This window comes from Oryctolagus cuniculus, chromosome 15 (genome assembly GCF_051225735.1).
Source record: "Oryctolagus cuniculus isolate XC-2025 breed Fujian yellow rabbit chromosome 15, ASM5122573v1, whole genome shotgun sequence".
Classification (NCBI taxonomy): domain Eukaryota; kingdom Metazoa; phylum Chordata; class Mammalia; order Lagomorpha; family Leporidae; genus Oryctolagus; species Oryctolagus cuniculus.
Window position 1 is genome coordinate 90,962,172 of NC_142881.1, and position 60,948 is coordinate 91,023,119.

The following is a 60,948-nucleotide window of genomic DNA, read 5'->3' on the forward strand; positions in this document are numbered from 1 at the left end:
TGGGTTAAGCCGCCATCTGCAGTGCCAGCATCCTATATGGGCACTGGTTCAAGACCTGGCTGCTCAACTTCCTATCCAGCTCTCTGCTATGGCCTGAGAAAGCAGTAGAAGATGGCCCGAGTCCTTAAGCCCCTGCACCCACATGGGAAACCTGGAAGAAACTCCTGATTCCTGGCTTCAGATCAGTGCAGCTCCAGCAATTGTGGCAAATTGGGGAGTGAACCAGCAGGTGGAATCTCTCTCTCTCTCTCTCTCTCTCTCTCTCTCTCTCTCTCTGCCTCTCCTTCTCTCTGTGTATAACTTTGACTTTCAAATAAAATAAATAAATTTTAAAAAAATCATGAGAAAGTCAGATAAGGTAAATACAATTACAAAGCAGAGGTCTCTTGTTGAGTTTTACCAGTGCCTTGCAGCTGGTTGTTAGTTGCATGTCAGATTTTTTTTCTCCCAAAATTGAGCTTAAAAACTCCACTTCCACCAGCCCCTTTGGGTTTTGCCTGCCTTGGAGTCCCCTTCCTGGCCACTCTGCAACAAGGTCTCTCACTTAGATGAATCTTGCTTTTCTCTCTGCTTTGTCCATACAGAAATTCTTCCATCTGAGACAAAGAACTGAGGCAATCTTTTCTCTACCACCTTTTCACCTGTAACAATATCATTTTCTCCATAATTGCCTTTCACTCCATCACCTATCAGATTTTCCTCCTTAAAAAAAGGCAAGGGGTCTAATTCCTGAGCCAACTGAAGTCTTCAATGGACTTTGGTCCTATCAACCTGATACAAGCAGGCAGGTATTTAAATAGATTAGATTTCTGAACTGGACACTATACCTTCACCCTGCCAGCTTTCATGATCTCATGCCCCTACCTGACCTCACCTGAATGCCCACCTGCCAGTCAGACTATGTAACCACTCCTCTTTGGAAGTAAATAAAAGGCCTGGAGCAGCTGGGCTCCCTGCCTTGTTGTCCTGTGCTTTTGGGTGTGCAGCCTTTTGGCTGCCACTTTGCCTCTGCTTTCTTGCCCACACACTTTGCACCACAAGGCTCCCAACCTGCTCTCTGCCTGGTATGGGCCCAGCTTATGCCTCCAGACTTCTTTCTCCCCTAAATAAAGCCCTCACTTTCTTGTGCATTTCTTTCATTGAATAAATGCTAAAACCTTACCATGTTGTCTGGTTTATTCAAACTGATATCTAGAATTCTTATCTGAATAAACAGCAAGGACCCTCAAAATATTAATCTTAGATTTATTAATAAAGCTAGTCAATTTCAAACCATTCACTTCCACCTTCTACTCCTTTTGCCAACTGAGTCTCTGCTGCCATGTTCTCTCTGTGCCATAAATCTGTGCCAAAATCTATGTCATGATCATGTATGAGGTGAGTTAGACCAACTTTTTCTTAATCACTAGGCGAGACGTAGGCCACCTTTCTCATAATCACTCTACTTAGGCCCTCTGACCTTGAATTGCCTGCTCTTCCCAGAATCTGTTCAATACTCCTATCCATAACTCAATAGTTGGGAATAGTGGTGGTGGGCGGGGGAGAAGTTGCATCTGTTTAGCAGCCAAGATCCAGCACTTGGTCTTAGCTGGCCTTCACTACTAAGAGATCCCATGTGTATCATTTTCCTTACCACTTTTGTCACCATTTTGAAAGAGACCCTGACAAGAACTGATCATATCAGGGTTCATTTTAAACCTCTGTTCTTTTCCACCAACCAGACTCTCTACAGGGCCATATTTTCCAATGTATGGCCCCAAAAGTTCACATTTTCTCACCTACTAAACTAAGGAAGTTTCACCATTTGTCAGTGTTTGTGTTGCTACACTATAGTGCTCTCTCCAATCAACATTACTTAAAAATTATAAAGATCTGTGAAACTCTTCTATATTTCCCAAGATGTTATGAACTATTGAATTGTTGCTATAGTCATGGCTAGTTTAAATTTTTGTTATCCACAAAGTGATTCTCAAAAATATCTATGTCTTTTAACAAAGTATTGTTGGTACTGTTTAAATGTCTTGTTTTCTAGGCTAAATATTTTCCTGAGTCTCCTAGCATTCATGACACCTTGGTAAAGCAATATAATTTCTTCAATGTTAAAAACAACTGCTTAACTGTTTTCAAAATTCAAAAACTGCTTTAAAGTAACTATGGGTTAAAACTTTTTTAAAATATGCTTTTCTCTTAATTTGGAGGCACTGAGGATTTTTGGGATCTGAATTGAAGGAACCAGTAGGTAGAGAAGAAAGCTGTGGAGGAAGCTATAAGCATGAGAATATATTTCTGGTGATGGAAGGTTAAAAGAATGTTTTGATAGAAGAGAATTGAAGGAATTTACATGTTGCAGTTGCATAATGTTTCTGCAATTTGAGTGTTATGTGAGATTAGTTTGGATGAGATTAGAAATAAAATATTTTAAAGTTAGTCCTTCTATCTGAAAAGACAGGAGGATTACTTGTTTCTCTACCTCTTAGTATCATGATATATTTAAATTTAACCGTCCTAAGTGATGGGCTTATATGCTGATATCACTTGCTAACCCTTTTCAATCAAGGTGTTTCTGTATTTTTGTAACTGACCCAGGTAACAAAATTTTAAGCATCACAGTGAAGTTTCATGTGTTTTCTGTTGCCTTTATTAAGTTTAATTGCTTTAAAATTGGAGTCTTAAGATGTATAATTTGGGACATGCTCAAGCTGACTTGCCCCAAATGGTAGAGTTAGAAACATACCAGGGGATTCCAATTCAATCCCATCAAGGTGGCATGTACCAATGCCATCTCACTATTCCAAGAGATCAATTTCAGTTCACAATTGATCATAATGAAAGGACTAAGAGTCAAAGGGAGCACATAAACAAGTCTAGTACCTGCTAACACTAACCGATAGAATAAATAAAGGGGAGAGTGATCCAACATGGGAAGTGAGATACTCAGCAGACTCATAGAATGGCAGATGTCCTAAATAGCACTCTGGCCTCAGAATCAGCCCTAAAGGCATTCGGATCTGGCTGAAAAGCCCATGAGAGTATTTCAGGCATGGAAAGCCAAGACACTCTGGCAAAAGATCTCTGTGAGTGAGATCCCAGTGGAAAGAACAGGTCTTCAAAGAAGGAGGTACCTTTCTCTGAAGGGAGGAGAGAACCTCCACTTTGACTATGACCTTGTCTAAACAAGATAAGAGTCGGAGAACTCAAGGGGCTTCCATAGCCTTGGAAACTCATGACTGGAGCATAGGGAGATTACTGATGCCATAGACAGGAGTGTCAATTGGTAAAGTCAACAACAGGAGTCACTGTGCACTTACTCCTCATGTGGGATCTCTGTCCTTAATGTGCTGTGCATTGAGATTTAATGCTATAAACAATATATTTCAAACAATATATTTCACTTTGTGTTTCTATGGGGGTGCAAACTGTTGAAATCTTTACTTAATGTATGCTAAACTGATCCTCTGTAAAAAAAAAAAAAAAAAAAAAAAAGAAATTATCAACTCCCAACTTGACTCTTGTGGGGAGCAACCCGGACTAGACTAAGTTGCTGGAATTAAGACTTATTCTATGCATCTGCTCTCCCACAATATGGCGCTGAGAAGGGAGAAACAGCTTCTACACAGCTGCCTCCAGTTCCACCAATAAACTGTAGGACCTGCTCCTGATTGGAGGAGAGCAGCATACTTGGTGTGTGGGTAGCAGAGTTGGGATTGGCGGAAGAGGACTATGAAGGAGGAGAGAGACAACATGCACCAGGAACATCTAAGGGGAACATCTAAGAGGAACACCTGTGCAGCCCCCAAGAGAGCCGGCCGGCGGTGTGCCGCTCCCCCGCGGAAGTGGGGAATGTGGCAGGGGGAGCCGCCCTTCCACGGAGGTGGAGGGGACGGTGGCCAACCCGGGAGGGGCCAGCGGCGAGCCCGGGGAGGGCCGAGCAGACGAGGGAATGGCGCGGGGTCCTGTGTCGTTCCTCCATGAAGACGGGGAGCGACAGACTCTCACTGGAATTAAACATGACAATAGGTCTGATCTGATTTCATCATCATTTAAAAAAAATCATCTATTATTTTTCACTTTATGTTTCTGTGTGGGAGCAAACTGTTGAAATCCTTACTTAATGTATACTAAGCTGATCTTCTGTATATTAAGATAATCGGAGCCGGCACCGTGGCTCAATAGGCTAATCCTCCACCTTGTGGCGCCGGCACACCGGGTTCTAGTCCCGGTCGGGGCGCCGGATTCTGTCCCGGTTGCCCCTCTTCCAGGCCAGCTCTCTGCTGTGGCCAGGGAGTGCAGTGGAGGATGGCCCAGGTGCTTGGGCCCTGCACCCCACAGGAGACCAGGAAAAGCACCTGGCTCCTGGCTCCTGCCATCGGATCAGCGCGGTGCGCCGGCTGCAGCGGCGGCCATTGGAGGGTGAACCAACGGCAAAGGAAGACCTTTCTCTCTCTGTCTCTCTCTCTCACTGTCCACTCTGCCTGTCAAAAAAAAAAGATAATCGAAAATGAATCTTGATGTGAATGGAAGGGGAGAGGGAGTGGGAAAGGGGAGGGTTGTGGGGGGGAGGGACGGTATGGGGGGAAGCCATTGTAATCCATAAATCGTACTTTGGAAATTTATATTCATTAAATAAAAGTTAAAAAAAATTGGAGTCTTAAAAGATTTAACTTTATCTGATTAGTTCTGGTCCACAGCTTTGGTTAAAAAGCTCAGATCCGGTCGGCGCCGTGGCTCAATAGGCTAATCCTCCGCCTGCAGCACTGGCACACCGAGTTCTAGTCCCAGTTGGGATGCCAGATTCTTTCCCAGTTGCCCCTCTTCCAGGCCAGCTCTCTGCTCTGGCCCGGGAGTGCAGTGGAGGATGGCCCAAATGCTTGGGCCCTGCACCCGCATGGGAGACCAGGAGAAGCACCTGGCTCCTGCCATCGGATCAGCATGGTGCACTGTCCGCAGTGGCCATTGGAGGGTGAACCAATGGCAAAGGAAGACCTTTATCTCTCTTTCTCTCTCACTATCCACTCTGCTTGTCAAAAAAAAAAAAAAAAGCTTAGATCTAACTTTTTAAAAAAAAAAAAGATTTATTTTATTTATTTGAAAGACAGAGTTCAGAGAGAGGTAGAGACAGAGAGAGAGTGCTGGTTCACTCCCCAGATGGCTGCAAATGGCTGGAGCTGCACCAATCCAAAGCCAGGACCCAGGAGCTTCTTCCAGGTCTCCCACATGGTTGCAGGGGCCCAAAGGCTTGGGCCATCTTCTACTGCCATCCCAGGCCATCCAGAGAGCTGGATCAGAAGCGGAGCGGCTGGGTCACGAACCGGTGCCCATATGGGTTGCCGGCACTTCAGGCCAGGGTGTTAATCCGCTGCGCCACAGTGCTGGCCCCGATTCCTTGACTTTTAAACGCTCCAAAACTGTGTCTTTGATCTTGAGGCTTCTGGCTGGATTCCTGGAACTCTCAAAAGATGAGGCTCTCAATTGGGAGAGATAACTGTGTAAGTTAATTTAAATTGTGATGCCAAACTTATGCTATGCTTATATAAAGCCCTGAAGAGGTGATTACAAACCTAGATACCATGTCTCTTTGCTTCACTCCTATTTCAGAAGATTCTAAAGTGATAACTGCTCACAAAACCAAGAGACACACCCTGCATCGTCTTGTTCTGATGAGCTTGTCCAGATCTCTTTTAAGGCTGCCACTCCATATCCAATCCAAACAAAACTTTTCACTTTCCTGTGGGAATTATCCTCCAGGATAATTTTATCAAATGCATTCCTGACTGCCTTTTTCCTTGATTAAGTTGTTCTACTTTTTCTCAGCCCTAACACACACAGATTGGTTCAGAACTTAGGAACAAGGTTTTTAAAAAATGTATATTGGGACTGGCACCGTGGTGTGGTGAGAGAAGCTACTGCCTGCAATGCTGACATTCCATATAGGCCCCGATTCATGTCCCAGCTGCCATTCTTCTGATCCAGCTCTCTGCTATGGCCTGGGAAAGCAGTAGAAGATGTCCCAAGTCCTTGGGTCCCTGCACCCATTAGGAGACTCAGAAGATCCTAGCTCCTGAGTTCAGATCTGCCCACCTCTGGCCATTAATGGCCATTTGAGGGTGAACCAGCAGATAGAAGACCTTTCTCTCTCTCTGTCTCTGCCTCTCTGTTACTCTGCCTTTCAAATCAATCAATAAATCTTTTAAAATATATATTAATATGTTAGTAAATATCTGGAACTCAAAGTTTATTACCTCTCATCTTGTAGAGATAATAACTAATTAGTTTATTTGGATTGTATTAAAAGTGTTGACAAGATGTGAAATGATGCCAGCCTCCAGTTATGAGCATGTATTTCTTTTCTCAGCTAGAGCAGTCTCAGGCTTGCAGGTCATACTCTCTAAAGGGGGACTGACAAAACCTCAGTTCAGATAACGATAATCAGGTATGGCCATTTCAAAACGTGGATCAAAGGGAGGTCCAGCCAAAAGGGAGGAAAGGTTCCAAAAGAGACTTAGAGGTGATTGGAAATAGTTATCTGGCAGTTACTACATAACTGGGTTCCAGTAGCCCAAGAAAGCTCTAGCCTTCACAGGCTACACGGTGAAAATCTGGATGCCCAGGAAACTTACTGGATGAATCCAAAAACTCAATTTTTTAGTTATAAAATAAGCTTTGCTATAAATTTACAGGTAACATGGTAACACAAGTTAAACCTGGTAACCCGGGCCCGTAACCCGCTGGCTACATGGTGAAAATCCAGAATCCTAAAGATGGCAGAGATGTCTGCCACAACTTTTATAAGTCAGACGATGTAGTAAGCACTGGTTAAGTCTGAAAACTCAGAAAGTCAGGCTAAGCAATCAGGGGGGCCCAAATTGTTGCTTCATTTTTTTTCAAAGATTTATTTATTTATTTGAAAGAGTTACACAGAGAGAGGAGAAGCAGAGAGAGAGAGAGAGAGAGAGAGAGAGAGAGGTCTTCCATCTGATGGTTCACTCCCCAGATGGCTGCAACGGCCGGAGCTGTGCCAATCCGAAGCCAGGAGCCAGGAGCTTCTTCCGGGTCTCCCACATGGGTGAAGGGCCCAAGGACTTGGGCCATCTTCTACTGTTTTCCCGGGCCATAGCAGAGAGCTGGACAGGAAGTGGAGCAGCTGGGTCTTGAACCAGCGCCCATATGGGATGCCGGCGCTTCAGGCCAGGGCATTAACCACTGCGCCACAGCACCGGCCCATCCCGCTTCATTTCTTTTCTAGATGCGAAGTTGACTCTATTCCACAAGACTCTCCACTGTGGTGTATGATTTGATCCCCTGACTTTATAAAAGGGATGACTGACATTTTTCTATAATAATGTCTAGCCACAATATAGATGACCAAATAGCATAGCCAAATAATGAGGAATTAAATTATGAAGTGATTTTATGACTAGGCTTATTTTGCTGGGTCCACAGTAAATGGACAGAATTCCCCTTTTAAACCTAACTAAGGAGGAGATAATAAGTTTTACTGATGACCTCAAAATATATAGACAGGTCACCACATTTGAACTTACCTGAAAGGGCATAGATCTCCTCATGGGCACTGCCTTAACTCAGGGGGAAATACATATCAGAATTTGCCCATGACCATAGCTTTCTAGGTCACCCTGATGCTAAAAGAAATCTTCAAAAATTAGGGATTGGATTGAGCATCCACTTGGCTGACATCCCCATGGCCTACTTTAATAGAGACCAAGAGGAAGAGGAGTGAGCTAGGCAAGTGAGGAATGTAGAGATAGGTGGCAGGCCAATTAATAGTTGCCTTATGCAGTTCTCTGGCATCAAGGAGGCCCAACAAGGCCAATCCATTCCCAAATGTTGTCTGTTTTTCATATGGATAGCCAGGGTTTGGGGCAAGCAGCTGTTGTGACAGAAACTGGCTTTGAAGAGCCCTGTCAACTCTGCCAAGAGCCAGACCACTGGAAGTGGAATTGCCCTGGGGTGGAAGGACTCCTGGCTCAGAACCACATACCCTGTTGTCCCCAAACTAAAAAGCCCTTCACTCTGCCCAGCTTTCAAAGTAACCATCGCTATTGAAGGGATGGTGTAGGGTCAATGACATTGCAGGTAAACCCATAAATTTCCTCTTAGAGATACTGCCTATTCTATACTAGCCTCCTATTCAGATCAGCCAGGTAATGGGAGCCAACAGACTGCTTTCCTTAAGGAGGTTCACACCTCCCTTGTAGTGTCTCTTGTGTTCCATAGACAGGTCTGGGCCTCACACATACCTAGTGAGGCCTTGATGCCTACCAGATTATTATTAAGTCTAAAACTCACCTCCTATAATTTTCTATTTTTCTTTATATGGATTAAAGATAATGGGGCTTAGAGTAGCAGCACCTATTTAAACAGGCCCTCACAGAGGACTTAAAGGACCTATCTCTTAAGAGGGCTACAAAATAACCCAATATATAGATGATTTCTTAGTCTGTTCCCCAACCTGAGACTCTGGTTTCACATATTAACACCCTTAACTTTTAGTAGAATATAGCTACAAGGCATCCATGGAAAAAGAACTGATAATCCACCAAACATTAATTATTTAGCACTTGTCCTCAGTGCTGGGGAGAAAAGACTAGCCCCAGGGAGGGCAAGCCATGCAGCAACTTCTGCAACCTTAAAACAGCTTCAGCATTTCCTAACAGGTTACAAATTCCTAAGTACAGGGAAATGGGCTCTCAAGAGTGAGCCAAAATAGAGCTCTCTCTTTTTGGAAAACAAACAAACAAACAAACAAACAAACAGAACACAGCCTTCATCCAGTGAAAAGCTGCCACGACTAGTGTCTCCATCTGTTAGCTACTGCCTAAGGGTGCATCTGCTCCAAAAATGCTTCGGGGTCAGAATAGATCTGGACAAAATCATGTTCATACTTTCTTGAACAATGCCGGACAACTCTAGACGACTCCAAGATCATGATGAACAAGGCTAGAAAATCTGGCCTAGCATCTGCTCATGAAAATCCTGGTCATTGCCCTCCTTGGTGACATTGCTTCCATACTCTTTCACTTCCCTTTAAACATGTGTTTTAATGCGCTTGTTCATTTTGTCACTAACAGAACACACGTCACCCATCTCCACATGGTTGTGAGACAGGGCTTCCAGCCTTCTGCATCAGATGAGATGACCAGTACTCTAGACCAAGCAGGACAGTCTTTTCCAAGGTCTTCCTCAAATACCATGGGACAGATCTCAGGAGAAGAATACCCATAAGCAGCTCTACGCCCAGTTGTCAGCTGGAAGAGGATATGGAAATTGAGACATTCATCCATTCTATCCCCATAAGTTCATGGGTAATTTCTCTTGGGGGTGGAGATGTTAGGTAGGAAGTTAGAAATTAGCCTATGTGTGTGCTGGGGGCGGGGTGGGGAAAACCAAATAGGAGTGTAACAGCCTCAGAATCACACCTTGAAATCATCCCTGCCTATACCCCAATAACTTTACAGGTGGTCTCAGCCTTCCTCACAAGGAAAGTGCCCCAGGAGAATGTCTCCCCTCAGCACCTAACTGGTTCCTAGCCTGATAACATTGGGCAATAAAATCTTCACAGCCATCACCCAAAGGAAAGCACCCCAGGGGAAGCTCCTCTGCCCAGCTGCCATGTGGGCTCCCCAGTATGATGGCACTGAGTAGTGAAGCCTCGGGTGAGGAATTTTCATCTAATTCACACTCAGCAAACTCTTTGTCCTAGAGAATAGGGAGGTGGGGAGGAGAAACAAGGGAAGAACTGGACCTCATTTCCTTAAAGGCCACGGTTTGAATACAGACAGTAATTTTAGCTCTCAGCTCTTTCCTGAGCCACCTGCCTGGTCTGTCAGGTGATTTTCTCCTTTAAACCATGTAATCTTGCTTTCCCTAATCTGAATGACTGGGTTCTCTCTCTCAAAATCTGTCTTCAGATGTGCTCATCCATTAAACCTTGCAACTTTGCTTACTACTCCTCTGTCTCATATCTGAATTCTTTCTTGCACAAAGACTCTACCCCACCCATCTTCATTAGCAAAGGCACAATCTGATACGTAAGCATCTTAAGTCATAGAGGTGTAATTGCTAAGGATAAATTGAGTAAAGGTAAATGAAATAAATGTAACATAGATATTCAACGCATCTTAAGTTCTATGAAGAAACTGTTTGAGTTTCTTAACAAATATGTTTTCATAAATTGTCCAAATATGAAAAATAATTCAAGGAGCTGGTGCTGTGGCACAGCAGGTTAAAGCTCTGGCTTGAAGCGCCAGCATCCCATATGGGCGCTGTTTCTAGTCCCAGCTGCTCCTCTTCCGATCCAGCTCTCTGGATGGCCTGGGATGGCAGTAGAGGATGGCCCAAGTCCTTGGGCCCCTGCACCCAGATGGGAGACCTGGAGGAAGCTCCTGGCTCCTGGCTTCGGATCAGCGCAGCTCCAGCTGTTGCATCCAATTGGTGAGTGAACCATCAGATGGAAGACCTCTCTGCCTATCTTCTCCCTGTGTGTAATTCTGATTTTCAAATAAATAAATAAATATTTTTTTAAAAAAAGAAAAAGAATTCAAGCCTGCTTGGAAAGTAATTAAGGTTGAAATTTGATATGCTCTTGTTTAAGATTTATTCATTTATCTGAAAGGCATAGTTACAGAGAGGAAAGAGAGAGAGAGAGAGAGGTACAGAGAGAGAGAGAGGGAGGGAGGGAGAGAGAGAGATTCCATCTGCTAGCTCACTTTCCAAATAGGCATAATGGTCAGAATTGAACTGATAAGAAGATAAGATCCAGGAGCTTCTTCTGGGTCTCCCATCTGGGTGCAGGGGCCTAAGCATCTAGGCCATCTTTCACCACTTTCCCAGGTGCACCAGTAAGGAGCTAGATTGGAAGTGGAGCATCAGGTCTTGAACCAGAACCCATATGGGATGCCAGCACAGCAGGCTGTGGCTTAACCCAATGCACTACAGTGCTAACTCTTGATAGGTTGAAGAAAATGTGGCATATATATATATATATATATACACACATATGATACATATATAAATATGAATAGTTTTAGCAATAAAGAAAGAAATTCTATCGTTTGCAGAAAGCTGATTGGAACTGGATGGAATATTTTTGAGTGAAATAAGCAGCGACATAATGACAAATACTAAATATTCTCCCTTTTATTTGGAAGCTGAAATTAAAAATACTGCAATTTGAACACAGAATGTTGACTACTAGAGGCTGGAAGGTGTGGGAGGGATAAAAGTAGTTTGGAATTTAAAAAGGGGGAAGCTGGGTGCAGTTCATAAATTGTGACAAATATACTAATATGAGATGTTAGTAGTGGAAACAGGATGAAAACTCTATTGGAGCTCATTGCTTTGTTAATGATCAAAAGGTATACTATGGAGCTGGCATTGTGGGGTAGTGGGTAAAGCTGCCTGCTGTGCCAGCATCCCATATGGGTGCCAGTTTGAATCCTGGCTGCTCCACTTCCAATCCAATTCAATTCTCTGCTGTGGTCTGGGAAAGCAGTGGAAGATGGCCCAAGTTCTTGGGCCCCTTCATCCATGTGGGAGACCCAGAAGAAGCTCCTGGCTCCTGGCTTTGGATCAGCATAGTTCCAGCCATTGCAGCCATCTAGGGAGTGAACCAGCAGATGGAAGACCTCTCCATCTCTCTCTGCCTCGGCCTCTCTGTCTTTCAAATAAATAAATAAATCTTTAAAAAAAGGTATATTAGTATTAAAATGTCAGTTGGACTGGTATTATACCATAGTGGGTTAGGTTGCTGCCTGGGATGCTGCCATCCAATGTATGTGCCAGTTTGAGTCCCAGCTGCCCCATTTCTAAACAAGCTTCCTACTAATGTGCTTGGGAAAGCATTGAAAGTACTTGGGCCCTTGAACCCATCTAGGAGACTCAGAAAAAGCTCCTGGCTCCTGGCTTTGTCTTGGCCTAGCCTTGGCTATTGTGGCCATGTGGAGAGAGAACCAATGGATGGAAGATTTGTTGCTCGGTGTCCCTTTATCTCTTTAATACAGCCTTTCCAATAAATAAATATTTTTTAAAATGTCCATTTTTCCAAGTTTCATCAATAAATTTAATAAAATTCCAGATAAAATTCAACAAACTTTTCTGCAGACAATGGCAAAGACATTTTCAATCTTGAGAAGTACAAACAATACTGAACACTGGCACCCCATGTGAGAACTGGTTCATGACCTGGCTGATATGCTTCTGATTCAGATACATGCTAATGGCCTGAGAAAGGCACCAGAAGATGGCCTCAGTGTTGGGTACCTACCACCCCCATAGGATACCCCAATGAGGTTCCTGGTTTCTACCTGGCCCAGCCCTGTCTTTTGTGGCCAGTTGAGTCAATCAGTCGATGGAAGATCTCTCTTTCCCTTTGCCTCTCTAACTCTGGCTTTCAAAATGAATAAATAATATTAAAGGAAAAAAGCCAGAAATGTGGAATGGCATAGACTCCATCAAATACTTATATTCAACTGTTCTTTGTCAAAGGGGCAAAGGTAGACCAGCACAGATATTTAGCCCTTATAACAAATTTTGAATGCGCAAACGGATGATGATATAGAAGAAAAACAAAGACACATGCTGTGAATCTCACACATGAAATCACTCAAAATAGTTAATATACATCTATGTAAAATGAAAAGTAACTCATAGAAAATACAGGATAAAATTATAGGATTTTATTTTACTGATAATTTTTTCAACACAATCCCGAAGGCCTCAGCTGTTAAAAATAATGTGAGGCTGGCGCCGTGGCTCACTAGGCTAATCCTCCACCTTGTGGCGCCAGCACACCGGGTTCTAGTCCCGGTCGGGGCGCTGGATTCTGTCCCGGTTGCCCCTCTTCCAGGCCAGCTCTCTGCTGTGGCCAGGGAGTACAGTGGAGGATGGCCCAGGTGCTTGGGCTCTGCACCCCATGGGAGACCAGGAGAAGCACCTGGCTCCTGCCATCGGATCAGCGCAGTGCGCTGGCCGCAGCGCACTGGCCACGTGGCCATTGGAGGGTGAACCAACGGCAAAGGAAGACATTTCTCTCCGTCTCTCTCTCTCACTGTCCACTCTGCATGTCAAAAAATCAAAAAAAAAAAAAGCCATGACAAAGGGGGAAAAGGGCACAGAGCTCATTAAATATTTGGTAAATTGCTGCTCATGGGTCGCAGGTTATTGTGAACATAAAGTCAGAGGATCCCCGCAGGATCCTGGACGCATAGGGTGACACTGTCAGAGGGTGGACAGCGCCCCCTGCTGTCAGAGCAGCTGTACTGTGAAGGAGAAGGCAGCTTCAGTCCTGAGCCCAAGCCTCTCCTCTCTTCACGAAAAGAGGTACCACCTCCCTGCTACGGGGCTCCTGATTGGCTGCCGTTCTCTGACGGTCTGCGTGCTCCTTGGCTGAGCGAACTGTCCCTGCTACGGGGCTCCTGATTGGCTGCCGGTCTCCGGCGGTCTGCGTGCTGCGCGGCTGAGCGAACTGTCCCTGCTACGGGGTTCCTGATTGGCTGCCGGTCTCTGGCGGTCTGCGTGCTCCGCGGCGGAGCGAACTGTCCCTGCTACGGGGCTCCTGATTGGCTGCCGGTCTCTGGCGGTCTGCGTGCTCCGCGGCTGAGCGAACTGTCCCTGCTACGGGGCTCCTGATTGGCTGCCGGTCTCTGATGGTCTGCGTGCTGCGCGGCTGAGCGAACTGTCCCTGCTACGGGGCTCCTGATTGGCTGCCGGTCTCTGGCGGTCTGCGTGCTCCGCGGCGGAGCGAACTGTCCCTGCTACGGGGCTCCTGATTGGCTGCCGGTCTCTGGCGGTCTGCGTGCTCCGCGGCTGAGCGAACTGTCCCTGCTACGGGGCTCGTGATTGGCTGCCGGTCTCTGACGGTCTGCGTGCTCCGCGGCGGAGCGAACTGTCCCTGCTACGGGGTTCCTGATTGGCTGCCGGTCCCTCCGCGGCGGAGCGAACTGTCCCTGCTACGGGGCTCCTGATTGGCTGCCGGTCTCTGGCGGTCTGCGTGCTGCGCGGCGGAGCGAACTGTCCCGTGCGGTGTGTCGCGGCAGCACTGCAGGACTAGGCGGGAACTTCCTCCCTGGCGTCCCCGTACTGGCTGCCCGGTCTGCTGCCGGGACAGGCGGAGGAGCCCCAGCGTCGGCTGCTGCGTGACCGCTTCTCCACGGCGTTCCTCACAGGGACCTCCCGGAACAGCGACTGCCGGGAAACTGTGAGTGTGCGGGACTAACTCCGTTTACCCGCAGGGTGGGAACTGGGGGGACACGAGCCTCAGGCCGTTTTAGTTCCCTGCCTGGACACAGCCTTGGGACCTTTTGGGTTCCTTGTTTACGTGGCTGAGAGCCGAGTCCCGCCTCGCGGGACTTCCAGCCTCGTACGTTGTTTCTGAACCAGCTCAGCCATCGCCCGCCAAGTTCGAAAAGCCCCCGCCCGCAAAGGCCTGCGCAACCCCGCTCAGCCGGCCGAACCCCCGTGACCCTCGCGGCCCTGACCGTGCGGGTCCCGCCCGCGAGAGAACTCGCTCTCTGCCGCCTGCTCGCCCTGCGCGCACGCAGGAGTGAGCTCCTCTCGGCTTGCTTTCCTAAACCTGTCCTCGCTGTGAGTTTGTGCTCCGTCTCCCCTTTGTCCTGCATTTGTGCACGTCGTACATCCCAGGCTTCCAGCGTGTGCCTGCACGCAGTGACTTCAGCGCAGCCAGGGGACACTGTCTGGGAAGCCCCGCACCTGCAGCCCCGGGCCTCGCCCGTTTGTGTGGTGAGGGGAATCCGGACTGCGTGTCTGCCATTCATGTGGGGAGGAGCTGTGGCCTGCAGGGTCCTGTCTCTTTTTTCTCCCTGGGGGTAACCAGATTCTTTTGAGTTTTCTAAATATATGAGAAGTGGAGTCTCAAGTGCACTGCCTGGTTCTCTCAGGTTCTGAGTGCTTTTTCTGTCACTAACAGCAGAATATTAGACACTAGGTATGTTAGGAAAAGAATTGCAAATTGGTGCCTTCTCACACCGGGCACCATAAATGTTAGGAAAAGAGGTGCAGAATAGAGAGGAGGCAGTGTACAAATTTACAGCCAGGCTGAATTTATTCAGGGAACATAAATTTGTAGAGGTGGGTGACCATCTGCAGGCATACACATGTTGGAACACATGGCAGAAGGCCCTGACCCTCAGGGGCTGGGCCTTTTTATATTTTAGGAGGGCTAAGAATGGGGTGGGGGTAGGGGACAGCAGGCTGACGTGGAGGGGGAGGGGAATTCCTGGGACTGGTCTTTCAAGTGTTGGTCTTTCAGGTGGCCATGGGGATGGGGTATGAAGGCAATAGGATGTGAGACCCAACTGAGATTCAAGGGCAAGGAATAAATTCCACTGTTTATCTATCTTTTGGGCAATGAGCAAGAATGGCTTAGGTTTATGTCTTTGTTCCATCAAGATAGGCCATAAAAATGATCTTTTGATGCAAGGCTTTGGTCCAAGGTTGAGGAACAGTGGCTAATGATGTCCTGTTGACAGAGTCTTGAGGTGACACAGGAACCATATGGGCAAATAAAGGGAGTGTAGGAGAGCCCAGTCCAAAGTGGCTTTCATAGCAGACTCCCTGGAGATAATCCATTACTATATTAATCACATGAGCTCATTTATCTAACTCATCTCATTTAAGGTCCCCCCATATAAATCTTTTTTTTAAAGATTTATTTATTTATTTGAAAGAATTACAGAGACAGGAGAGACGGAGATCTTCCATCTATTGATTCACTCTCCAAATGGCCATAATAACCTGGGCTAGGCCAGGCCAAAGCTAGGAGCCAGGAGCTTCATCTGGGTTTCCCAAAGGGTGCAGAGGCCCCAGGACTTGGGCCATCTTCCACTGCTTTCCCAGGCACAGAGAAAGTTGGATCAGAAGAGGCAGGGAGTTGGATCAGAAGAGGTATAGCCAGGACTCATCCAGCATGCTGGCTGAAGAGTTAGAGATCTTATATTTGTTCACTCCCCAGATGGCTGCAAGGGCCAGGACTGAGACAGACTGAAGCCAGTAGCAAAATGCTTCATCTGGGTCTCCCATATTGGTGGCAGGGTCCCAAACACTTGGGCCATTGGTGGGGAGCTGGATTTGAAGTAGATCAGCCAGAACAGAAAGCAGCACCCATGTGGGATGTCAGCGTTGCAGATGGTGGTTTTACTTGCTGTGCCACAACACTGGCCATCTCATCCCACCTCTAAATATCTCACAGTTGGAATTAACTTTCCCCCATGAATTTCAGAGGGAAGAAATAATTTCCAATCCATAGCACTAAGCCTGGCAATAGATCTGTAAATGTCCAGAGATCTCCCCACATCATCAAATGCCACAACAAATGCTTACAACATCATCTATTTTCTCTAGTGATAAATTTCATTTAGCTTCTGTGTTTTAATTGTCATTTTCCATGGAATAATCAAAATTTTAATGTTAGTTTTATCTTTGTAAATATTTTCCATGGGAGGAAAGCAGAGAATATCTACCTGACATTCCACTATGAAAATTTTTATGCTGGGGTGGTTGTTTGGTGCAGCAGTTGAAATGTTTGAGCTGCTTATATCCCATATCACAGAGTACCGGAGTCTGAACCCAGCTCTGTTTCTCATTCCAGCTTCCTGCCAGTACACACCCTGGAGGCAGTCCCTGCAACCTTCATGGAAAGCCAGAATGAGTTGCAAGTTTCTGGCTTCAGCCTTGCCCAGCCCTGAGGGTTGCAGAATTTGGGGAGTGAACGGTGGAAGGTCTTTGAAGTTCTCTCATGCTCTCAGTGTGATTCTTTCAAATAAATTAATTTTAAGATAATTTTTTAAAAAACTGAAAGCTGGAAACTCAATCCAGATTTCCAAATGGCTCAAGGGTCCCTCCTGCATGTGTGTTCCCAGAGTGTGCACCAGCAGGAAGCTAGAAATAAATCAGGAGTAGAACTGGCACTCAAACCTGCGCACTCTGAGATATGAGTGTCCTAAGCAACATCTTAACCACTAGGCCAAATGCCCCACCACCTGCTTTATTTTAGAAGAGCTAAAATGTGAGAAATTGGCAGTGGAGATAGTTACCCTTAACTGAAAAACAGTGAATTGCGTGGTGAATTAAAAACTCACTCATGGTGTTATATTCGTAACTCCGTTATTTAAGAATGTTATATGATTTCTGACAAATTTTTAAAGCATGTATTAGATTACTTCAGATTCTTATGTAATTTTTTTAAAGATTTATTTATTTATTTAAAAATCAGGGTTGCAGAGAGGAGAGGCAGAGAGAGAGAGAGAGAGAGAGGTCTTCCATCCAATGGTTCACTCCCCAATTGGCCACAACGACTGGAGCTGCATCGATCCGAAGCCAGGAGCCTGGAGCTTCTTCCTTGTCTCCCACGCAGGTGCAGGGGCCCAAGGACTTGGGCCATCTTCTACTGCTTTCTCAGGCCACAGCAGAGAGCTGGATCGGAAATGGAGCAGCCGGGTCTCTAACCAGCACCCATATGGGATGCCAACACTGCAGGCCAGGGTGTTAACCTGCTGTGACACAGCACCGGCCCCTTATGTAATATTTTATATTGTAATATTGCATACTCATAAATGCTTATGAAATGGATCTTCTCTTCTGTTGACTCTTGCATAGTTATACAGAGATATAGATATAAGTGATAGAGAAAGTGATAGGAGCATAGAAATTATACATCAGAATGATTCAGGACAAGGTTTTGAGGTAAGGTGATATTAATTTTATCTATATATCTTTTTAACAATATGTTTAGGAAATAATACCAAGACAGATATACCCAGACATCATATAGGTACGTAACTAATAATAAATATTTTTAGAATGATGATTGACCTCAGCTCTTTTTGTCAAGATTTATTTATTTCTTTAAAGGTAGAGTTACAGAGAGGGAGATACAGATTTTCTGTCCACTGGTTCACTCCCCAAATATGTCCTATGGCTAGGCCTAGAACAGTCCTATGCCAGGAGCCAGGAGCTTCTAGAGCTCCCACTTCAGTGGCACAGACCCATACATATGGGCCATCTTCCACTGCTTTCTAAGGTGCATCTGCAGTGAGCCAGATCCAAAGAGGAGTAGCTGGGACATGAACTGGTACCCACATTGATACCAGTATCACAGGCAGTGGCTTAACTGCCTTCATCACAATGCTAGCCCTATGACCTCACTTCTTAATCTTTGTCTGATTCTGAATTAGTCAATCCCACTTTCAGATTATCAACTCCCTTTAGTTTCACAACAGGAGCTATTCATTCTTTTGCATTCAGTAAAAGGTAAATATCTGAACACCTGTGACTGAAGCTGCTCCAAATTGTGATGTCCAATCAACACATGAAGGGTATAGCTGAGACAGAGAAAGTGAGTGAATAAGGAGTGAATAAAGAATATCAAGGAGTATGATCTTTCATCTTTTCCTCTTCTCAGGACTCCCCATGGAATCCATAATTCCAATCTTAGTACGAGCGGCTTCTGCTGGTAGAGGTGTTGACCACAAGTATGGGAAAAACCATTCCAGGGAAAAGACATAAGGACAAACTATTCCATGGTATATGCTAGCTTATGGATCCCTGCAAGATGATTTTTTATTTCAAGGAGTATGAAAATGCAAGTGACATTCAGGGTACAGTTGCTTTTTGGGGCTGAGATGGTGGTATTTAAGCTTAGAAGTTTGAGAATAAATTTCTTTAATTTGCAAAATAAAGTCAGTGCAGGGTAATTGGCAGGATCAGAGAAGACAGGAATTTGAAATAGAGGTATAGAGGAAACCAGGTATAGGTTGTTAGCCAAGAGTTAACACATCACACTCCCATTCAAGTTCATATCAATCTTGTCCACAAGTCATGCCCATTGCCCTTTGGAGAGGAGCAACAACAATAGTAGGAGCTCCATGAAATCCTTGTGTTTGCCTCCTTGCCTAAGTGGTGGTAGCAACCTGCTAGTGTGGGGAAAAGTTGAAGTCCAGTTCTCAGACCCATAAGGGGGGATTTGCTACATAGATGAACACATGGATTTCAAGAGTTCCTATGCAAGTAGCTACGAGACATTGGAACTGTTGTATTTGTACAGTGAATTTGTGACTCATTCAGCAAAGGACCACTATTTTATTCTAATATATGCAGTAGAACAGTTTCCCAACTGTGGAATATGATCCATGGAAGGATGACAAGTTGTTTTAGTATATGAAAGCAAGCATCTTATTAAATGAGTTGCCATAGGAATATCAGTTTCTTGTTTAAACATCTTTAAGTAAAATAGTTATTATAATTTTCTCCATGCTATAAAGAAGCATCAGTCATAAATAGATGTCTGTTCAATAAATACAATAGAATTATCAAAACTGAAAATGAAATAATGAGTTATCATACACTCTGCTAATATTGGATTTTCTCTATTCCCCACACATTCTTTTAAATGTTTGTTTGTCAAGCCAGGGATTAGTCATCAGAATTCCATGTGGTGGTCATTTAGAGTACAATTCTGAAGTATCGAATCTGGTTCCCAGGAGGAAGTGCTGATTAGTGGAGTGATACAGAGACACAGGAGAAATGTAGTCTCTTCCTTCCATGACATCACCAGCTCAGAACCATTGGAAGGGCTTTTTCAGGTTCCTTTTCAGCATGAGTTATTTTGCCCATTCCTATTCTCCACTTCCCAGAAATTGCAGGTCCTGCAACTCTCCTGGTTCTGATTCCCAGACTCTGAATGGATTCTGCATTCCTGAAGGTTGGTGCCTGAGGGAACAATGGGGCCTGTAAATCACAAGATGCTTGGGGCAGTGGGACATAGATTAAAAAAAAAAAAAAGATTTTTTTGTCCAAAAGCCTGAGTACAGAGACAGGGAGATATCTTCCATCCACTGATCACTCCCCAGATGGTCACAACTGGAGCAATGCTAAACCAAAGTCATGAGCCAGGAACCAGGAGCTTTGTCTAGATCTCCCGCATGAGTACACAAGCCCAAGCACTTGGGCCATTGTCTACTGCTTTCCCAGGCACATTAGGAAGGGGCTGGATTAGAAATGGAGCAGCCAGGACTTGAGCCAGTGCCTTTATGGGATGCTAGCACTGTAGTCAGTGGTTTAACCTACTGCCCCACAGTGCTCGCCACAGGAAATTAATATTTCTTGTGTTGGGAGCAGAAATACTATGGTTCTCTTGTGGTTGACACCTGACAGGCAGTTGTTAGCTACAGAGCTGTGCCTGTATGGAAGGGCACACTGTCATTAGAAACTAAGGTCTGAGGGTAAAGGAGGACCACCCTAGGATATATTTCCCATTATTATTTTGTTAGAGGTAGTTGCTTTGCTAGAAGGCCCTGTATTCTTTCAGATGTGCAGGAGCTGACTCTACTCCATAAATGGTGCAATCAGTCTATAATAGCAACAAGGCTAGGGGTGTCTTCAGAATGTATGAGCAGGGAGGTGCATAGTGTAACTCCAATTCCTTCTCAGCCTCTGGAGGATCCTTTTTATTAACCTAATATTATTGGTTTATCCATTTGTAACCTGAAGGGATTCACAATACCACTGAAATATCCTTGATTTCCCAGAGAAATCACTGTGAAGTATGGCGGCTCTCTTCCAATGGTGTAGTTGTATTTGTGGGGTTTTCTTGTGTCTCCTCATCAAGGGGTTTCCAGTCCCCTCCTGCGCTGTGTCTCCTGCCCAGAACTCTTGTTTGTGTTTACAAATACACAAATTCTAGTTTTCTAAGATAATGGGTCTATGAGGGGAATCAGGGTTCTGGATTATAATCTTAATTTTCTTTGGAACAAAGTAGTTTGCTGTATGAAAGAGTGGATTCTAAGAATAGAAATCCATGTAAAAGAATACCCCTCTAGCCCAAACCCTCTCCCTATTGTTTCACAGCAGAAACATAGGAGTCCCTTTTGAAGGTGAAGATCATAGCTTTTTTTTAAAAAAAAAAAAAAAAAAAAAAAAAAGAACAAAACTTATTGGAAAGGCAGAGTTACAGGTAGAGGGAAAGAAAGAGAGAGGGAGAGAGAGAGGGAGAGAAAAGAGATTGCTTCTGCTAGTTTATTCCCCAGAAGGATGCAGCAGTTCTGTCTGGGCCAGGCTGAAGCCGGGAGCCAGAAACTCCATTTGGATCTCTTAAATTGGTGGAAGTGGCCCAATGACTTTGGCCATCTTTTGTTGCTTTTCCAGGTGCATTAGCAAGGAGCTGAGTTCATAGTGGAGCAGCTGGGACTCAGACAATTGCTCATATGGGATGCTGGCATCATAGGCAATGGATTAACCCACTGTGCCACAACACCAGTCCCAAATCCTAGTTTTACATGGCTGAAGCAATTATTGATCCTACTGTAGCAATTATTGATCCTACTCCCCAGAGAGACCAAGATTTGAGGATACTATCCTATATTCTCTATAACCTACCAAATACGGATACTGGAAAGTTTTTACAAACCAAGAAAAACCAGCACTGGTGCTCTGGTATAGGAGGTTAAATCTCTGCCTGTAATGCCAGCATCCCATGTGGTGCCAGTTCAAGTCCTTGGTGCTCCATTTCCAATTCAGCTTTGTGATAATGGTCTAGGAAGTCATCAGAGGATGGCCCAAGTGCTTGAGCCCTTGCACCCACATGGGTGACCTGAAAGAAGCTCCTGGGCTCCTGTGTTTGGATTGACCCAGCTCAAGCTATTGTGGCCATTTGGGGAGTGAACCAGTGGATGCAAGACCTCTGTCTCTCCCTTTCTCTGTAACTGCCTCTCCAATAAATGAAAAGTCTTTAAAAAAAAAAAAAAGAAAGCAATGTTTGAGTGGATTGAGAAGAGTAGTAAAAGAAATATTGCTTATTGGAAGGGTCTGAAGGTGTGGCCTACAGTGGAGGTATAACTTGTCATATCTGAATGTCTGTCTACATTGCTCCCTAACCAGCTTCCCTTACTTTATTCTGCCCCCATCATCTCCAAAACTGGGGCTCTGTGAAACTTAGTCTGTCATCACAGTTGGTATATAGAGATATGATGATGCTCCCCCTACCCTGAGAGTTCTTCCTGGCAGCACAGGAAGAGTTACCAGGATCTTTCTGCCTGATAAAAAAGATGAAATAAGGTAGATTTTAGGAGGTAAGTGAGTTGACCAGTGTTACATGATTTGTGCATGTCAGACACAATGGGTTTTTGAGTAGTATTCTCTATTTTTCCCAGTTAGTTGAAAACTCATGTTTAGTTTTTATCTATTTTAAAACAACTGTCAATTTAGAACAAATATTATTTTAAGAAGACTTTGACTTGACCATGGCTATCCTCTTTTCCCTGATATGAATTGTGTGAGCCCAAAACGTCTGTAACAAGATTTTCTCAATGTCTGCTTTTAATTAATGATCAATATAAATGCTACATAAATTTCGGATTAGCCTTTTTTCACATATTTAAAATGAGAATCAATCACAGTTTTTAAAAATTGATTTCGAAAAGTACAATGAAACACCATACAATGACAAAATAGGTGTACAAAAATTGAAACATAATATTATTATTTCCAGACAGTATTTTTGTGTGACAGTGACCCTGTTGACATTCATCTGGTTGGCATATATCATGCTTGTGAATGCTGTGTGTGATTATGAAGATCTGGTCATGGTATTGTGCATGCAATTCAGTTTTTTTCTCCCTTAATAAGCAGTGCACATCAGCATTTTATGTGTAACAAGAAAATAAAAAACTTTCAGGGATAAAAGATTACCACTTTATTTATAATGCTGGTTCAGCATTTTAAGATGGGTTTAGCTAGGCACGTACTATGTAGATATTGCCTGTGATCACAAATTGGGTGTATTCATCTCAGACCGTCTTGAAACTGGTGCCTTGCGGGTGGCTTCCTTCATGTGTCTGGTGATTGGCCCTGGTCTTTGGCTAGGCCCTGTGCTCCTGCAGGTAAGTCCTAGACTTCTTCACAAAATAATTGTGTCCAATAAGGCCCGAACCAGTAGGCAAATACTTTTTAGCATTTTGGGTCACATTTCCTGTTGTTCTATATATGTGCTAAAATGAATGAAATGGCGAAGTCAACAGTCATTGTGGGGAAGAAATATATAAAAGGTAGCTGGGTTATTTAGAGCAATTACCTGGAAAACATACTAACATAAATATATTTGTCTGCTTTTCCTGTAACATTGTGGCAAAAAATTAGATTGTAAGAGTCATATTTTCTATGGGATTTTAGATATATAAAAGCTAGAGGGGTTCTAGTAGAAACACTGATGGAGTCCTATATGGAACATCTGTATTAATAGGAAATAGATAATTCACACAGCATTTTCTGTGGTATAAATTTTAGTTACACCATACTGTTTCTTCTTTTGTTATTCTGAATTTTATTTGTATAATAATCCTTAAAATGGTAACATTTCTTTATAGCAGTATAAATGTTTTACAAAATCAATAGTAAATGTTTTAATTAACCAAATGATAAATTGTTTAATCTCTATCAATTAGTAGAATTATGAGTGCTTTCTCAGGAAGATCTTTCCAGACCTTTGCATGTGTAAAGCTCTAGTCCTGCACAGGGATGCTGATTATTTTTGTCTCTCTAGTTAATATGCCTGTTATTCTCTATTCATTTCTGTTGTGATATTGCTTAGAGCAGTGGAATCTTGGAGCAAATCTCAATAGTTGTCTCAGAAATCCCTCCTTTTACTTTCTCTTCCAGGTATAATTTTAGAGTTTTACTTGTTTCCAAGAACAAAGACAATGAATACATCTGCAGTAAGTTATTTATTTATTCCTCAGCTTGTTTTACAATGTATTTTAGAAGATTTGTGTATATTGTTAATTAAAATGGAAGAGTAAAAATAATTATAGTTCAACATTACAAAATACTTATTAACAAAATTTTCATGGTTATAAAACATTAGAGTCTTCTAAGCTGATTGCTAGTTGGTCTCTGATTTTTCTGCTGCCATAACTAAAAAAACATTTTATGGGCCTGGCACTGTGGCATAGCAGGTAAAACTTGCCACCTGCAGTGCCGGCATCCCATGTGGGCACCGGTTCAAGACCCGGCTGCTCCACTTCCCATACAGCTCTCTGCTAAGGGCTTGGGAAACAGTAGAAGATGGCTCAAGTCCTCAGGCCCCTGCATCCACATGGGAGACCCGGAAGAAGCTCCTGGCTCCTGGCTTTGGGTTGCCACAGCTCTGGCCATTGCAGCCATTTGGGTAGTGAACCAGTAGATGGAAGACTTCTCCCTGTCTCTGCCCCTGCCTCTCTGTAACTCTGCCTTTCAAATAAATAAATGAATCTTTAAAAAATAATTTTGTTATTTGATTCAAATTCAAACCTAGAATATGCTAAATTCTTATAGGATATAAAATTTGACACAGGTTTTATGGGTCATAAAGATGATGTAGCAAACAATGATTTAACAATGAACCTGGAATAAACACTCAGCATTCTGCAGTGGTGAGAATTATCCAGTATTAAAACACAAATCAATTAATAAAGAGTTTTTTTTTGAATTGCTGTAGTAGTGTGCTCCTCAATAGCTTCAGGGAGGCAGTACTGGATTCATAGATTGTACCATGAGTGTATGAAGGATGGAATCCACTGTTTTCCTTCTGTTCAAGATTCTGGGTCTCCCAACATGGATGACAGGGGCGCAAATACTTGGGCCATCTTCTGCTGCTTTCCCAGGTGCGTTACCAGGGAGCTGTATCAAAAGTGGAGCATCTAGGACTCAAGCTGGTGCCCATGCGGTATGCCCGATCTCAGATGGTGGCAAAATGCACCATGCTACAATGGTGGCCCCCAAAATTTCTTGAACAACTCTCCATACATTTCTCTCAGCCAGTCTGTAGATGCGGATTGTACTACAGACTTTCCAAAATTGTGTCTTAGGCAGATAACTCCATTCTTTGACTTCCAGCTACCCGAAGTAATATTAATTCAATTCTTCATTTACCAGGAACATAAATTTCTGTTAAAGCCATAGACTCGGGGCCGGTGTTGTGGTGCAGCTGGTTAATGCCCTGGCCTGAAGTGCCAGCATCCCATATGGGCGTCGGTTCGAGACCCAGCTACTCCACTTCCAATCCAGCTCTGTGCTATGGCCTGGGAAAGCAGTGGAGGATGGCCGAAGTCCTTTGGCCCCTGCACCCACGTGGGAGACCTGGAAGAAGCTCCTGGCTCCTGGTTTTGGATCAGCGCAGCTCTGACCGTTGTGGCCAGCTGGGGCGTAAACTAGCAAATGGAAGACCTCTCTGTCTGCCTCTCTTCTGTCTGTATAACGCTGCCTTTCAAATAAGTAAATAAATCTTTAAAAAAAAAAAAAAACAAACCATACACTATTCTCTTTCTTTGCCTTACTTGAGTCTTTTGCCATTTATAATTTAAACACAGAGAGACAAAAAGAAGAGAGGTAGACTAAATCATAAAGGGTACACAGCTGTTATCCACAGCTGTGTAAGTACCTACAGCAGCCACAGTCAAAGCCAAGAGTCAAGAATGTAGTCCTGGCCTCACACATGGGTGACACAATTCCAGTGACTTGAGCATCACTGCTGCTTCCCAGAATCTGTGGACCTTACACCTTGTACTGTTTTTATTCCTATACAGTGTGGTGTTTTGCTTCTAATAATCTTGTCTCCTTTGAGAATTTAAAAGAATAAAAAGCTCCAAAAGCCTTTATTTTTATCTACAGACATGATTGTTATTTTCAGTGATCCTGATTCTTGCCTCTACATGCAAGTAATAATCTTGCATCATTTTCTTCCAGCTTGAGAATTTCCTTTAGCATTCTATAATGTAAGTGTGCTGGTGATTAATTTTTATTTATTTTAAAGAAACCTTTTTTTTCACTTTATATTTTAATGCTTATTTATTTTTATTTATTTGAAAGGCAAAGGACAGAAAGATCTATCCATTGGTCCACTCTTTTTTATTTTGAAGATTTATTTTATTTATTTGAAAGACAAAATTACAGAGAGAGGTAAGAGACAAAGAGAGACAGGTTTTCTGTCTACTTGTTTACTCCCCAAACGGCTGCAACGGCCGGAGCTGAGCTGATGAGTACAGGAACCCAAGGGCTTGAGCTGTCCTTTGCTGCTTTCCAGGCTCATTAGCAAGGAGCTGAGTTGAAAGTGGTACAGCTAGGACTTGAATTGATGCCCACATGGGTTGCTGGGGCTGCAGGCCATGGCTTTAACCCTTTGCACCACAGCACTGACTCCCACTGGTTCATTCTCTAAATGCCCATAACAACTGCAGCAGGGCCAGGTCAAAATCAGAAGTCCAGAACTCAATACTGGTTTTCCATTTGGGTGGCAGGCACCTGAGTACTTTAGCCATCATCGCCTGTCTTCCAGGGTGTCAATTATCATGAAACTAAATCAAAAGCAGAGGCAGGCTCTCATGTGAACATTCCAATTAGCAGCTTAGCCCACTGCTTTGTTCACCGCATATATTTAAAAAGTGCCACTTGATAGAGAGTCAGGGATAAAAGGATATGTTCTATCAGTCTATTAAAGATGTTTTTCTCTTGTTTCTGAGATGTCAGCTGTCATTCATGTGTGGTTGTAACTTGTTATGACATAGGCTTTTTTTTTGTTACTTTAAGGTCTTTTCTTTTTTGAATTAATATATTTTGAGGCAATTCAAACTGGCTTCTCTGGTTCAATTCAGCTTCTTTTCCATGCCTACAGACAGAGACTGCTTCAGTTTCTCTGCCTTCTCCTTGTCCTTGATGACCAAGGTATCAATGCATCTGCTGTGGTGAACTTTAAACTTCACATTGTCCTTATTTTTCTTGATCATGACAGACTTAGCAGCCTTCCATCTGCCTTTGAGCAAGAGATTTAAGGTCTTTTCTTTATATTTGGATTTCTTCTGTTTGTGATTTGCCTAAAGTAGTTTTCTATCTAATGCTTAGGGAGTCATTGAGCTTTTCCAATCTGTTGTCTTTCACAAAATTTAGAAGCCATTTAGTCACTCCTAAACATACATTTTGTGTTTTATTTAGTATGTTTTCTTTCTGAAGCTCCAGTTGCATATTTGAGGCTACTTGAAAAAGATTGCTAAAAGTTTAAATAGTACTTTAGAAGAAATCCCTTTAAAATTCTTACTGTAAAGACACTATGTATAAAGTTAAGGAAAGTGTGAAAAGACTACTCATGGATTTAAAATTTTTTTTTACCAAAGTGAACTTGTCTTTTTAATTTCTACAATAATTTTGAAATATTCATGTATGTTAGATTGCTTTCTAAGTTGTTCCATGGGTTTCTGAAGGTATGCACATTTGTTTTCTTCCTTTTTTGAATTTAAAAAATATCAGTTTTCTATTTTAGTTTGTTTTCATTTTACTATTAAAATGTCAGACAATTGGTGGATAAGAAATATAACCATTTTAAAAAAGATGTATTTTATTTATTTGAAAGGCAGAGTGAAAGAGACAGAGGGAAAGACAGAGATCTTCCATCGACTGGTTCACTCCCCCTAGTAGTCACTATGGCCAGGGTTAGGCCACGCTGAAGGCTGGAGTCAGGAATTATTTGGGTCTCCCACATTGGTGGCAAGAACTCAAGTACTTGGGTCATCAAACATTGCCTTCCAAGGTACACTAATAAGGGCTCACAACAGCTCTATGAAATGAGACGTGGGCTTCAGAAACAGTGGTAAAACCTGCTGTGTCAAAACACCAGCCCTAAGAAAACATTTCCTTCCTTCCTTCCTTCCTTCCTTCCTTCCTTCCTTCCTTCCTTCCTTCCTTCCTTCCTCCTTCCTTCCTTCCTTCCTTCCTTCCTTCCTTCCTTCCTTCCTTCCTTCCTTCCTTTCTTTCTTTCTTTCTTTCTTTCTTTCTTTCTTTCTTTCTTTCTTTCTTTCTTTTTTAAGTTTATTTCTTTGAGAGGCAAAGTTACAGACAGAGTGATCTTCCATCTGCTGGTTTACTCTCTACCTGTCCGCAACAGCTGGAATGGGGCCAATCCGAAGCCAGGAGCCAGGAGCTTCTTCTGGGTCTCCCATGTGGGTGCAGGGGCCCAAGCACTTGGGTCATCTTCCAGTGCTTTCCCAAGCCATTAGCAGGGAGCAGGATGAGAAATAGAGCAGCCAGGACACCAACCGGCACCCATATGGGATGCTGGCGCCACAAGCAGAGGCTTAACCTACTACACCACAGTGTCAGCACCTAAATTCATTTCTTAAAATCTGGAGGCTAACTAGTCTAAAGTCAAGGTCCCCATCTGGAAAGGGCCATTTCCCTGCATCACAACATGGCAGACGACATCCCTCAGTGAGAAATCATAGTCCCAAGCCCCTTAAAATGAAAATAAATCTATTTTATATCATCTTTTAAGTAATGAAAGATATTTTGGAGATGATTAAGCCATCTTCTTTTCTGCTACTTGCAACATCTGACTTAGCCTGAGTTTTTTCTAGTGATTTTTTTCCCCTTGAATGTGAGCCAGATTTTCCCTTTTGTATATATGTGGTGATTTTATGCTGAGTATTAGTAGTACTGAATTACTAAATCATGTGTTGCAAAAATTGTGGATGCTTTTGTATTCCTCAGAAGCATGATTTACTTGGTGAGCTTTTTGTAAAATTTAAGGGTTTAAGTTCTTTGACTTTTCCCTTCCAGAACTATTTATCTTCCTCCATTTTTGGTGTTTTGGGGTTTTATTCATTTAAAAAATTTTTTTAATTTATTTTGAAAAGCAGTATGAGGGGGAGAGAGAGAGAGAGAAGGAGAGAGAGAGAGAGAGGTGTCTTCCATCCACTGGGTCACTCCCCAGTTGCCCTCAATGGCTGGAACTGGGCTGATCTGAAGTTTGAGGCAAGGAGCTTCTTCTTGGCCTCCCACATGGTTGGCAGGGGCCAAACCACTTGGACCACCTTCTGCTGATTACCAGGCACATTAGCAGGGAGGTGGATCTGATGTGGAGTAGCAGAGACTCAAACCAGCACTAATATACAATGCTGGCATTGCAAATGGCAGCTTTACCTGCTATGCCAAAATGCTGGCCCCTTTTCATTTTTTTTTTTAAGTAAAACCTAAGGTGCTTATTAAAGATAATATTGAGTAGGCAACATGGACAATAATTGTATCCACTAGGGAGCTCTAGGTAAATGCCTCTTTTTTTTTTTTTTAATTTATTTGAGAGACAGAGTTACAGAGAGAGGTAGAGACAGAGAGAGAGAGATCTTCCATCTGCTGGTTCACTCCCCAGATGGTCGCAACGGCTGGAGCTGAGCTGATCCAAAGCCAAGAGCCAGGAACTTCTTTCGGGTCTCCCATGTGGGTTCAGAGGCCCAAGGATTTGGGCCATCTTCTATTGCTTTCCCAGGCCATAACAGAGAGCTGAATTGGAAGAGGAGTAGCAGGGACCAGAACTGGCACCCATGTGGGATGCTGGTGCTTCAGGCCAGGGCTTTAACCTGCTGTGCCACAGCACCAGCCCCCAGGTAAATGCCTCTTAAGGTTTCCAGAGAATTTTCTGAGGCCCCAGGAGGCAGATATCCTAAAACATCAAAGCTTCTGAAACCTCAGAGAGCAAATGGCCTTTTATATATGAAAAGATATTTCTATAAGTTTGCGGATAATGGAATTAAAGGATAAATTTACTTTGATAGAATAAATTCAAAAATCCATGTAAAAATTTTTTTTTCATAATATGCATTTCCACAAAACTTCTGAAGTACTTTCCTGTGTGTGCAGATATAAAAATAAGGATAAGCTCTTTGCATAGGAAGAAATATGATAACTTATCCATCAAAATGTTACAATGGGCTATATTATAAACTTCTTTTTATGAGTGTATTTAATAACTTTCCAGAATGCTTGAAAATATGTTTAACTTTTTCATGTGTGTGAAATGTAAGCTGTTCCTCTAGCAAGAAAACAAAAATTTGTTTCTGTTAAAATCTGTCTTTGAGGAAAAAGGATGGTTATAGAGTTTAGCTGTTCAGATGCCAGTCTAGATGCCAATATCCCATTCCACAATGCCAGATTTTGAGTCCTAGATCTGCTCTAATTTCAGCTTCCTGTTAGTGCACATTCTAGGAGGCAGCAGGAGGCGGCTCTGCTTGAGTCCCTGTCACCTACATGGGAGATCCAAATGAGCTGACATCATCTCCTGGTTGTTTAAGGCATTTGAAGGGTGAACCAGGATATGGGAAATGTCTGTATCTCTACCTCTCAAATAAATACACAAGTAAATGAATAAATAATACATAAAATTTCTTTGGGCATATGTGTAAATTTGAAGCATTCATGAGGATCTTAATTTTATTAAATGATTTCACTATTTTTAAATTCCCAATATGTTGAGGCTAATTTTTTGTCTTCCAGGGTATGCAGCTGTGTGTTAGTTCCATTTATTTTATTATCTTTGTATTTATCCCATTTATTTTTTTAAAGCTTTATTTATTTAAAAGGCAGAGTTACAGAGAGAAAGGTCTTACATCCACTGGTTCATTCCCCAGATGGCCACAACAGCTATAGCTTGGCCAATCCAAAGCCAGGATCTTTTTCTAGGTCTCCTACATAGTGCAGGGACCCTAGGACTTGGGCTATCTTCCACTGCATTCCCAGACCATTAGCAGGGAGCTGGAACAGAAGTGGAGCAGCCAGAACTCAAATTGGCATCCATATTACACCATAGCACCGGCCCTTGTTAGTCCCATTTAAAAAAAAAAGAGGTTGAGGCAGTTTGAGTTCACATAAATTAATTATTCTCTGTGAAAAGATAAAAACTGTGCCAAATCCTACAACCATCTAACTAGCTATGGTTTATCTTACTGATATATGTGTCGTAGGCGCTAGCTACTTTGCCACAGAAAAACATAAGAGCTCCTTCTGCTTTTATGAGCTTTTAATATATTGCTCATGATACATATCATGCTTTAGTTTAATGGTTGTTTGATTAAACTATTTATCTTCTACCCTCTTGCATTTTTATCTCAAAGAGTTTTACCCTGCATTTATGTGTAAGCAAACCAAAACCCAGCTCAATTTACCCTGTTTCATCCAATCAAACCACCAACCTGTAATGTCAGATGTTCATTGGAAGAAGCTAAATAAAACCATTGTGTTACTTTAATCAATTCAATATTTTCTTTGCCTTGTGTCCCACCCAATTCACCTTATTAATGGAATTCCCCTCATGCCTCCTCAGAGGAGCCCTAACTGCATGCAGTCCATTGCCACCTGATTCACATATTGCTGTCTACTCCAATAAGTACCTTAGTTTAAGTTTTACAGACTACAAGACACATTCCTTCCCCCACTGCTTACCACCACTTGAAACTGTATCACTGCAGGTTTATTACCAAGTACTTCAAATCCAGCTACCTAGAAAAATTACATGATAATAATCACCCTCTCCCCAACACACAGGTTCGAAGATTTTACTTGACTCATTGATGAAGAAATTGCTCAATTGTCACAAACAGTTCATGGGAGAACCTTCCAAAAATTCACATATAGATCAAGGTTATTGAGATAATGTCCAAATAGAAGGAAAATACAGGAAAAAATTCGGTTGAGCCTGCTATAGACATAATCTGCTGTGTCTAGACAAGAAGTAATTTGTATAATTACCAGTTATCCACAACTTTGATATAGAAAACAGCTCTAAAATGATGAAAGTATAATCAAGTAACCAGGGAGGTGGTTATGTAAACAATTTGATGAAGCACAGTTTTCCCCATAGACTGTTTATTTCATGCCAGTGTGTACAATGGCAAGAACTTAATCCTTGCAGCTCTACTCTTTGATTTACACAGGAGCAAACCAAAGCTCTGAAAGATGAAACGTTCAGCAAAAATTCAAACAGCGTATCTTTATCTAAAGAGGGGCAAGAAAACACCCACAGCTGCAGAAAGTTTCACACTCCCATCCCTTCACCACAAAGAAAAATACACAATGTGCTGAGCAAGCTGTAGGATATAAAAACACAGACACTTGATGGTTCCAAAAACATCCAATAACAAACACTCCCCAAAGTTAATACCCCACTTCTGATAAAGTGCGCATTATCAGATAGCAGCTTCCCTGAACCCCTTTTACTGGCTTTGCTTGTTTTATCAGCCCTGAATTTGCCACTATAACTTCCTTCTTCATTAACAATGAAGCTTTTATTTCCCTGATCTGTGTGTAAACAGCAGTGTCCTCTGGTGAAATGTGCATAATAGGTGAGTTTCTCCCCAGCCCCAACCATTGTGGCCATTTGGAGAGTGAGCCAGCAGATGGATGATCTCTCTCTCTACGCATCTCTTCCTAACTCCTTCTAATAATAAATAAATCTTAAAAAAAAAAAAAGTTTTGAGTTTTTTTCAGTTAGGTGAAACAATGTATTACCATATAATTGTAACTTGTATTTCACATTTTTGTTACAATTTACCTGTTTTTCATATCTTTAAAAACTGATTATTTTGAGAGCAGACCAAAACTATAATCCTTTGCCCAATTTTCCATTTTGATACCAGTTCTTTTCTTATTTTTTATATCTATGTCTGGTAGTTTTTCTTATTAGGAAGATGAGTTTTGTTTTGCATGACTTTTAATTTTTAAATTTTTGTTTCTTTAATTTTTGCCATAAGTTTTGGTATTTATATATTCAAATATATATAAGCTTGAGCTTGCATAGATATTGAGTTCCAGTGACAATGAACTTTTTGCATTTTTATTTATAGAAAGAGAACAAATTTCATGTACTTCATATATACAGTTTTTTTTTTTTTTTTTTTTTGACAGGCAGAGTGGACAGTGAGAGAGAGAGACAGAGAGAAAGGTCTTCCTTTTGCCGTTGGTTCACCCTCCAATGGCCGCCGCGACCGGCGCGCTGCGGCCGGCGCACCGCGCTGATCCGATGGCAGGAGCCAGGAGCCAGGTACTTATCCTGGTCTCCCATGGGGTGCAGGGCCCAAGCACTTGGGCCATCCTCCACTGCACTCCCTGGCCACAGCAGAGGGCTGGCCTGGAAGAGGGGCAACCGGGACAGAATCCGGCGCCCCGACCGGGACTAGAACCCGGTGTGCCAGCGCCGCTAGGCGGAGGATTAGCCTAGTGAGCCGCGGCGCCGGCCCTATATACAGTTTTAAGTGTATAATACTTAACACCCTACCCTCCCTCCATCACTCACTCCCTCCTGTTGTTGTTTTTTTTTAATTTTTACAATGACATACTTTCAATTTTCTTTATAATAATGAGCTTAACTACTTGTTGAATTTCTTTATTTAGTGGTGGGAATGGAGTTTGCTTTTTTCTGGTTTGGTTTTTTTTTTTTTTTTTTTGGAAAGGCAGAGTGGACAGTGAGAGAGAGAGACAGAGAAAGGGCTTCCTTTGCTGTTAGTTCACCCTCCAATGGCCGCCACGGCCGGCGTACTGCGCTGATCCGATGGCAGGAGCCAGGTACTTCTCCTGGTCTCCCATGGGGTGCAGGGCCCAAGCACTTGGGCCATCCTCCACTGCACTCCCTGGCCACACCTGGCCACAGCAGAGAGCTGGCCTGGAACAGGGGCAACCGGGACAGTATCTGGTGCCCCGACCGGGACTAGAACCTGGTGTGCCGGTGCCGCAAGGCGGAGGATTAGCCTAGTGAGCTGCGGCGCTGGCCTTTTTTTTTTTTTTGATTAATGTATTTGTAAGGGAGAGTTACATGGGAGAGGGGAGGGCCGTGGGAGGGAGGGAGGTGGGGGGGGAGCCACAACAATACAAAAGTTGCACTTTGTAAATTCACATTTATTAAATAAATAAAAAAAGAACTTATGGGGGGGAAGGAAGAGTTACAGAGAGGCAGATACTGGGGGGGGTAGAGAGGCAGAGAGAGTGAAAGAGAGAGAGAGAGAGCGATATTTTACATCTGCTGGTTCACTCCCCAAATGGCTGCAATGGCTGGAGCTGGGCCAATCCATTGTCAGGAGCCTGGAGTTTCTTCCAGGTCTCTCACATGTGTGCAGGGGCCCAAGGACTTGGGCCATTTTCTGCTGCTTTCCCAGGCACATTAGCAGAGGGTTGGATCAGAAGTGGAGCAGCCAGGACTTGAACCACTGCCCACATGGGATGCCAGCACAACATGCAGTGGCTTTACTCACTGTGCCACAGCAGTGCTGACCCTGGGAATGGACTTTCCTAAGCAAGATTATAAATTGAGCACTATATGTAATTCTGAATTTGCTGTGCTCTTGGTGTGAAGTATGGATTCACTTTTTAGCTTTGTTCTGTGTAAGATATTTTGTTTATTGAATAATCCAAAGAGCTACCGCTACAGACTTGTGGTGATATCTACCTATTAGGATGTTCTGCTGTAACTGGTGCTTTCTTTATGAAAAGATTCATTTATTTATTTTGAAAGAGTTAACAGAGAGAGGGAGAGACAGAAGCAGATAGAGAGGATTCATGCAATGGTTGGCTCCCCAACTGGCTGCAATGACCAGTTCTGGACCAGATCAAAGCCAGAAGTGAGGAGCTTCATCCAGGTCTCCCACATGGGTATCAGGGCCCCAAACACTTGAGGCATCTTGTGATGCTTTTCCCAGGCCATTGGTAGGGAATGTGGTTGAAAGTGGAGCAGCCGCCTGTGGTGCCAGCACCCCAGGTTCTAGTCCCGGTTGGGGTGCAAGATTCTGTCCCGGTTGCTCCTCTTCCAGTCCAGCTCTCTGCTGTGGCCCAGGAGTGCAGTGTAGGATGGCCCAGGTCCTTGGCCCTGCACCTGCATGGGAGACCAGGAGAAAGCACCTGGCTCCTGGCTTTGGATCAGTGCAGCGTGCCCGGCCACTTGGGGGGTGAACCAATGGAAAAAGGAAGACCTTTCTCTCTGTCTCTCTCTTTCTCTCACTGTCTCACTAACTCTGTAAGAAAAAAAAAAAAAGTGGAGCAGCCAGTACAGAAACCTGTGCCCATATGGGATACTGGCATCACACCATTGTGATCACACTATTGGCTTTACCTGCTTCACCACCATGCCAGCCCCTAAGTGGTGCTTTTTATTGATATCTCAGGATATAGGGGCAGTGAGCTAGGTTGCTAGATTATAGATAGACAACCAGTGAGTGCAGCTTTTGCAATGCGTCCACATTTAAGATGTGTATCACATCTCCTACTTTTCTGCCTGGTAGAATGACACTTAAAGGAACATTGCCAGACTTTGTGGCTGGTGGAAAAAATACAGCACTGAGACAAGTAGAGGTCTTCTCAGAAGCACCACAATTAATTTTTACTGACGTTTTTTGGGGGAGGGGGCCAGAATTCTTTGTCCTTGTCTGAGTTTTTTCAGATCGTGAGGTGGTATGTGATCCTCCCACAAGAAACAATACAGAAGATGAGTAGGCAGTGGCCTTCATAAACTAGAATTCATCTTCCTCCATCATATTATAACTTAGACAACTAACTGAGCACCAAAAAGGAAACCTGTTAAAGTGAAATGAACACTATGAGAAATGGTGACTTGATCAGCCCTCACCCTGACTGTTGATGAGCAGCTTAATATGTTATCCCTCTTAGTATCTTTTTTGTTTGTTCTACTTAATACTTTTGGTTGAATACTGTAATCAATACACAATTCTTCTTAAGTGCTGAAACTTAACTGAAAAGTGATCACTGTTAAATATAAGAGTGGGAATAAGAGAGGGAAGAGATGTGCAATTCGGGACATGCTCAAGCTGACTTACCTCAAACGGTAGAGTTAGAAACATACCAGGGGATTCGAATTCAATCCCATCAAGGTGGCATGTACCAGTGCCATCTCACTAGTCCCAGTGATCAATTTCTGTTCACAATTGATCGTAATGATAGGACTAAGAACCAAAGGGATCACATAAACAAGCATAGTGGCTGCAAATACTAGCTGATAGAATAAAAAAGGGAGAGAATGATCCAACATGGGAAGTGAGATACACAGCAGACCCATAGAAGGGCAGATGTCCTAAACAGCACTCTGGCCTCATAATCAGCCCTTAAGGCATGCGGATCCAGCTGAAATGCCCATGAGACTATTTCAGGCATGGAAAGCCAAGACACTCTGGGGAAAAAAAACCTAAATGAAAGATCTCTGCGAGTGAGATCCCAGTGGAAAGAACGGGTCATCAAAGAAGGAGGTAGCTTTCTCTGAAGGGAGGAGAGAATTTCCACTTTGACCATGGCCTTGTCTAAATATGATCAGAGTCAGTGAACTCAGGGGGCTTCCATAGCCTTGGCAGCTCATGACAAGAGCCTAGGGTGATTACTGATGCCATAAACAAGAGTGTCAATTTGTAAAGTCAACAACAGGAGTCACTGTGCACTTACTCCTCATGTAGGATCTTTGTCCTTAGTGTGCTGTACATTGAGATTTAATGCTATAACTAGTACTCAAACAGTATTTTTCACTTTATGTTTCTGTGTGGGAGCAAACTGTTGAAATCTTTACTTAATGTATGCTAAACTGATCTTCTGTATATAAAGAGAATCGAAAATGAATCTTGATGTGAATGGAAGGGGAGAGGGAGTAGGAAAGGGGAGGGTTGCGGGTTGGAGGGACATTATGGGGAGGAAGCCATTGTAATCCATATTCTGTACTTTGGAAATTTATATTCATTAAATAAAAGTTAAAAAAAATAACTTCTTCCATATTCAGCTTTAGAGTCCCTTGTATTTGTGACTTTGTACTTAAATGCAGAATCTTTGAATCATTCCAGCAACAGGTATTATGTCCAGATGTGGCTACTCACATGCATGGGTCAAACAAGAGCAAAACACTCAAAGTAGGCATTCCTTTTTGTATCATACCTCTTTGAAAATATTAGGGAGAAGGGAGAATGAGGCATTCTGATCATCTTGTAGACAGATGTTAGGAGTGGCAACTACAATTTAGTTGTGACATACCCTTTGCTGAGTCCTTGATTTTATGTCCTGGTAACCCCTGAATCTGTTTCTTTACACAGAGCCACTGTCTGCCTTTTAAAGTACTCTCTCTCTTTCTCTCTCTCCCCCCTTTTTGTCATCCACATTGCCCTCTTTGGAAAAACGTCTTCAGTGCATATCCCCCTTGGGCCGGGATGCCCTGTTGGCATGCTGCCTGCCTGTAATAAGATGAACTCTACAGCTGGAATCTTCAGCACTTTTTAGGACATTTTGGCTGTTTCTGAGAGTCGAATGCTAAAAAGTGAACTTACACAAATATAGTTAGAAATCCAGCCGTGTATCAGGTTTTTGAGATGTGATGTTTTGTCCAGTTATGTTGTTTGTTACTTAAAACATCAGCTGTACCTCATACTTCAAGTTTGGGTAATTTTAAGCAGTTGTAGACAATTACTTGGAGCAAACAATCTACTTACAGGTTTCAACAATAGTTGTCGTTGTCATAGCTTTTTTTTTTATTACTATGGACTTGATTATGATTTCTCTTAATTCTCTAATGATTTTTTTTTTTTTTGGTAAGAACCACAGACATCAAACTTTTCCACCTTAAATGATAATGCCAAAATGAGAAGAATTGGAGGATTTTTCATTCCTATTTGCCCTTAAATTTCTAGTTTCTTCCTCTTCCCTTTCTCTCTTGTTTATGTGAGTTGTGTTTTTTTCGTGAGCTCAACATTTTCTTCTGTTCTTACCAAGTATAGTGAAAGTAACTGCCATACATTGCTCTTATTTTGTTTTTTAGCTTCAATTTGTAGAGCTTCATGCCCATGAAGTAAAGAATATTTGGCTTACCTTCACATTACATATTTAATGATTGTCATGAAATACATACAAAATATCATAAAAAATTTCATGAAAAAATGTACATTAAAAATGCATAAATTTCACACATTTTATAACAAAATAAGCTTACCATAGATTTCCTTTATACTTTTACTAGATTTTCTGCATTTACCTTCTTTCATGGTGACCACCATGTTTCTGTGTTTCTGTGTCTAGCACATCCTTAAGTATGTTTTGTAGGGCTGGATGGGTGGTAACAAATTCTTTCAATTACTGTTTGTTATGGAAGGTCTTTATTTCATCTTCATTCATAATTGAGAGCTTGCAGGGTACAGTATTCTGGGTTGACAGTTTTTTTTCTCTTAAGACTTGGAATATATCCTGCCATCTCTCCTAGCCTTTAGGGTTTCTGATGAGAAGTCCACTGTGAGTCTATTTGGAGATCCTCTGAAAGTAATCTGGCCTTTCTCTTATGCACATTTTAGAATATTTTCTTTATGTTTTACTGTGGAGACTTTACTGCAATGTGTTGTGGTGAAGATATTTTCTAGTCATGTCTATTAGGAGTTCTGTGTGCTTCCTGTACTTGAGCATTCCTTTCTTTTTCCAAATTAGGGAAGTTTGCTTATAATTGTTTCACTAAAAAGGCCTTCTAATCCATTCTCTCTGTAGCTTCAGGAACTCCTAAGACCTGTATGTTGGGTCATTTGATAGTATCCCATATATCTCCAACAATGTTTTTCAGTTTTCTAAATTCTTTTTTTTTTATCTGACTAATATTTCCAGAGATTTGTCTTCTAACTCAAATATACTTTCTTCTGTCTCACTGATTCTGTTGTTAAGGCTTTCTATCACATTTTTATTTGTTCTATTGAATTCTTCATTTCCAATATTTCATTTTAATTTCTCTTAAAATCTCAATTTCATGAGAAATAGTTTCTTTCATGGAATTGTTTAGTTCAGGGATTTTCTTGATTACTTCTTAGTAATCCTATGATCAGTTTTTTTGAATTCTATTTCTGGCATGTCTTCACTCTCTTCATTTTCATATTCTAGTATTGAAGTGTTATTGTTTTCCTTTGGGGGCATCATGTTGTCTGTCTTATTCTTGTTTCTTGAATTGATGCATTAATTTTTAGGCATTTGTGGAGATACTTGTTGGTTTATTTTTTCCCCCTGGGATGGCTTTTATCTTTATTTTTTTAAATTTATTTATTTATTTAAAAGTCAGAGTTACATATAGAGAGGAGAGGCAGAGAGGGAGAGAGAGAGAAGGAGAGGCAGCGAGAGAGAAGTCTTCCATCTGCTGGTTCACTCTCTAACTGGCTGCAGTGGCCAGAGCCGTGCCGATTTGAAGCCAGGAGCCAAGAGTCTCCTCAGTGTCCCCCACATGGATGCAGGAGTCCAAAGACTTGGGCCATCTTCTACTGCTTTCCCAGGTCATAGCAGAGAGCTGTATTGGAAGTAGAGCAGCCAGGACTCAAAATGGTGCCTATATGGGATGCCGGCACTGTAGGTGGCAGCTTTACGTGCTACACCACAGTGCTGGCCCAGCTTTTATGTTTAGACTATGCCTCTAAGGATTAGTGGAGTGTTTACTCTTTTCAGTGAATACCTTGAGGCATGTGGTAGTTGTGGCCAGGGAGTTCTGTTTAGTGCTCCAAATCCAAGGTGACTCCTATATTGGGTGTGATAAATCTCTTTTTTATCAGCTGGTAGGTTTGTTTAGCTCCATTAGCATAGTTTCATGCTCTCCTCCTCTCTAAGAAGACCAATGCCTGGGCGTTAGCCCCAGTGGGTACAATGTTCATCCATGTGCCACAAGAACCACAAAAGGGATGCATGCAGTCCTTAATGTGAACATAGATCCTGCAGCAATGACCCTCACCAGGCATTCAGGGAGCCCTGAGCTTGTGGAGCCATTCACTACCCAAAGACCCAGCCACGCAGCCACAATGTTTTCACAGTCCCTGCATGCCAGACTCAGGCATCTCTTCTTGCTGGGCACATGGACATGAGTTGGCGCAGCTGTTAATGTATGTCCAAAATGGTGCCCACCTGCTCTCAGGTAGTCGCAGGGCACAGGTGCCAAGTGGTTGGGAGAGAGAAATGTGCCCCCTTTTTTCTCCTCTAGGTTTGTAGGTATACTGTCCCCCACAGGGATCCAAGCTACACTCATGCCAGGCTCTTCCCACAGCTTATCGCCAGTGGCTTTGGCTGCTCCAGTTTGGTCTCACCTCACTTTCCAAAGGTGCTGCTGAGGCTCTCAGCTGCTGGGGTCCTGAGTTGTATGCATCTACATCCTCCACATAGGTCCACAGTGTCCCTCTCATTTGTGTGGAGTTTCCTCTGCCATTTTCTCTTCCCTGTGATTGCATTCTCTCCACTTTTTTTTTTTTTTTTAAACTATGTTCCCCTAGATTAGAGCAGTAAGATCCTTCTGTATTCTGCCATCTTGGCTCCTCTCTGATGGTGGTTCTTTTTATTTTTATTTTTATTTTTTTGTTGTTTGTTTCATTTACCAGTTAAATCAGGAGATTCTTCTTTCTGACTCATACAGGGTAGTATGCTTTTGTTCCTTTCTGATTTCTTAAGATCCCAGATGGTATAGCATTTCTTTCTTTTTATAGTGTTTAATTTATATATTTGAGAAATAGAAAACTCCTGTCTCCCGGTTTATTCTCCAAATAGCCTGTAGTGATTGAGGTTGAGCTGATTTGAAGACTAGAGACAGAAACTTGATCCAGATCTATAATGTGGGTGTGGCAGGAACCCAGCCAATTGACATATCATCCTGGCTTTCCGCATTCTGTACCAGGAGTGGAGTAAGGGTACAGTCTGCCAAAGAAAGTAGAGTCAGGACCCAAAGTTGGAAGTCAAAACCCAGGCATTCATTCTGATGTGGGGCATAGCATCCTAACTGCCATACTAAATGCCCACAATTACATGACAAAATTTATTGTGTAACCCTTGTGCAAATAACTTTCAGATGATTCTTCACATCTTGTAGGTATAAATTGTGTAAAACCCTAATAATTTATTTCTATTAATTGACTAATAGCTCTCACACAGTGCTAAATAATCTGGTTGATAGAGCATGTACATTTTCTAATGTTTCCCTGGATCTATGATGCTGACTCTAGGGCTTAGATCAGGTTGAGGAAGAAAGCCCTGAAATCTTTTTTACTGAGGGACTGTTTTACAAAAGAAACTTTTTTTTTTTTTTGAAAAATATTTCTCCATGGAGCCAATGCTCTGGCATAGCAGATAAAGCCACTGCCTGCAGTGCCAGCATCCCATATGGGCACTGGTTCTAGTCTTGGCTGCTCCAAATTTTTTTTTTTTAACCAGACAGAGTTAGTGAGAGAGAGACAGAGAAAAAGGTCTTCCTTCCATTGGTTCACTTCCCTAAAGGCTGCTATGGCGGGCACTGCACCGATCCAAAACCAGGAGCTGGGTACTTCCTCCTGGATTCCCTTGCGGGTACAGGGACCCAAGCACTTGGGCTATCCTCCTCTGCCCTCCTGGGCCACAGAAGAGAGCTGGACTGGAAGAGGAGCAACTGGGACTAGTACCTGGCGCCCTAACCAGGACTAGAACCCGGGGTGCTGGCACCGCAGGTGGAGGATTAGCCAAGTGAGTCACAGCGCCGGCCAAGGCTGTTCCACTTCTGATCCAGCTCTCTGCTAAGGTCTTGGAAAGCAGTAGAAGATGGCCCAAGTCCTTGGGCCCCTGCACCCACGTGGGAGACCCGCAAGAAGTTCCTGGCTCCTGGTTTCGGATCAGCGCAGTTCTGGATGTTGCAGACAATTGGGGAATGCACTAGTGGATGGAAGACCCTTCTCTCTGTAACTCTGACTTTCAAGTAAATAAATAAATCTTAAAAAAAAAGAAAAATATTTCTCCATGTCCATATGAACAATCATGAAAGTTTTTCTCAATACAGCCATGAATATAATTATATATACTGTGGTATGTCCCCAAATTTGTGAGAAGTAGAGTAAATATATGTTTATTTTGGCATAACAATTTCTGAAATCATATGGACTCATGTTAATTGATTTTGTACTATTGAGCTTTTGTATGTCTCTGGAAGAAAGATTTTTTTATTTGAAAGGTTATTTATTTATTGGAACTTATTTATTTGAAAGGCAGAGTTACAGAGAGAGGCAGAGAGAAAATCTTGCATCTGTTGGTTCACTCCTCAAATGGCCACAATGATCAGGGCTGGGCCAGGCTGAAGCCAGGAGCCAGGAGCTTCTTCTAGGCCTCTCATGTAGATGCGGGGACCCAAGACCTTGGGGCCATCTTCCACTGCTTTCCCAGATTCATAGCAGGGAGCTGCATCTGAAGTGGGGCATCAGGGACTTAGTGCTTCAATATAGAATGCTGGTATTACAGGTGGTAGTTTAGCCCATGGTGCCACAATGCTGAAATGCTGGTTCCCCTTTTCTGCTTTATGTCACTTAGCTTCTCTTTGAAATCCTTCATTCACTGTGATGGCTTTAGGAATCACCAAAATTTTGCTGCTTGCCAAATGTTTATCTGCAGCTTAGATCTTCTCAGCTCCTGTTCATATGTAAGGCTACCATTTGAACAGCCTCATGTACTTGACCAGAGAAACTTCCAACATGGTTTACCATTCTTTGTCCTCTTTCTCAATTTCATTTTTACTCATTGTCAATCCCACCCTGCATGCATGCAGCACTGAATTATACTCTGTGTTTCACCTTCTGTACTACAAATTAGCAGTGAATTCTGGTCTTACTGTCTTTTCCTTTTTGATTTATGATGAATTCCTTATTTTGTCTTTTCATTCTGCTGTGTCTTGATGATGGGTAGTTGTGTCTCTGTTCTCTTCTATTCATTTTATTCTCCATTTGCCTGCTTTGGGATGACACTTAAAATACAAGTCTGTTCAAGTAACTACCATATTTTCTTGGTCCCCCATTTTTAGTTTCAGAAAGTAAGCAACCATTTTTTTTTTTTTGGTGTGGAAAATAACAATTATTTTAAATTTTGGAAGATTATAAAGTGCTTTATAAGTAATTTTATAAAAATAGCACATAAAATTTTCATTGTTGGAATTATGTCAAGTATGTAAGAATCCTTCAATTATAAGTTTCATGAGCACCTTATCAACTGTTTTAAATAAAGATTTATTTATGGGGCAGGCACTGTAGTGTAGCAGGAAAAGCTGCTGCCTGTGGTGCCAGCATCGCATATGGGCACCGGTTCAAGTCCTGGCTGCTCCACTTTTGAATCAGCTCTCTGCTGTGGCCTGGGAAATCAGTAGAAGATGGCCCAAAACTTTAGGCCCCTGGACCCACATGAGAAGACCCGAGAAAGCTCCTGGCTTCAGATTGATTCAACTCCAGCCATTGGGCCAACTGGAAAGTGAACCAGCATATGGAAGACGTCTCTCTGTCTCCCCTTCTCTCTGTGTGTAACTCTTTCAAATAAATAAATTTTTTTTAAAAAAAATATTTACTTGAAAATCAGATTTATAGAGAGGGACAGACAGAAAGAGAGAGATATCTTCCATCCACTGGTTCATGCCCCCACATGGCTATAATAACCAGCCCTGGCCCAAGCTGAAGCCAGGGTCCAGGAGCTTCATCTGTGACTCCCATGTGGGTGGCAGGAGCCAAGGCACTTGGGCCATCTTCTGCTTTTGAAGGCCATCAGGGAGCTGGTTTACAAGTGGAGTAGCTGTGGCACAAACCAAATCCCATATGTGATGTTGACATTACAGGCAGCAGATTTACCCACTATGCCACCCAGCCCTCATACTTTACCACCTTTATTTCTTCTCACAACTGAGGACCTGTCACCTAGAAGTGGTGCAGTTTATAGCCCTGTTATCTGTACTGGTTTCTTTGTGTTTTTACCAACTGACTTGTGTTGATCATATTCATGTGAATACATTCATTCAGAGCTAACCATTTTTGATGTTTCAGTGCATTGCAACCTGATAACACAGAAAAACATATTTTAAAATAAATATCTTTGTTATACTGATTGACATTGAACATTCATCTCCCATAGTTCATCTAAGATGTTATTTCAGTCATGTGTTTATAAAGGTTACATTTGGCCTACAGATTAGATTCTGAGCTTTTTTCCCCACAATTATTAGGAGAAAGATGGGTTCCAGATAAAAAGATAAAGTTAAAATAGGGACAAGATATTTTCATTGTGATTTTGTTATGTATTGCCAATATATTTTGTATGTAAGCTGCATCTTATATAATAAACCTTTAAGACACACACAAAAGAATGTACTTCCAGTTTCTGTGAAGTGACCCAGAACTGATATGTGGAGGATAAATGTGCTGTTGCAGGTGTTGGTATCGTTTGAAGACCTGACTGTGGACTTCACCCAGGAGGAGTGGCAGGACCTGAGCATTGCTCAGAGGACCCTGTACAGGGATGTAATGTTGGAGATCTATAGCAGCCTTCTGTTCTTGGGTGAGTAAAACTTCTCTGTCAAGACAAAGCACTTTCTTCCCATTTGATAAAAATGAACCCTTTATAAGGTTTAATACCAGGTAGGGATAGGGTTTGAGGCCATGAAGTATGTAAGGATCTATCCTCTAGGAAAGGATTCAAAACGGCACTTTTGTTTACCGCTCCTGTGACCAAGATGTCCTTCACAAATCCTGAATTGGTGATTTCACATTCCTATACTATTTCACATGAACAGGGTACTGCATAACCAAACCTGACTTGATTTTCTGGTTGGAACAAGGAGAAGAGCTGTGGTTGGTTAAAAACCCACTAACCCAGAGCCTTCCAGATCAGTAAGCACATGCTAGGCAGGGATGCTGTGACAGAAAGAGCTCAGCAGATGTTTACTGTGTAGAGCTCTTAGCACTAACTTTCCCCAAGTCCTATTCTTGAGTACAGCAGGTTTCATGTATCAGACATGGGCATTCTGCAGTCTCCAGAGAAGACTCTCATGTGTACATCTATCTACTTCTTTTGATCTTGGTGAAAAATCCTATGAATTTCTTGCTATAAGGCTTTTTTCTACTTTACAAATTAAGTTCTAATTTGTTTCTCTTTGCTTTCTCTATTTCCTTTAAGCATTTTTAAATTTATATATTAACTCCTCAAATGGTTATTAATTGGGCAACTGATAGGTACAGGTTATTACTAGTTGGTCAGATTAAGTTCTGTTTGGGTTGGCCAGACACAGAAATTGCTGGTAGAAGCATTTGAGGACTGAATATATGAATGGGAGTATTGTATCCTTGTCTCTCTCTCTCTCTCTTTCTCTCTTCTCTGTGCCTTTCAAATAACTGATAAAATGATGGATGTTAACAAACATTAGAGGAGTGAACCAGTGGATGAAAGTCCTTTGTTTCTGTGTGTCTGTCTCTCTTTCACTGTCTCCTTGACTCTCAAGCAAATAGATAAGAAAATGATAAAGATGTGTAGGAACATGCCTCTGTACTGTGACATTAGAAATCATGAAGTGAAACAGAACCCAGCACAGGAATTTGGAAATAGGTGGTCCTAGACTCATCTAGAGAATTGGGAGGTACAGAATCACCAGGTCGCCTAAACCCAGGAATTCATGTTGAATGGCTCACATTTGTTTAGGTGTAGATTAATGTACAAATTCTTCCTTTTCCAGTGTCATGATAGAACAGCAAAGAGATAAGAAGTGGATAGGAGACAGTTTTCTATGAAAGTAGGAGAGAACTGATCCTCCAATACATATCAAAGCCTTCAGAACAGCAAATTATCAAACAGTAGTGTGTGTATACCAAGGATTGAGAGGACAATACCATGACTGTATTGATCTAGAATGAGCAGGAAGATACTTTTCAACAGGGGTACACAGTCAGAATTCCTTGAACTGGTAGGGAGAACATACCTAGCATGTGTGGGATATATCTGTACCTGCTATGGCTTTGAAAAACTGAAGCTATCAGCTTTCCTTGAGATTATAGGATAGCTGTCATCACAGAGTGCAAAACAGAAAATATTTGTCCTTTGAAAAAAATCTATAAATGTCTAAACCCATCCCCCGTGAAAATTGAGTATGAAACACCCATAGGTACAGATCCTATTCAAGTGGTGGTCTTATTTAGAGGACAAACACATGCGTCCCCTGCACCTGTAAGTAGTTGATCCAATAAAACTCCCATCTCCAAGATCCACAGAGAAACGTAGAACAGCTTTTATAAGAAAGATACGTAGAAAAAGAAGAGCCAAAAACAAAAAACAAAAACAAACAAACAAACAAAAAAAAACAAGCTTTTTACTCCAGCTATCCAGTGGGTAAATCTTTTTAGTCAGTGTTTCCACACTTTAAGAAACTTTATTTAGTTATGTTTCGTTATGATCCAGTGGTTACTGCACAAGTGCCTGCAATAGTTTGGACTAGGCCAGGATAAACCCCAAAGCCTCAAACTCCATTTGGGTCTATTAAGTGTGTGGCAGGGGCTTAAGCACTTTAGTCATAATCTGCTGCCTCCCAGCATACATTAGCAGGAAGCAATTTGGAGCAGAGTTGGAGGAATCAAACTGGCACTGTTGTGCAGACTTTCTAAGCAGTGACTTAAACTACATTACCACATAACCTACCCCCTCACACTTAAAATATTTCAAGTAGTAAAATAATCACAATTGAGCATTGGTAAATCTATTAGTATAATTTATTAATGTACCAAAGAGAAAAATCATACAATGTTCATAAATCAATACCTTTTACTGATAGGTTAAAATCATATGCCACTAGAATTGTAAGAAATGTTATTATCTTTACATGAGCATTCCAAAAGAAATGCATAGATGTGGCTGATACATATATTTTTTCTCATTTCAGTTGCAAGGCAAAAAGATGACCTGATTGAGGGCAACCAGCAAAGCCAAGATATGAATCCTAGGCAAGATGTAAGGACATACAAAAAAATATCAACTCCCAAGATAGTTGAATTAAGAAAAACATTTAATTTAAGCTCAAGTGAAATTACAAAACTGATTATGAAAAAGGAAAATGTTTCTGGAATGAAATCTGAGGTATGTAATGTATTTCAGAATGTGCTTCTCCCTACTGGGCCAGATAAAATGAAAGCTGGAGAGAAATCTGGTGGCCCAGATATGCCTGGGCCATCCTTCCCATGCTTGGAACTTAATCAGCATCACAATGTTCAAACTATGCAGCAGCCTTTTGGACACCATGGACAAGGAAAAGCCCTCATAAAGAAGTCACCCTTTCCAAGTGAGACCATGCATATGGAAACATCCTTTTATAAGTATAGTGTAGGAAAGACAACTCAGATAGGAAAGAAAACTTTCCATAAAAACTCTAACCTCCCCAAACATGAGCAATCCAACACAGAAAAGAAGCTCTATGAATCTGTTAACATTAAAGAAACTCTAATGTGCAAATCAGATCATGGAACAAATCAGAAAACAAATACAGGACAAAACCCTTATGCATATAAACCCTGTCAGCCACCTTTTAGCTGTGAATTATGCTTTACTCTGCATCACAAAAATCATACCAGAAAAAAATTTTATGGGCATAATGAGTGTGATAAAAACATTTACCAGAAATCAGAGTTCATTAGAAATCAGAAAATTCACATAGGGGAGAAACCTCATGAATGTAATGAGTGTGGAAAATCATTTCGCTGGCAATCAGAACTTAGCATACATCAAAGAATTCACACAGGAGAGAAACCTTATGAATGTAATACATGTGGAAAGGCCTTTTTCCGGAAGTCAGACCTCAACATACATCAGAGATTTCACACAGGGGAAAAACCTTATGAATGTAATACATGTAGAAAGGCCTTTCATTTGAAGTCATATCTCAATGCACATCAGAAGATTCACACAGGGGAGAAACCTTATGAATGTAATACATGTGGAAAGACCTTTGGCTGGAAGTCAAGCCTCAACGCACATCAGAGAATTCACACAGGAGAAAAACCTTATGAATGTCATACATGTGGAGAGGCCTTTTGTCGAAAGACAGAGCTCAAAACACATCAGAGAATTCACACAGGGGAGAAACTCTATGAGTGTAATACATGTAGAAGTGTCTTTCCTTTGAAGTCACACCTCATTGTACATCAGAAAATTCACACAGGGGAGAAGCCTTATAAATGTAACACATGTGCAAAGGCCTTTAGCCGGAAGTCAGACCTCAACACACATCAGAGATTTCACACAGGAGAGAAACCTTATGAATGTATTACATGTAGAAAGGCCTTTTATGTGAAGTCACATCTCAACATACATCAAAAAATTCACACAGGGGAGAAACCTTATAAATGTAATACATGTGGAAAGGCCTTTAGCCGAAAGTCAGACCTCAACACACATCAGAGATTTCACACAGGAGAGAAACCTTATGAATGTAATACATGTGGAAAGACCTTTTACCGGAAGTCAGACCTCAATACACATCAGAGATTTCATACAAGGGAGAAACGTTATGAATGTAATATATGCAGAAACGTCTTTTCTTTGAGGTCACACCTCACTATACATCAGAAAATGCATGCAGGGGAGAAGCCTTATGAATGTAATACATGTGGAAAGGCCTTTGGTTGGAAGTCAAGCCTCAATGCGCATCAGAGAATTCACACAGAAGAAAAACCTTATGAATGTAATACATGTGGAGAGGCCTTTTGCCAGAAGTCAGAGCTCAACATACATCAGAGATTTCACACAAAGGCGAAACATTATGAATGTAGTACATGTAGAAATGTCTTTCCTTTGAAGTCACACCTCATGATACATCAGAAAATTCACACAGGGCAGAAGTCTTATGAATCTAATACATGTGGAAAGGCCTTTGGCTGGAAGTCAAGCCTCAATGCACGTCAGCCAATTCACATAGGGGAGAGACTTTATGAATATGATGAGTGTAGAAAAGCCTTTCATTTGAAGTCACACCTCATTGTACATCAGAAAACTCACAAAAGGTTGGAACCTTATAAATGTAATACATGTGGAAAGGTCTTTGGCTGGAAGTCAAGCCTCATTACACATCAAAGAATTCACACAGGGGAGAAACCTTTTGAATGTAAGACATGTGGAAAGGCCTTTCGCCAGGTGTCAAACCTCATTACACACCGGAGGATTCACACAGGGGAGAAACCTTATGAATGTAAGACATGTGGAAAGGCCTTTTATGGGAAGTCAAATCTCATTACACATCAAAGAATTCATACCAGGGAGAAAACTTTTGAATGTAATGAGTGTGGAAAATCATTTAGCTACCAGTCAGAACTCCGCACTCATCAAAGAATTCACAGAGAGAAGAAATATTATGAATGTAATGAAATGTGGGGAAACATTTCCCTGTAGTTCAAATCTCAAAAAGCATCAGAGAATTCACACAGGAGAAAAGCCTTTTGAATGTACTGAATGCGGAAAAGCCTTTTACCACAATGCTGATGTCAGTAAATATCAGAGAATTTACATAGGTAAGAAGCCTTATGAATGTAAAACATGGAAAGGCCTGTTACTGGAAGTCAGATTTGATTATACATCAAAGAATTCACACAGATGAGGGACGTTATGAATGTAATGAGTTTGGAAAATCATTTCGTTGCCAGTCAACACATCAGAGAATTCACACAGGGGAGAAACCTTATGAATGTACTGAATGTGAAAAATGCTTTTACTGGAGTTCATACCTCAGGAGGTATCAGAGAATTCACACTGGAGAAACCTTATCAATGTAATGAATGTGGAAAACAATTTACTTGGAGTTCAGGTCTCTTGAAACATCAGAGAATTCACAGGAAAAATTTCATCAATGTAATGAGTCAGAGGAAGCATTTGGCCAAAATTCAGTCCTCAGTATACCTAAGAGAGTGCACACAGAAAAGAAAACTTATGCTTATAAATGATAGTTGAAAGCCTTTTGGTGGAAGTCAAAGCTCATACATCAAAGAATTCACCAAATTATTGTTAAGAATGTTGAAAATATTTTTTTGCCAAAAGTTTTAACTCACTACACATCAGAGAGTTCACTTGGGAGAAACCTTAATGAATAATGAATGTGGAAAAGTATTTTCCAAGAAGTCCACCCTCAATAGTCATCATAGAATTCAGAAAGGGAAAAATCTTGTGAATGCAATGAATTTTTAAAAACCTTTTGCCAAGTTAGTGCTCAGCAGATATCAGAGGACTCAGACAAAGAAAAAGCATGTTAATATAGTGAATATAAATAACCTTTTACCAGAAGTCAATCTTCAGCTCAAGATGAAGAACTCAGAGATGAGAATGGGTGTACATAGGCAAACACTACTGTGATTCATCTCTCACTGTCTACCAAAGAACCCATACAGAAGAATATAATGGAAGTTGAAAAACCTTTTTTGTTGCAAAGGGAAACTTCCACAAATATCAGGAAAATCATACAGAGAACCAGTGAACTGTGAAAGTTCAGTGTAGATGGAAAAATATTGCTGAAAGGCACACCCTATCAGGTATCAGGGAATTCCCATATGGCAGTAATCCTGTATGACAGAGACAGGGTATGTTTTGTTCAAAAGTATATTCTCCTTGACATTCCAATCTGCTTTTTGGCCTCCCCTTATCAGTGGGATAATATAAATGAGCAATATTTTCACATATGAATGTTAAATCATTCAGTCTGTAAATCTTCATTTGAAATACCATATTCATCAATTACAGTGTTATTGTCTGGTCATTTTTCAGCTCATAATTTTTTTAGTCTTTAGATTTATCAATAAAAAGGCAGAATTGCAGAAAGAAATCTTCCATCAACTGTTTTACTCCTCAAATGGCTACAATCACTGGTTCTGAGCCAAGCAAAAGTCAGGAACCTGGAATTCCATGTGGGTCTCTCACATGAATGGCAGGGGCCTGAGTACTTTGGTCAAATTCCAATACTCTCCCAGGCACATTAGCAGGGAGCTGGATCAGAAGTTGAGCAGGCAGAACCCATACTGGCACATGGGATGCCAGCATCACAGTGGCTCAATCTGCTGTGCCACAATGCTAGCCCCTAACCTATGAATCTTTATACCCACATTGTTCTAATCCATGTTGTTGTCATAGGCATGTTGCCTGACTCATGTGCCACCCATAGTTCTGTACCCCCTGCCTTGATGAAGAGTGTTTACCAGTTTAGGGAGTGAGTCTGTTATAACCTTTGCATTCATGAGAATCACAGACTTGTCTGTGTGTAGGTTGTAGAGGGGATGTTAGCTAAGTGTTCTGATGATCTACATCCAGGTAGTCTTCCTGAGATTGATTTTTTGTTCCAGTGTTTATTTTTTCTTTGTTTCTTACACTCTTAAACTCTTCTGTGTTCAGTTGCTCTTGTTTTAATTGAATTTTGACTTGACTAAATTCATGTGGCATGGTTCTGACCCCAGTTCATTGAACCATTTGGAGATGGTAGTGAGTGGTAGAAATAGACTCCCAGCAGCACTTGCACTGCCAAAATCTACTCCTTTGCAGCTGCTGAGGTTGTACTAGCTAGAAATAAAACACGATTACATGCTCAGAATATATATTCCTCAACAGGCACCTGAGTCTCACGTCCTGTACCTGATGCCATGACACTTCCCACATTTAAACTTACATGCTTCAACCACTTGTAGAACTGATGCTCTGAGATTTTTGGCATTTCACAAAAAGGATCATGGAAGTGATACTCAAGCTGAACCCTAAACTCTACCATATTTGAGTATTCAGTTAGCTATGACCCCAGACACCTATATCCTGCAAAAGTATAATCTCTTATCTTGTAAAATGCAACATGCATTTTCTTCTGAGGTTTTCCACACTCAAATTGAATGTGTATTATCCCTATTTAAAAAAAAAAAAAATTTGACAGGCAGAGTTAGACAGTGAGAGAGACAGAAAGGTCTTCCTTCTGTTGGTTCACCCCCCAAATGGTCGCTACAGCCGGCGTGCTGAGCCGATCCGAAGCCAGGAGTCAGGTGCTTCTTCCTGGTCTCCCATGCGGGTGCAGGACCCAAATACTTGGGCTATCCTCCACTGCCTTCCCGGGCCACAGCAGAGAGCTGGACTGGAAGAGGAGCAACCAGGACAGAATCCAGTGTCCCAACCAGGACTAGAACCCAGGGTGCCGGTGCTGCAGGTGGAGGATTAGCCTAGTGAGCTGCAATGCTGGCCCTATCCCTTTAAATAAATCTTGCTTTTCTGCTCCCCTTTATCTTCTTCTCTTCCTTGTTTTTAAAAAGAAAAATTGTCAGATGACTTTTTTTCAACTTGAAATGTAAAAGTGCAGAAAAAAGGAAAGACAGAGTGAGAGATCTTCCATCTGTTGGTTCTCTTCCGAAATAGCCACATTGGCCTGGTCTGGGCCAGGTGGAAACCAGGAGATAGGAGATTTACCTAGGTCTCTGACATGGGTGGTAGGATTTCAAGCACTTAAACCAGCTTCTGCTTTCCTGAGAGTATTATCAAGGAGCTGGATCAGAAATGGGGCATATGAGACACATATGGATGCCTCTATAGGATACTGGCATCATAGCTGGTAACTTAACCTGTTGTGCTACATCATCCCCTTCTATTTTTACCATGTGGACAAGAATTTGTACTGAAGTCTGCCTAGGAGGGTCTCCTTGCAATAAACTAGTTCATTAACACAATTCTGTATGATATTATTGTAGCTTTACATTGACTTTAATATAACCTTTTTGCTTTTCACTTCCCCAAGGTGAGCCTGTTTCATTTTGAAATTGGTATTTACCTCCCCATCCACAGTGTCCTTTCTAGGTTATGTTTGGATTTACAATAAGCTTAGATCTAAGTTTATATCTGCTTAGATGGGGTACTTGGGTACCCCATGGCTATTCCTAGAATACTGGGCTACAAATTTGATAACAGATGCTCAAGCTGTATTTTCTTGTTTTCTACTTTTGTCTGAAAACAGTTCCACAAGTAAATCTTTCTACTGCTATCAATTGGAACATCTCATTTGTCCTGGAAATGGCCCCTGGAGATCATTCAAGCACTGATCATGAGATAGAAAAATCAAATCCTAAGATAAGCATATCTAAAATCAAATAGGTGCTCATTTGTATTTTTCAGTTCTGGAGACTCGAGGCTTAAGATCTGGCCCGAGGATGGTAGGGTTATGATGAGGGGCCTCTTCCCATTTGTAGACTGGCATCTTCTCATTGAATCACCAGTTCTGTTCAGGAGGAATCCACCCTCATGAGATAATTACCTCCCTAAGGCCACACCTTAAAATGATCACATTGGGGTTAGGATTTCAACATACAAATTCTGTGGGGATACATCCAGTCCATTGCAATCTACCTAGAAAGATGAAATTGTAAATAACACCAAGCTTTGAACACGTGATAGTAAAAATAAAGAAAAATGTATCCTCTGATGTTAAAGATCTGAAAAGTGAATTTCCCCACCCCCAGTGCTCTCAGTAGGGTAGGTTATTTGCATGCTATTATTCAAATATATTTCAAAAAATTCTTATTTATTATCTCAGATTTTTTTTTTTTGCCAGAATCATCACATGTGTGTATATACTGCCCTTATATAAAGAAAAAGGTAAGTACATATTTACATGAATGCCTAACTGGAAATGCCCATGGAGTTAGCTATTTTATGTTCATTTATTTTTGTATGTAGATTTTTAATACTTTTCTGTATCATTTGAATTTCCTTCATCTGACTGAATTCACTAAATATTTCTTAAAAAGGAAAAGAACAGTGAAATGATGGTGCAGTGTTCCCTACATAGGAGTAGTCCCAGGGGACTGGGATGCTAGCACATGACAAAGGATCCCTTTTTCCACAAATCCTACAATCTTTCTACCCAGTCACACCCTTAATGTTTTCTCCTTAGCACTAAACCATGCTTCTTACTTCTGCCCCTCCCTGGATTTTTTGAAACCTCTGATACAGACATGTTGTCCCTTTTGTGCATGTAAACTCTGCACTAAGTCCAGGAATGTCCTCACTAGATTCATGTCCCACCCGCATTTGTCCATCCAAATCCTGCCAGGCCTGGCTGGCTGAAAGGTTCAGCAAATTTCAGAGTGTAGCCCATGCCCACTTGTAAACAGATGGTGAGCATGTTTGTATGTCTTGGGTCTGGCAGGATATTTGAGACAAAAGACTGTGCTACTTAACTGCTAACACATAGCTTCTCCATCAGCAAAATGATTTCCTTCTCTTGACTGGAGACCCAGGGTCTATTCAATGGATCTAGACATCATTAAACCCCATAAAGTGTCCATTTGTTTCAAATAGAAAAAATGTGTCCACTTGTGTGTTGCTGAGGGGTTTCAGCAGCAGGCTACTGTAGTTCTCCACATCACCTCCCTGTACATGGTCCTCTTGAGCATTGTCTGGGTCCTGTTATTCTTCCTGGGTGAAGCCCATAGTCAACATTTGTAACAGCACATTTCTCCTCAACATATTATCTCTGGGTCACAAACAGGAAAACGGAGTTCATTTTTCTCTGTGTGTCTTTCGTGCCTCTTATGTGAGATGAAGCTTATTTTGTATGCTATGGGCCTAAGAAACAAAACTGACAATAAAAGTATCTTGGCTCTGCATTAATTTTGTAATTTTTTTGTAATACTACAATAGAATCTCTCTTACATACCTGGACCTGGCCTCTTATCAAGAACAGGAAGAATGGAATTCTCATTCTGTAAGATCACAGAGTAGTCCACAAATACAAACACATACTTGGAAAATGTTAGATAAAGTAAGACAAATGTTCAACACAGAGTAAGGAAGTTTTTAGAAAAATAATTTTTTTTCTGTATCAGCAGTTTATGTTTCACAGAAAACCAAAAAGTCAATGTGTTCTCCTGCATATAAAAATGCAAAAATAAAGTGACAAAACCATGAAGAAAATAAGGCCAGATGAATGGAACTACAAATAGCACCATCTCTAGGTGAGTGGTCCAGGCTGTGAGGTAGTTAAAGGGAGTAAACCTGGTCAAAGAACTGATAACTGAGTGATTTTTTTTTTTTTTTACTTTACTCTCGACCTAATTGCAGCAAAAAAACTTTTTAAAGACTTCATTTATTTATTTGAGAGGCAAAGCTATAGACAGAGTGAGGGAGAGACCAATAGAATGGTCTTCCATCTGCTGGTTTGCTACCCAAATGTCCTCAATGGCCAGAGTTGAGCTAATCTGAAGCCAAGAGCCAGCATCTTCTTCTGGGGCCCAAGTGCTTGCACCATTTTCCACTGCATAGAGCTCGATCAGAAGAGGAGCAGCCGGGTTACGAATTGGTGCCCAGATGGGATGCTGGCACTGCAGGTGGAGGCTTAGCCTACTCCACCACAGCTGTGGCCACAACAATAAAAATGTTGTGTGCTGTTTTTCAGTTATTTATCAAACAAGGAATGTTCATAAGCATTTTCATATTTCCTCCAAAAGCAAACATAATTGCTATTGTTTACAAGAAAGTGATTGCCTATTTCCTCAAACACAGGATTTATGTAAATAATAGGGGTCAATTAAAAGTGGCACGTTATTAAGCAGATTTGCATTCCAAAAGTCATCCCTCAGAAGAAGAATGGGGGAAGAGTGGGGAGAAGAAAATGGTGGGAGAAGAAAACAGAGGGGAGAGCATTGACCATTAGGACCTAGAGTCCTAAGACTATTGAACAGAAAATCCATGATACAAAAGGAAAAAGAAAAGGAAGGAGAATCAGAATTCAGTACTAATTTGTTGTGGAGAGGGTAAAAAGTAGAATTCAATTCCATGGTTTTGCATCAACACTGGTACTGTAAAATAAAATTAGAAAAATGTATCATGAAGATGATGGAAAGAAGTGAGACTGAACTTGGACACATTGTGTTTGCAGTCTCTGTTTTTATTAAATAGGTGTTGACATCCAACTAACAACTGGAAATATGAGCTAGAACTCAGGAGAGAGATCAAAGCAGCAGAATTTCAATAGGCCTGGAGCCATTAGGATGAAATATTTTAAAGGAAAGCAAACAGATAAAATGCAGACAAGGAAAGAGAACAGAATCTGAGGAAACATCAACATCTACTGATAGCGAATGATGAAGATAAAATCGTACAATAAGACTAGAGGCAATGAATTTTAAAGTTATTTAAAGAAATATCTCAACATTAAGAAATGTATTAATACAAGAATATATAACTTATAAATTTCTGTAAAAAGTGAACTTATATTTAATTTTATTTTCCATAACTTTTGTGAAGTACTTTGTTATATTTCATGATATTCATGGCTCTATGGGGGAAAAGTTAATGATTATCCACACATACATGTTGAAAAAGTATATTTTAAAATATTTCTTTTGTAGAACAAATCCTCATAAAAGAGATTTCAGTATATTCTACTTTTTAAAAATTCTTGTTTATTTTCAACTATTCCTAAGGTAGTCCACCAGAGAGAGGAGAGAGAGAGAGAGAGAGAGAGAGAGAGAGAGAGAGAAAGGAGAATCATCCAGTGATTCACTCCCCACATGCCCACAGCAGCAAGGCCTAGGCAAGGCCAAAACCAAGAGCCTGGTCTTCATCCAGGTCCCCCACATGGGTGGGTAGAGGTACAGGCACATGAGCAATAATCTTGTTTCCCAGGATGTATTAGTGGGAAGTTGGATCAGAAGCAGAAGAGCAGGTATTGAAGCTAGGCACTTTGATAATGCATGGGGGCATTTTAAGAAGTAGCACACTACACAACAATGGCTGCCCCTAGTACCTTCACTTTAACATTGTAAACTATGAAATGAATATCTTGGCTCAAAGGCAGCATCACAGTTGAAAGATGCTCCATCAGCACAATTATTTAACACTGTGCAAGAGCTATTCTTCAGGGGCTGGCTCTGTGGCATAATGGGTGAAACTGTGACCTGCGGCACTGGCATTCCATATAGCACAGGTTCAAGTCCCAGCTGTTCTGCTTCTGTTTCATTTCCCTGCTGGTGTACCTGGGAAAGCAATGGAAGATGACCCAAGTGTTTGGGCCCCAGCCACCCACATGAGAAACCCAGAGGAAGTTCCTGGTTCCTGGTTTTGACCTAGCCCAGCACCAGCTATTGTAGCCATCTAGGGAGTGTGCCAGCAGATGGAAGATATCTCTTTCTGCCTCTCTCCCTCTCTCACTGTAAAGCTGACTTTCAAATAAAAACTAAATTAAAAAAAAAAGCCTGAAAGTAACCATGAAACCATTGTTAAACAGACAAGTGGATCAAATATGCCCCAAATATATGCTTTCAATTGCTGAAAATTTCCCAAAGGAATGAAGAAGAATGAAGTACATCTAAAAAACATGACTTAGGGAGCTGGCATAGTGATGCAGTGAGTTAAGCAGCCACCCTCAATGCCAGAATCCCACAGGGGAGCTTATTCAGATCCCAGCTGCTCCACTACTGATTGAGCTCCCTACTAATGTGCCTTGGAAAGCAGCAGATGGTCCAAATACTTGGTCCCCTGTCATCCACATGAGAATCAATATGAAGCTTATGAATCATATGAAATCAATATGTATCTTGACTTTGGCCTGGCCTAGCCACTGCATCCATTTGGAGAGTGAACTCATATTGGAACCCTCACCTCCTTCAGATATCGGTCTTTTTTTTTTTTAAGATCTATTTATTTTATTTGAAAGGCAGAATTTCAGAGAGAGGAAGAGACAGAGATCTTCTGTTTGCTGGCTCATTCTCCAAATGGCCAAAGCCATTTGGAGCTTCATCTGTGTCTCCTATGTGGGTGATAGGAGCTCAAGCACTTGGGCCATCTTCCACTGCTTTCCCAGGCCATAGCAGAGAGCTGGATTGGAAGTGGAGCATCCAAGTCTTGGACCAGCATCCATATGGCATACCAGCACTTCAGGTCAGGGCGTTAACTCACTGCACTACAGCCCTGCCCCTGCTGCTTCTTTTGACAATAGTTTTCTCCGCATTTTCTACTTTCCCAAACTGGAAGTGTAGCTTATTGATTTTAAGTATTTTTCTTTATAATAAAGATATTTATAGCACTTTATTTTCATCTGATCCATATTAATCACATGAATTATTGTATATTATATATGTAACCATGTAATATTTTCTAATTTCTCTTGTGATTTCTTCAATGGCCCACTGACTGGAAGCATGCTGCTTATTTTCTACATATTTTTTAACTTCTCAATTATTATTTTGTTTTTGGATTCAAGGTTTCTTAAGAATATGTATATGTACATGCACATGCTTTTTTTCTGTATTTGAGGACCAGAGAGAGATTTCCAATGTGGTGGTTTGCTCTCCAAATACACACAAAAGCTAGGGCTGGGCCAAGTAAAAGCTGGGTGCCAAGAATTCAATCTGTGGGTGGCAGGGTCCTAAATACTTGAGTCATCACCTGCTTCCTCCCACAGTGCATATTAGCAGATTAGATGTAATGGAAGCAGAGCCAGGACTTAAACTCAAGCATTCTGATATAGGATGTGCACATACCAGTCAGCTTCTTAACCACTAGGCCAAACACCTCTAATTTTCAGTGGAAATCCATTGTAGTCAGATCAGATACATCATTTCAGTCCTTTTAAATTTATTCAGACTATTTTATGGCAAAATGAATTGTCCTCTGTAGAAAATATGGCATGTACACTTGATACTGCATATTTTTTCTCTTGCTGAGTAGTGTGATGTGTATCAAATAACTCGTATTTTTCAATGTTCAACTATTCTATATCCTTTTCAGTCTTGTTCATAATTCTTTCCACTTGTGAAAGTGGGATATTGGAATCTCCAAGTACTGTTGAACAATCTACTCTTTCCTTCATCTTTGTCTTTTCTCATCAATGTCAAGTATTTTTTGTTAAATATATATCTATAATTGTAATTTTATCCAGATTAATTTTATGCTTTTATTACAATGAGATTCCTTACTTATCTCCATTATCATCTTCTATTTTAAAATTATTCTAGGGGGGTTCCAAGATGATAGTATAGCAACAGGATGATCTAAGTCACATGGGGCAAAGTAGATAGTTAAGAAGGAGAGAAGACACATGCTGGAGATAGAGCCATGGGAAGCCAAGGATACCAACAGAAACTGGGAAGGTCCATACTGAAAGAGCAAATAAGAAAGGGAAGTGGCAGAGATGTGGCAGAGGTGCAAACCAGGGAGGTTGATGAGAGCCCCCAGTGGACCAAGTTAGATGAGAAATCGTGGGCCCACAGAGCTGCTAATAGCAGCAGTAGGAGGAGCTTGGTGAACTGCTTGTGGAGTTCCATGTGGAAAAAAGAGAAAGTAAAAGGAACAGAGAGGTCAGCACCCCTTGCCCATCTCTGTTCACCACACCCAGATCTGCTTCATCACACCCAGACCTGCAGCTGGCTGAGAAAAGCCACCTTGTTCGTTTACATGTTTGAAGATAACCAAGGGACTGCCACCTTTGCCTCCTCTGCATATACCCATCAACTATGGGGACCACTTCACCACACTTCCTCACCCAGGAACGAGGACCACAAACATTCAGAAGAATTTCTTCCCTACCATGCAAGCGGTACATCAAGGAGAAGTCCTGAATATGGAAAACTTGAGCCTGTTCCATCAACCATTGAGAGATGGGCTGGGTTCTAGTAGACAGGGCTCCATGCACCAGAGCTCATACTCACCTCCACCATGATTGAGAAGTGAGCATCGCTCCAGTAAGTGGGGCTCTGCACTTCCACTTGCAGTGCACAGACACATAGCAGCTCATAAGGGAGGGAAACCTCATTACAAAAGAGTCTCCACAGACAAAAAAAGAAAAAATACACAGATGTTGAAAAACAAAGAAAAACCCTAAATGAGAATAAGGAAGACACTATGAGCGCACCCAAAGGAACACTACAACTTTGCAATAATAGAATGTGAAGATGAACAGATTAAGGATATGCCAGGGGGACCTGTGTCATGGTGCAGTGGGTTAATCTGCGCATCCCATATGGGCACCAGTTCTAGTCCTGGCTGCTCCTTTTCCCATCCCGCTCTCTACTGCCTGTGAAAGCAGTAGAAAATGGCCCAAGGAAGAAGCTCCTGGTTCCTGGCTTTGGATTGGTGCAACTCTGGGCATTGTGGCCATTTGGGTAGTGAACCAGAGGACAAAAGACCTTTCTCTCTGTTTCTCCCTCTCACTGTAACTCTACCTCTCAAGTAAGTAAATAAAATCTTTTTAAAAAAAGGATATACCAGAAACAGAATTCAGAAAATTAATCATCAGATTAATTAGAAGCAATCAGAAGCAAATTCATGATCTAAATTAAAAGTTCTCCCAAGAAACTGAAATAAAAAGAGAAGTCAGAATTGAAGAATTCAATAGATCAAATAAAAATGCAGTGAAAAGCCTTAACAACAACAAAATGAGTGAAACAGAAGAAAGAATATCAGAACTAGAAGACATATTTCTGGAAATATTATAGTCAGACCAAAAAAGAAGAAAATAGAAAACTGAAAAACAAGATCTTAGATTTACAAGATTTTATCAAATGACCTGACATGTAGATACTAGGAGTTCTGAAAGATGTGAAAAGAGAGAAAGGATTAGAAGACCTTCTTAATGAAATAACAACAGAAAATTTTCCCCAATCTGTAGAAAGAAAGATGCACCCAAGTACAGGAAATACACAGAATTCCCTATAGATATGACCAGAAAAGATCTTCACCATAATACATTGTAGTAAAACTCTCCACAGTAAAACATTAAGAAAAGACCTTAAAATGTGCATGATAGAAATGCCAAATCATTCCCAGAAAGCCCAGTTAGAATCGCTGCAGACTTCTCATCAGAAACTCTACAGGCAAGCAGAGAATGGTGAGATATATTCAAAGTTTTAAGAGAAATAAATCTATCAACCCAGAATACTGTACCCTGCAAAGCACTAACTGATGAGTAAAGGAGAAATAAAGATCTTCCACAACAAACAGAAATTTAAAGAATTTGAAACTACTCATCCAGCCCTACAAAATATGCTCAAGGATGTGCTAAACACAGAAACAGGAACATCACTACAAAAGAAGATGAACACAGAAAATTTCCCAGTAAAGGTACAGAGAAAACAAAAAATACAAAATTATGACTATTTACAGAAACATGGCAGCACAAAGTTAGTACTTAACAATAGTCACCCTGAATGTAAATGGTCTCAACACCCCTGTTAAAAGACACATACTGAATGAATTAAGAAAGAAAATTCATCTATTTCCTGCCTACAAGAAACACATCTTACCAACAAAGATGCACACAGACTGAAAGTGCAAGGATGCAAAAAGACAATCCATGCTAACAAAAAACAAAAAGCAGCTGGTGTGGCCATGCTAATATCAGAC

At 41.7% G+C, this 60,948-nt stretch overlaps 1 protein-coding gene and 1 long non-coding RNA gene across 3 annotated transcripts; both read left to right on the forward strand.

Moving 5' to 3' along the window:
• The first annotated feature begins 17,559 nt into the window (after positions 1 to 17,559).
• Positions 17,560 to 49,324, forward strand: LOC100359320 (uncharacterized). Its single transcript, XM_070058145.2, is given in 6 exon segments — positions 17,560 to 17,718; positions 19,668 to 19,735; positions 23,686 to 23,741; positions 43,995 to 44,121; positions 46,490 to 48,963; positions 48,965 to 49,324. Coding segments are annotated over 6 exon segments (2,976 nt in total). The 5' UTR covers positions 17,560 to 17,695; the 3' UTR covers positions 49,193 to 49,324.
• A 3,809-nt stretch (positions 49,325 to 53,133) lies between these two features.
• LOC149122182 (uncharacterized) lies at positions 53,134 to 59,366 on the forward strand. 2 transcript variants are annotated; one of them, XR_016221285.1, is made up of 3 exons: positions 53,134 to 53,199; positions 54,435 to 54,560; positions 55,504 to 59,366. It is a non-coding gene; the product is annotated as an uncharacterized LOC149122182 (long non-coding RNA). The 2 variants fall into 2 exon arrangements; XR_016221284.1 differs by having other exon boundaries at positions 53,138 to 53,199; positions 54,432 to 54,560; positions 55,504 to 55,801.
• The last annotated feature ends 1,582 nt before the right edge of the window (positions 59,367 to 60,948 follow it).